This window comes from Vitis riparia, chromosome 19 (genome assembly GCF_004353265.1).
Source record: "Vitis riparia cultivar Riparia Gloire de Montpellier isolate 1030 chromosome 19, EGFV_Vit.rip_1.0, whole genome shotgun sequence".
Lineage (NCBI taxonomy): Eukaryota > Viridiplantae > Streptophyta > Magnoliopsida > Vitales > Vitaceae > Vitis > Vitis riparia.
This window is the reverse complement of record NC_048449.1, coordinates 18,898,504-18,968,128: the sequence shown is the minus strand read 5'-3', so window position 1 is coordinate 18,968,128 and position 69,625 is coordinate 18,898,504. Positions and strand designations below refer to the sequence as shown.

At 33.0% G+C, this 69,625-nt stretch overlaps 2 protein-coding genes across 2 annotated transcripts; one reads left to right on the top strand and one right to left on the bottom strand.

Moving 5' to 3' along the window:
- The first annotated feature begins 32,087 nt into the window (after window positions 1–32,087).
- LOC117909649 (DNA repair protein recA homolog 1, chloroplastic) lies at window positions 32,088–48,783 on the top strand. Its single transcript, XM_034823741.1, has 13 exons — window positions 32,088–32,416; window positions 32,715–32,806; window positions 32,978–33,053; window positions 41,946–42,008; window positions 42,130–42,259; window positions 42,396–42,481; window positions 42,567–42,692; window positions 42,905–43,009; window positions 43,112–43,168; window positions 43,784–43,846; window positions 43,928–44,004; window positions 46,929–47,001; window positions 48,409–48,783. The coding sequence occupies exons 1-13, from the start codon at window positions 32,225–32,227 to the stop codon at window positions 48,514–48,516; spliced, it is 1,248 nt and encodes a 415-aa protein (XP_034679632.1). The 5' UTR covers window positions 32,088–32,224; the 3' UTR covers window positions 48,517–48,783.
- Window positions 48,784–51,131: 2,348 nt separating this feature from the next.
- LOC117908557 (photosystem II 10 kDa polypeptide, chloroplastic) lies at window positions 51,132–52,381 on the bottom strand. Its single transcript, XM_034822202.1, has 5 exons — window positions 52,152–52,381; window positions 51,955–52,013; window positions 51,730–51,785; window positions 51,515–51,567; window positions 51,132–51,350 (listed from the first exon to the last, which is right to left on the bottom strand). The coding sequence occupies exons 1-5, from the start codon at window positions 52,306–52,308 to the stop codon at window positions 51,256–51,258; spliced, it is 420 nt and encodes a 139-aa protein (XP_034678093.1). The 5' UTR covers window positions 52,309–52,381; the 3' UTR covers window positions 51,132–51,255.
- Window positions 52,382–69,625: the final 17,244 nt, after the last annotated feature.

The window sequence follows — 69,625 nt, the reverse complement described above, 5'->3', positions numbered from 1 at the left end:
ACTTGATTAGGCCTTGTGCAGTACCCATTTTTTAGCTTATTTTCCGATTGATTCACTTTGATCACTCCTTGGGCTCAGTGATGGTCAATGTCATCCACGACCCCTTCTTATACATCTTAGCTCTATAGGGCTTTTCTCTATAAGGGATTTTTTAAATTTGTTTCAAGGGTGTTGCTTTTTACTAAATTCAAAATTTGTTTTAAATTTAGTTGAGTTCCGTTAAGGGTTTGGGAAGTTTGAGTTTGGATAATTTGGTGTGTTTTAGACATTAGTTCTGTTATTTGGGTTCATAATATAACATTTTTCTATTAACAATTTCAAGTCCTAGCTTGATAAATAACTAATACAAATGTAAAGTTATACGGAGATTTAGGGATGACAATTTTCTGGGTTAATCGGGTAACCCGCCCCGCCCCGCCCCGCCCCACCCCACCCCTATTGGGACGGGTCTAAAATATAATAAACGGGTATAGGTCGGGTATGGAAATATTTTAAAAACCCAAATCGGGTTTGGGACGGGTATGGATTTTGTTCCAACCAGCCCTACCCCGCTCTGAATATACATTGACAAAATTACCCTTCAACAACTACTAAAATGTTAAAAAACTCCTCATATATATATACTTCATTTTTCCCCATTTGCCCTAATTATGACGACCGCTCCTCCTTCCTCTTCTTCCTCTGATACAGTGGTTTTTCATTCTTCCCAGCCTAATTCCGACAACCGCTTCTTCTTCTTCTTCTTCTAATGCACTGGTTGAAACCCTATTTCCAAGATCAATACTACTTTTTCTTCCTCCCTCACACCAACTAAAATACTCTGAAATCAATTCCATCTTGTTCTTGCTTTAGCCTCAAAGCCTAAAACCCCTCTTTCGCGACATGAAACTAGTCACAGACTTCGATCTCCTTGCCCCAAATATGTGCAACAAAATCATCTAGAGCATCTTGAAGTCTTTGTCTGAGAGCACACACACAAAAGGAACGTGAAAGCCTTTGAAGTAGTGGATTTGATGAAGTCTTGGTTCAAAGATTGGCTTGAAGAGGGAATCACATCCATGGCTGATATTGACCCATTTTCTTGTTTGGTTCAATTTTCATTATGTTCTCTTGTAAATGGTTCAGATGGTTTTTTTTTTTTTTTTTTGCATTAATTTTGAATCATTTAAGCTAACTATGGGCTTAAAATTATTGATTGTTGTGGTGTTAATTTCAATTTTGATATTATTTTTTCATATTTGGTATATTATCATAATAAGTGAAAGGAAAGTGTATTTGGGTATGAGATTTGCTCATCGCCAGTTAGGGTTAGGGCTAATGGACATCCGGGTCAGGACGGGGATGGGGTTATTAATTCTTTTGTTAACGAGGATGGGAACCAATCAACCTGCCCCGACATAGGTTTGTGCCGGAGATGGGAAATAACTGTATAATCGGGTGTGGGAATGGGATGGGAATGACCCGTCCCAAACCCACCCCATTGCCATTCCTACTGAGATTATTATTAAATGGCAACATTTCAATGTATTACATAACAAGTGGACATAATGTAGTGAAATCAGTAAGCGTAATAGCTATTGGACCAAACCTTATAATATCTGTCCTACTAATATGGTTGTCTAACATGATCACAAGCTTATTCATGTGCATCAACAATAGTGTATAAATTGTTTAGTCACACTCCTCTCTTAACTCTGCAATATTGTTGGTCATTTTATCCCAAAATTTTTTAAGGAACTTTTACACACAAGTTTTGCAAAAGCCTCATTGTAATTTAAATCTAACTTAGCATACACAATGTTATCTAGAAGTGACCAAACATCTTCTTTGTCTTTCTTTCCTTTAATTTACATCTTCTTGTCAATGATGTTAAACTTTCGTGGTGTTTGTTTTTTAAATTAAATCTAAATAGAATTCAATTTTACTTTCAATACAACTTAATAGTATTAAGTATTAAGTTGTTTAGTTTTTTATTATTTTATTTTTGTTACGTATTAATAAGGTGATAGTCATATTTAAATTGTGTTTTGATTGTTTCAAAAAATTATTTTTAACACCCAGCAAAAAGTCAAATATTTTAGATTTTTCTATCCAATAAAAAATTTAAAAATAAGTTATAAGTAAACAAAAATTTAAATCAACTAAGTCTAAAAGCAAATTGCATTCAATGTTAAGTTGAAAAAAAAAAAACACTATCGAATCTATGATTTTATTTTCTTTTTAATAGAGGAAGTTTCTAAATAGTTTTAAAACACATAAAAAAATACCCCTTCCCCCCTTTCTTAGTTAATATATGGATCTCTGGGGTTAACTCATTTGGATACATAATAGTTCAATCCCTAAATTTATGAATGAATAATTATTTAATTATTTCTTGCTATACATCATACTTAATTACATTTTCTAAGGTGTACACATAATCCCTTAAAGTTATATACTATACAATATCATAAATGTATTCACAATTATATAAGTTATAAAGACAACATAACTAGTCAACGATGAATGCCTCAATGTCAATGTAAGCTAAATAGTCTTCCTCTTGAGTCGATGTCTTATAGATTCAAACTAACCAGTTACCTTATATGTCATATAAGTATAAATTAATTCGTTTTTGTTAGAAAAAAATATCAAAATAATGACATTGATTTATCATTCAAAACATAATCAAAAGTGCAAAGAGTACTGTTATGGGCTATTAAAACTATAATACGCCTAAGGATCTCACAAAATGAGAATGTAAGGATTAATCACTTACTTTTTGTATTAGTTATATTCAAGCACATATAGTATAAAATACATGTTATATTGGATTATCTTCATTTTAAGAGCATATGTCAAGCTACTACCATATGAACTTTAACCAAAAGCTTTATACCAACAACTTGTTTGAATTTCACATCTATAGTTTTCCTTAAACTTGCTATGTTAGAACTCCATACTAGTTTAAATAAGAAAATGTAATTGTAGGAAATTATATTCAATTAAGATGTCATTTATTAGATACCTCATCTTGATACTTAATTAGGCAAGCACTCATCATTTTGTATACTTTTTACTCCTTTATCAACATAAGTATACAGTATCTCATCCCCAACTTATAAACACGTCAACTACGGTAGTTGCTTATGTTCAACCTGTTGACATACCTTCAAGTGTTTGTATATGTTAGCACTTATTTTCCAATTTCATATTCAATGATATGAATCACAAATGCTCATCTCATTTATCACTTATGAAATGTCTTACATCCAATTAACAATGATTCATGACATTTGATCAACATAAATTATAACCTACTTAGACCTAATAACTTTACATGTTTAGAAACACATGCCTCTTTGGATGGATTTGTGAATGGATCATCATCCATTTCACTTGTAGGTAAATATTTTAGGATCACCTCTTTTTATGTTGTAATGTCTTTTATAAAATTATTCTTATGTTTATATGTTTCATTCTTATATTTTGGATCCTTTATATATGTGATTACAATTTGACTATCACAATAAATTTAGTTTCCATGGTTAACATCATACAAGTTTGTTTCTTGTTACCCTATGAGATAACACCATTATTTACTAAGAATGTATATCTTATTATTGGTTTGTGCTTATCTAAATCTCCTACCTAATCGACATTTGAAAAAACCCACTAAGCACAATTTTTTGCCTTGTACATAACAACATGAATAGTTCATAATGCCTTTTAGAAACTTAAGAATCTCTTTACTTCTCTTCAATGCATCATTTTAGGATTACTTATTAGTAGTTGGTCATTTCTTAACCAATTTTCTCTGTCGTCTAAAATGTTAATCCTTTAATGTAGCAACTCTAGTAAAGAGAAACTAGAGAAAAAGTCACTATTGTTGGGTTTGAGCCCTAGAAAGAATCACATAATGTAACAAATTAAGATTCATTTGTAAATTTATTTATTTATGTTTCTTAGTTTCCCATTTATCATATCATATACATTAATTATTATTTGAGCATACACGCCCACATTACTTGCATTATATATACATGACTTTGGTGCATTAGGAATTACACAAAAGATCCAAGTCATAGGTTCCTCATAGAGTAATGAGTAGTCCATAGTTGGTTTATGGATTTTGGTAATCTATCTAAGGTTGTAGTGCACTACCTCCTAATTAGAGGATGATTTGTTTTAATCATTGAGATGGTTTTCCCATGGTGATTGCACTAGTGTATGTGATGCACAGTAGATAGGAACTATGGTAAATCATGATGAAAAGTTATCAATTATCATGATTCACCAAACTATTATATTACATGGACTTTCAACCTTAAGAGGGTATTGAGTTGATGCCAAAATCAACATGAGGCTTTGACCTATGAGTGGGACATTGGTCATATATCCTTATATATTAGGTCACTATTGATAACGTTTAGTGATAATAGATATTCTCAATAAAGGCATCGTGATAGCTCATGATATTGAGATAGTGTGTCCCCTTGGATGATCTAAAGGACATGTGATCTAGAAGATTATGGTCATAACCTTTCACTTAGTGAAATTTGACATATACTCTTTAGAGTTAGAGAATGAAAATTTATCACATAATAAAGAGGATTTGCAACTTAAGAATTAAAGAGGTAATCTTGATAGGTGATAGCACTACCTTGATAGATTACAAATACCAGTATATAGGGAGTTTGCATGTAGCAGATGGTATATCACAGACTTGAGTTTCATCTCATTATTATATACATAAGGTATTGGAATATAGTTTATTCTCTATATTAGGATGTTAAATCAACTTCATGATTTGATTCTGAGGGAGCCAGTACTTCTTGTGGGTTCCAATGGTTCTTGTTCGACCTCATGTACCTTGATGACGTAGTTGATAAGCTTTAGGTTCACTTATGTGCATAAGGACATTTTGACAAGTACATAAGGTTGCATAGGGGTAAGTGAACGATATTTTTGGATTAGGCTAATTGATTAGTTGGATAGCCATGTTGGGTTAATCAATTAAGACTATTTTAAAGCTAAATTAAGTGACTTAAGCCCCTTAATGGGCTCAAGTCACTTAAACCCAGTGAGGAACCCTATAAATACCCTATCAAGGGCTAGGGTTTCCATAGAGTTGTTTTCTACCTCCTAAGAATAGAGAGAGCTTTAGCCTCTATTCTCCCAAAAACCCATCATTTAGAGTGTTAAGATCAAGATTGAGTCATTGGGTGGAAGATCGTGAGTTTATGAAGCTTTTGATTATTTTGATTCACATCTTCATCGTAAGAAATTGACTTGAGAACATCTAAATCAAAAGTAAAGTTTTTGCATAATATTGGATCATATACTACAAGAAATAGGATTTTAGGTGACAATCACCAACCGTCACCAAATCTTATCAATTCGTGACCAAAACCTATTGTCGCGGTCTTATGAAACTATGACCGAGCGTCATAGTAGGAGGCACAGGTAAAGGTATTGGTCATGGTTTCCTAAGTGATTGTGACCATATGATTTCTTTTTTTGTGATGGTCACACAAAAATTGTGACCAAGAGTTAGGAATATTTTGTTGTTTTTTTAGCTAATTTAGTCACAATTAAGTAATCCGTCGTGACTATATGTTAACTTATAGTCATGGTCAAGTAATAAACCGTGACTAAATGTACACTTACAGACACAGGTTAAGTTAGCAACCATGACTATATGTAATCTTATGGTCACAATCAATTCGTTAATCGTGAGTAAACGTACATCTATGGTCACGGTTAACTAAGTGACCATGACTAAATGTAATCTTATAGTCACAATTAGTTAAATGGATGTGACGAAATATACACTTATGGTCACAACTATTAATGACCGTGACTAAAATTAATCATATGATGTCTTCTAGATCACTAAATTTTGGTCACAGTTAATTAAGAATTGTGATTAAAAGTAGACTTATGGTCACAAGTTTTTAATGGTCATGACTAAAATTTATTATATTGAGACATTGGTCTTTTATAAATTCAAATTTTCCAAACCTATTATAAATATGAACAAACTCATTTTAGACTTGTATATGCAATTAAGCAATTAAAACAATTTCATAATTCAAAATTTCAATATAGTACAATATATTACAATTAATTATCCCAAGCTAGTTCATAACTTATATACCAATATGGGTCATTAAATAACAAAAACATAATATAACAAAAAAAAAAAACCCACAAAAGAGATTCAAATTTAGTTTCACATTCTAACACAATATAACAAATCAACCAACCAAACATCAGATAATAGTCATAGAAAGCAAAAAAAGTTAGGAGAATCTATCATATAAATAAGTAGCATAATCTTCAAAAAAGTTAAGAGCATCTATCATACAAAAATGTAGCATAATCTTCAAATTTCTATTGCCTTTGCTAAAATTGTTGCATCGTTTCCATCATCTGTTCTTGAATTTGTGCTTGTATTTTTCTTTTCATTTCCATCATTTTTTTCTTTAAACTCTTCTTTCATTTTTTTCTCGTGTTTTCCTTTGAACTTCTATCAACCTCTCTTCAAATATTTCTTTCACATTTGAGAGTTTTTCAATTTCAGTTGTAAACTTTTGTTCTGCAGTTATTAGCATCTCTTGGACATTTTCAAGTTGTGCTGAAAAAATAGCTCCCGATCGCCTACTACTAGTAGAACCAAATATTAAGGTAAGGGTAGGACCAAATCCATATCCTCGAACACGACCATGTTTCTCTGGACCTATGACTTGAGTATATATCTCATCTACAAATGTAAATGCTCCAGATGATGCAGAAGCAGAAGAAGATGTCCCCTCAGGTTGGGATAGTAATTGTCGAAATTAATCCTGAAATTATAAAAAACAAAAATAATTATTAGACTTTTAAAATAATTTTAGTATGTAGCTATGATTGAAATACAAGTATATAATATTTATTTACTCCACTACCATAATCTCCTTAAAACGATCACCAATAGGCGTCCCATCTTTTTTTGTGTGTGTCAAAGCAAACATCTCAATTCTATTAGGCTCACTTCGTTCCTACTTCTTTTATGCCAATTTTTACAAGTAAAACAATTGAGTTATTTATGATGAATTATTTATGTACAAACAAATCATATTAATAATAAATTTCCAACCTGTTCATATCAAATTTGAGCATAACTTTTTTATCCTGATGTATGCTTTATCACTTGATTTGCCCTATTTACCTTTTTTTTTTTTTTTCTGAGATATCCTACATCAATTAAAAAATAGCATGTCACCATATAGGTAATAGAAACATAATAAAAGTTATATACATGAAGTATTAGGTTAGATATAACTAATAAATATCATTTTATGTGAATATGAGTATCATAAGATACACTATCAAGAAAAGATCATTATATTTACCTTGACCTCAGGTGTACCTCAAAAGTGGATGAGCTACCTCCAATCATCATCCGATAAATGTGGAGGTCGATGGCATAATCACTCCTCATCTATATTATAAGGGTTATAATACTTGACCTTCATTTTATTTCTGTAGCTTCTAAACAAATTTTCATAGCATTGAAGAATGTAGTTCTTACATGTTTCTTCTATTTCATATTTTTCCTGTATTGCATTAAAATGTCATGTATAAATAAGAGTGTGGACCCGCATTTTTCACGTGTGCCCCCACTCAATTAGCAAGACTTGCTTTTATTGATGAAAAATTAGTTTTGAAAAAGTTGGAGTCGCCACTTATTTTATTTTATTTTAAAAAGAAAAATAAAACAAGAAATAAAACCCTAAAAAAAATAACTCCATAATTTTTGGAAAAGCGTATCTTTGAAAAACCTAAGTCTAGCTCTAGAAATCAGGTTACTTATTGGGAAGGTACCTCTAAAAGGTAGCACCCCTCTAAGCCCTACAAAGGTCTCTAATGACTAAGTTGAGGGAAATGGGGCAATTAACTGGTTAATTATAAATACTTAGGTAGGCTAAGGTGATTTCAAAAAATAGCATGCCAAACAAGATCAAATCACAATAAAGGAGAGTTAAGGTGCGTACCTCAACTGCTTTTTAAGCGTCATAAAAAAACATCAAAGGTGAGAAAACAAAGGCTATGCTTAATTAAGAAAAAACACCCAAAATTGGGGGGGGGGGTGAATTGGGTTTTAAAAAACTTTTCAATCACAACAAATTCAAACACAATATAAGCAAAATAAAGAGATAGAGTTAGAGATTTCAAACTTGGGTTTTATAGTGGTTCGACACTTCCTTGCCTATGTCCACTCTCCTTAATCTCCTAACTGAGTGAAGGTTCCATTAACTTGAAGCTTCAACCAAGCTTCCAATCTTCTTACACTTGGATTCCGGCTCCAATGGGCTCTTCCACAATCTTTTCAAGACTCAAACCTCTTGAAGGCTTTAACACTCATATTTTTACAATAAAGAATCCCTCAACCTAGCTTAAGGATACTCAAATACAAGACAAAGCTAGGATGACACACAAGAGTGCACTAAAGGATATGTAAGTGATGATTTAATGCACTAAGAAAGAAATGAGAGCTTTTTTATCAAGAACAGGTAGGTAAACAATTGATTGCAAGTGTTCTCTTATCAATAAATGAAGTGGAGCTCTTAATTTATAGGTTTCTAAGCTCGGGAGTTAAAAACAACAAAAAGTAACCTCGATCGGTCGAGCTAGGAGTCAACCGGTTCACTAGCCGTTGGAGCATTTAATGCATGACAGGTTACCGTTGCCTCGACCAAACCTCGATTGGACCTCGACCGATCCTCGATCGGACCTCAAGCGGGAAGAGAATCACCTCGACCGGGAAAAAAAAGGTCACTGGGAGAGAGATAAAGTTTTTAGCATCCCTCGACCAGTCCTTGACCGGACGAGGGCAACCGGTCGATCGGTTCCTCAACCGGTTGAGCCAATTGGCCATAGCCCCGACCAGTTGAGCATTTTGGCCCCGAAAACCTATCTTTTTCAATTCCTTTATTTTCTAACACTCAGATAAGGTCTTTAGGTGAATTATTAAGCCAATTATAAAACATTTTGCCTAAGGTACATTAGTTAAAAACTTGGGTTTTAATGAAATCGAAGTTTTAAAGAATAAACCGAGTTTTCTAAGTTGCATGAAACGTGTGTAAATCCTAAGTGCACTCATGCATTCATCTTACATTAGTTTCCTATGATCACAAGTATTCCAAGCGTCTCGATCATGTATCCATTTGGTCATTTGATGAATTTTCGAGTTTATGCCTGAGATTTTTAACCATTAAACCAATTAGTCACTTAACCATGGTTTGTTATCATCAAAACCCGATTAGGAGAACCCTTAGGCTAACAAAAGGTTAGTTTGAAAATATGACACATAACATGCATTTTTATCAAAGATGATCAAACAAGCATCAAGGCAATCAAGTATGACATCAAACATGGACATGGCTCATGATAACATACACATTCATAGAATTTTAGAGTTGGAAGGTAGAAAGAGCGTACCTGATTAGCGAGCATCCACACATCTACGGGAAACAAGGGTAGCTCAACAATAAATACAAAAAAAATTCATGTATATCATCAAGAGGAATAAAAAATCAATCAAATATCAAGCAAACAATATCGAAGAGAATATCATAAATGTCGGGCCCTCTCCAAAACCCAAATTAATTCTGCATGAGTTAATTCCATGCATTCCATTATTTGGAACCATGAAGTTTATTCATGCTTGTTAAAAATCAACAAAATCATGAAAATAGTTGAAAATAAAATAAAATAGGGAAAATGCATGCCCGAAGGAAAATGACAGCAAATTTATTGAAATTTGGATTTTAGCATCTAGAAGGGATCTAAAGATGGATTTTTCGAAGCTGGAATTGTTTAGTTGAAAAATGATTTGAAAATTCGATTTAAAGTAGTAAATTCCTAATCAAATAAACGAATAGAGGAGGAGGTGTGTAGCAAGATGGCTAAGATGGAGTGAGATCCGAGAGTGTGATTGGGACTGCATTGTCGGTGATTGCATGAGGAGTCTTCTGTAGATTACTGATAGGTCTGGTTTCTCATAACCATAACTCGAATTATCAACAAAAGATTGCAGTAAAGAAGCAAAATCTAGTTTCAGATCTGACTCCCTTGCTGCCACTCATTCTAAAGTTTCAAATCCTCGCTCAAGAGTTCATTTGTTTCATCGGTTTTTTCACAATTTTCTTTTGGATCAATTTGTAGCTCATATTCTTCGTTTTCCTGCTTATCATGAGCTTCATCCTCTCCTCTTCAGTTATCCTAACCAATCATCTGTAGCTTATATGAGAGAGTTCACTGATGGCCCACTTCCATCATTCGAAGATGTAGCCTTTCGAATAAATGCACGGACTGTTGCAATGTCTCCAAGTTGTATGTGTGTGGTGTCCCTTCTGAATTTTGGCAAGTGCTTTAAAGCTTATTTTCTTCTAAAGCGGGTTCCAATGCTAAGTGGTCCAGAGGTTGGATCAGTTCTCTCTATAAGGATGTAGGAGCATGTCTTAAAGTTACATCTTCAACAGTTTGTACAGGTAAGAACAAATTCAAACTAGACAACACCATTTCTCATGTTAATCCATGGGTTAGACAAGGGGATAATAAGGAAAATGATTTAAACATAAACATAGTATTGATCAAATTTAGGCACGGAGTCACACATTTCAGCAGGCATCAACGACACATAAAGGAATCATAATCAAAACAAGGCAAACAAGCATGCAACCAATCTCAACCAAACAACTTGTGGCTCTTTTCGTCCACACCAATCAACAATACATTGAATATTCAGAAACAACCAAATGGAGAAATCGAATATGGATAAGAACATCGAGAGTATCTAGAAGTGTACTTTGATAGTTTTGGCTGCAATCACCAATTTCCCGTTCTTCGATGCTTTTCCACAAAGGCAATCCCAAGAATTTTCTTCCTTATTTTCCAACATCATTTCTTATATATATATATATATATATATATATATATATATTAGCCCCCAAAACCTAAATCTGTTCTAAAAAGGAAAATTCTCTTCCTCCCCTTTTGTTTTTTTTCATTTATGCAATGTTCATTTCTTTCTTTTGTATTCGTATCAACATCCCAAAAACTCAATTTTATGAAGGAAATCCACTTTCCTTTCTTTTATTTCCCTTCATTTTTGAAAATCAGAATGCTTCTCCCTTTCTATGCAGGATCTCCTCTTTCCATATGTATTCAGCCACATTAATCCCATTTTCCCTCCATAATATTTTTCTTACCTTCTTTGAGTACACTTGTCTTAGTGAGAGTTGATCAACAACCCCCAATTCTCTTGCCAAATGATAAAAAACAAATAATAAAAATAATAAAACCAAAAAAAAAAAAAAGTTATCAATCTTGCAACATATAAAAGAATAAAGTAAAATAAAATAAATAAATAAAGTAAAACAAAATAATAAAATAAAATGGTCAATCCTATGCGGGCGATGCAAGTCATGCAAGAAACGCTAAAGAAGGTCTAATAGGCCAAGTATGCCTAAGAGGGCTTAAGTGAACCTAGATGAACCTAAGGTGTCTAATGGGCCGGGTATACCTATATGGGCCTAGGGTGAGACTAGGTGCACCTAACTAAGTTTGACCTAAAGTGCACCTAAGTGAAGCCTAATCTAAACTTGAAGGGCATCCAAGGTCATAATGTGGAGTCGGATAAACCCCTCAACCAAAGTCTCCAAAGTAGCTCAGAAAATGTAAGCTACTCGAGTAGTAATGGACCATCAAAGAACCATTGTGGAACACTAGAAGTGAACTTAAAGACATGTGCTAAAGAGACAAAATTGAGGGTTTACAAATATGCCCCTCTTCGGTAGAGATCACGAGTGTAGGGAATGCGAGTTGAAAAATGAATAATGAGTGGAACAAAGTGAACCATACAGAAGAACTAAAAGAAAAAGACCAGAAATTTTGTCCTAACACATGATGAGAGTAAAATCAGAACACGGGGCTACAACGACAAGGATGGAGCAAGTCTATGTAAGGGGAATGACAGTGAAGAGAGAATGGTATGATTGGGTCATAAATGAAAAGAAACGACTCTAGGTTGTGAGCTCAGCGCTCTAAATGGAAAGAATGACTCTAGGTTATAAATAAAAAGGACAACTCTAAGTCGAGAGCTCGGGGTTTTAAATGGATAGCTGATCAGGATATTTTCCAACTCATGGTGTCAGGTCAAGGCCACTCACAAGTGGCTAAAATGATGAAAATAAAACATCTCAGGGATGTGAATGATGCAAACGACTCCGGGTCGTGAGCTTAGGACTCGGGATGCTATGAATGACTCTGGGTCATGATGCAATGAGTAATTCGGGGTTACGATGAATAACTCGAGGCTATGGATGGAATGAATGACTTCGGGTCATAATGCAATCAGTAACTCAAGGTTACAATGAATAGCTCAGGGCTATGTGAACATGAATGACTCTAGGTCATGATGCAATGGGTAACTCAAGATTACGATGAATAGCTCAGGGTTATGGATGGAATGAATGACTCTAGGTCATGATGCAATGAGTAACTCAGGGTTACAATGAATAGCTCAGAGCTATGAGCTCCGGGCTCTATGACAGATCGACTAGAATGAAAGTGCTATACGCAAACTCCAGGTCAAACCACTCATGGGCAACCAAATGATGAAGGCTCAGCTCAAGGCTAGAAAGACTTCGGGTCTTAAGGAAATGATAGCTTATGGCTACCAAGCTCAGGGCCTAAGGGAAGAAGGATAGCTCAGGGCTATAAGACTCAGGGTCTAAAAGGAACATATAAAGAAGACCAACTCAAAAATGGATAGGAAGTAAATGGGCTCAAAGCCATATACTCAAAATGCCAAGGCTCGGACTACTGAACTCAAGAAAGAAAATATGCCCTAGTATCTAAGGTGCTCACATTGTTGAAACAACCAGTAAATCAATCATTTGTTGGAATCAATGGGTCAAAAATCGATGCATCACAACAAACTTCTGAAAAATCTAGACTGAAAGAACTCTCTGTGTTTGAAATGATGCTCTATCGATGAATCTCAAAAGGTAAAACTCAAAGAGTGTATATCGTGGAGCTCGTCTAAAAGCAAATCTCAAAGTGCACAAAATACTGCTCATCTAGATAATTCAATATGCAAGGTAACAATGATGAAAGCAAATTGTTTCATGAATATCTGGCTAAAGGATCCTCCCATGCTCCTTAGGTGAAACCTGATGTGATCCGTCTCTATCTCATCAAAACCATGTAATGAGGTCTTAATATCGTCAATCGTCAGAAGTCCCAGACTAGTGCTCAACCTGAAACCAAGCTGGCCACTGTCTCAATCTCAAATATATTAAAAAAAAAAGGGAAATATGTCCTTGTATAAGATCTGATGTCAAAGTCATGAGGTAAATAACCAACACTAATCATCCATCCTCATACCACTGCGCAAACAAAATCTCACCAAGGAAAGGGGGATATGCCACAGTATGTATATCCAATGTATAATAAAGAATCTGTCAAAATCAATAAAACATCTCTATAACCATGAATAGGAATAACCATACAACCCAACAACAACTAGGAATCTCGGAGAAAGATAGAAATATGCCCCAGTGTGGATGTTTGATGCACGACAAAAAGACGAATCCAATATCATCAATGAATTGTCTCCAAACTAAAAATCCATCAAACATCAATATGTCAAGCGACAGAGAGACCATATGCTTCCAAAAGTATATTCCACAAGAGAAAGCATATTAACGACTATACTTCAACCAATCTACAAAAGTCTATCCAAGTGAAGACTGTCAAAGATAACGTCTGATCTCATGGCCTCAGGGTGGTCTTAAGACATGGAACATAACATAGGCCAAGGTGATAGGGTGAAAAAAATGAAGGGAAACTAGGCTCAAATACCTAATGATCAAACCCATACCCTTGTGTATAGCGTACAACGCGTAGGAGAATCTCATGAGCCATGGACCTAAAGGTAACAAGAGAAAGGATAAGTGGTCAAACCATCATTGAAACATGTGAATGATGTGAAGAAGGTATTGAATCAATAATGTGTATCAATATGTAGGAAATGAATAAAAAGTGGAATGAAGATCTGGAAAGAGATGATGAGATACGAAATAAGGCAATGAGAAAGTGGAATGAATGATGATCAACCCATATTAGTACAATAAGGGAAAGTCATATTTCCAATGATGGAATAGTGGATAAGACAATGATCCGAAGACCCTAGTAAAAAGGTTACTCATCCCTAATACCTAATACATATAAACCATGATCCAAAAAGCATAGGATCTCATAGAACTCTCACATGAACCCTCAACACTTCAAATGCATAACAAGAGTGGCTCGAAACGTGAAAACTCATGAAAATCTCACAAGAACCCACAATGAAAAATACATCCAATAAATAGACCTCAAAAGGTGACATGAGTGCCCAATGAAGCAAGATACCATACACAAACATATCCTTGCACTTTTTTTATCTGCTTTTTTTTTTTTTTTTTTTTTTGTGCATGCTCTGATCATCAATAAGTCGAACTCCAATGGGAAATATATAAAGAATGAACAAACTCTCTCAAATCACTAATGAATACATGAACCCCAACCCATGAGACAACCTCTTAAACTAAAATCTTTGAATCAATGCCAAATGATGGGATGAATGGAGTGATATGATTGGCCTCTTTGCACCAAGATATGAAGAATCATCAACCTAAGGAAGAGAAGAGATAAGATGAATCAAATAATGATAAAAACAAGAAAGAGAATGAAAATGTGGTGATATTAAAATAGAACAAGTAGGGTGATAAGGAAATGGTAACAAGAATGAGAAGATAGGCCTATAAGTCTAAAGCTCATGAAACTTTCCTAGTAAAGCATGCCTATACATCAAAAGGTCCCAACCGAAATGTAGAAATGGCAATCAAGGCTATAAGAAAGAAAGAAAAAGACTTTAACGTACCACGTGAAGCTCAATGGGCTAACAACAATCTAATATATAGATAGGGGTGATAAAGTGTAAGGCTAACCGAAATGATGGCCACCCATCCTACGACCATGGTCTCAAATGTAACACTTTTTCAGTTGATCCACATTGGTAGGATTTGAGAACTGGTCTCTATTTAGATATGTCAATCATATTTCCTCTCTAGGGTCAACTCTCTAATGACATGCAGTGTATTCCAAGTAAGTCCCTAGGGTCTCTTGGAATAGATGGATCTCCATGACCATAACTAGGTTAACATCGTCCTCAAACATATCATCAACATAAGTGGGATGCCCCAACATAAATAAACTGAATCTCTTCTAAACTCTCAACAATGAAGATCTCAAGCATATCAAGAGAATGAACTATCTCTGGCTAATTTGTGCTAACCATCCAACTATTATCCAATACGTCCATCTTAGGCTCGTCATGAAGAAAACTATGTCAACCAAATCTCCTATCTTATAGAAAAAGTAACATCCTCTATAAGAACTCTCATATGATAAACTGACTCAAAATCCACTAAACTCATCATATGTACGATGTCACCCTCAACAATGTCACTGGCTAACTGGGTAGTAGGTAGGCAACAAATCATAGGACATCTCATCCTAAACTGGATGCTATCTATCTCACTGTCTATCAATCATCTGGCTCAAACCTGCTAATGCCTCCTGGATAGAGTCATGGTGACTGTAAGTCGATCAACTGTAACATGCTGAGGATCCATACCTGATTGCTTTGAAACCCTTATCAATTTATCTCCAACTCTGATATAAGAAGTTGAATCCAAACCAAAATGAATAACACTCCTGTAAGGTACAAAGGCACGGAAAGAGAAATGACATGAAGGAAGCTCAAAAAAGGTGGAAACACACTAATCACAATGCAGAAATATGGCCCAACTGAAACTCAAACATGTACCGATCTCTAAGCACACCACAAGGAGACCATGAAGAGGATAACTGAACCCAATTGTGACCAAGGCAACTCTGAAGGTCCACATATGCACCCATGTGTAGAAATAAAATCTTAATTGGGTCTAGGCTAGCCTACAAGGTTGAGGTGGCTCTATAAGATAAAATAGGTGGGTTAAAGGATCCCTAGTAGAAGCTATCGTACCCTCTAGCAGTATGCAACCCTCTGCACGCCTCCAAGGAGACGGGGTGCTTCCATGCAAGGTGGTCATCACCTCCACACATGCACTTCCTCACTTTTCCAGTGGGTTTCTCAATGGTGAAGGCTCTCTCATATCTCAACACTCAAAGATAATCTAAAGTGTACAATGAAGGATGTGGGTGCATCCAAAAAACCTAAGATATAAAGCAAAGTAGTAAACAGAGACAAACAATCATCCAATCATGCAGAAACAAGGGTTTTCATACAACAAACAGTCATACCAAGAATATAGGTATCATACAAACAAAGTCCTATCTAGCATATGTGAGAATGAATCATAGTGAAGTGAGCAAGCAATCAAGTGATCATTCAAGATAAACAAGTATAAAGACATGTTAAGATATCAAACCAATCAAGCAAGCAGATCAAATCACCTTGCCTAAAAAAGGGGTACCCTCTAATTGACCAATTAAATGCCTCATTTTCCTCAACTAGTGTTCAAGCTTGATCCTCAAGATCCCCAATGGAGTCCCCAATTTTTGGACCTGCATTTTTTACGTGCGCTCCCACTCAATCGGCGAGACTCGTTTTTATTGATGAAAAATTAGTTTTGAAAAAGTTGGAGTCACCACTTATTTTATTTTATTTTAAAAAGGAAAATAAAACAAGAAAGAAAACCCTAAAAAAAATAACTCCATAATTTTTGGAAAAACGTGTCTTTGAAAAACCCAAGTCTAGGTCCGATGATCAGGTTACTTATTGGGAAGGTACCTCTAAAAGGTAGCATCCCTCTAAGCCCTACAAAGGTCTTTAATGACTAAGTTGAGGGAAATGAGGCAATTAACTGGTTAGTTATAGATACCTAGGTAGGCTAAGGTGATTTCAAAAAATAGCATGCCAAACAAGATCAAATCACAATAAAGGAGAGTTAGAATGTGTCCCTAAACTGCTTCTTAAGGGTCATCAAAAGACATCAAAGGTTAGTTTGAAAATATGACACATAACATGCATTTTTATCAAAGATGATCAAACAAGCATCAAGGCAATCAAGTATGGCATCAAACATGGACATGGCTCGTGATAACATACACATTCATAGAATTTTAGAGTTGGAGGGTAGAAAAAGTGTACCTGATTAGTGAGCATCCACACCTCTACAGGAAACAAGGGTAGCTCAACAATAAATACAAAACAAATTCATGTATATCATCAAGATAAATAAAAAATCAATCAAATATCATGCAAACAATATCGAAGAGAATATCATAAATGTCGGGCCCCCTCCAAAACCCAAATTAATTTTGCATGAGTTAATTCCATGTATTCCATTGTTTGGAACCATGAAGTTTATTCATGCTTGTTAAAAATCAACAAAACCATGAAAATAGTTGAAAATAAAATAAAACAGGGAAAATGCATGCCCGAAGGAAAATGACAGCAAATTTATTGAAATTTGGATTTTAGCATCTAAAAGGGATCTAAAGATGGATTTTTCGAAGCTAGAATTGTTTAGTTGAAAAATGATTTGAAAATTCGATTTAAAGTAGTAAATTCCCAATCAAATAAACGAATAGAGGAGGAGGTGCGTAGTAAGATGGCCAAGATGGAGTGAGATCCGAGAATGTGATTGGGACTGCATTGTTGGTGGTTGCATGAGGAGTCTTTTGTAGATTACTGATAGGTCTGCCTTCTCATAACCATAACTCTAATTATCAATAGAAGATTGAGGTAAAGCAGCAAAATCTAGTTTCAGATCTTACTCTCTTGCTGCCACTCATTCTGAAGTTTCAAATCCTCGCTCAGGAGTTCATTTGTTTCATCGGTTTTCTCACAATTTTCGTTTGGATCAATTTGTAGCTCATATTCTTCATTTTCCTGCTTATCATGAGCTTCATCCTCTTCCTCTTCAGTTATCCTAACCAATCATTTGTAGCTTATATGAGAGAGTTCATTGATGGCCCACTTCCATCATTCGAAGATGTAGCTTTTCGAATAAATGCGCGGACTATTGCAATGTCTCCAAGTTGTATGTGTGTGGTGTCCCTTCTGAATTTTGGCAAGTGCTTTAAAGCTTATTTTCTTCTAAAGCGGGTTTTAATGCTAAGTGGTCCAGAGGTTGGATCATTTCTCTATGTAAGGATGTAGGAGCATGTCTTGAAGTTACATCTTCAACGGTTTGTACAGGTAAGGACAGATTCAAACTAGACAACACCATTTCTCATGTTAATCCATGGGCTGGACAAGGGGATAATAAGGAAAAGGATTTAAACATAAACAGAGTATTGATCAAATTTAGGCATGGAGTCACATATTTCAGCAGGCATCAACAACACATAAAGGAATCATAATCAAAACAAGGCAAACAAGCATGCAATCAATCTCAACCAAACAACTTGTGGCCTTTTTTGTCCACACCAATCAACAATACATTGAATATTCAGAAATGACCAAATGGAGAAATCAAATATGGATAAGAACACCGAGAGTAACCATAAGTGTATCTAGATAGTTTTGGTTGCAATCACCCATTTCCAATTCTTGTGTGCTTTTCCACAAAGGCAATCCCAAGAATTTTCTTCATTCTTTTCCAACATCCTTTCTTACATATATATATCAGCCCCCAAAACCTAAATTTGTTCTAAAAAAGAAAATCCCCCATTTTTTTCTTTTTTTTCTTTCTTTCTGCAATCTTTGTTTCTTTCTTTTGTATTTGTATCAGCCTCTTAAAAACTCAATTTCATGAAGGAAATCCACTTTCCTTGCTTTTATTTCCCTTTCTTTTTGAAAAATAGAATGATTTTCCTTTTCTATGCAGGATCTCCTCTTTCCATATGTATGCAGCCACATTAATCTCTTTCCCTCCAAAATATATTTCTTACCTTCTTTGAGTACACGTGCCTTAGTGAGAGTTGATCAGCAACCTCCAATTCTCTTGCCAAACGATAAAAAACAAAAAATTAAAATAATAAAACCAAAAAAAAAAATTATCAATCTTGCAACATATAAAAGAATAAAGTAAAATAAAATAAATAAATAAAGTAAAACAAAATAATAAAATAAAATGGTCAATCTTATGCGGGTGATGCAAGTCATGCGACTATGTGAGTCATGCAAGAAACGCTAAAGAAGGTCTAATAGGCCAAGTGTGCCTAAGAGGGCTTAAGTGAACCTAGATGAACCTAAGGTGTCTAATGGGTCGGGTATACCTATATGGACCTAGGGTGAGACTAGGTGGGCCTAACTAAGTTTGACCTAAAGTGCACCTAAGTGAAGCCTAATCTAAACTTGAAGGGCATCCAATGTTATAATGTGGAGCCGGATAAAAACTTCAACCAAAGTCTCCAAAGTAGCTTAGAAAATGTAAGTTACTCGAGTAGTAATGGACCATTAAAGAACCACTGTGGAACACTAGAAGTGAACTTAAAGACATGTGCTAAAGGGACAAAATGGATGGTCTACAAAGAGATATCATTTTTAAACAATAGCATTACAATTTAGATTGAATAGTGACTAGCATATACCAATACTATGACCCAAATCTTTTCCTTCACATTTTCATTAACATGATTCCAATCTTGAACTTGGATGGGTACATGTGTTGAGATCGCACCAATGTCCCCATATAGCTTGATAATCATTCCTATTTTCTATCATAAACAACTTGCCCTCTGGTATTGAATCGTGTAGTTTTTTTTCCCTCGGTTTCATGCTAAGTAAATCTAAGTTGCGTGTTGGGCCACGTGTCTTTTTTTTGCTAGAGGAGGAACTTATTAAGAGTAATAATAAAATTGAAAGAAACAAAATTTATTTATCTTATATAAAATTAAACATTAAAAACTTATCATTCAAGAAATTAAACATATGTAAACACATTTATCATATGCAAAGTTAAACATAATCTTCTTAATCATACCAACAACAGAAGGATCTGAAGAATCAAAAGGACCAGAACTACTAAGAGTAGTAGTTGCAAATAGAATGTATGTCTATGAGTTGTTGTAGATTGTCCAACTCATCTTCTGGAGACACTGTTTGTACTCTTCCCATTCAATGTGACATTCCCTACATAATGAAGTAAATTAGAAAATGTAATATAAAATAAGTTACTTGAATAATATGAAATAAAGTACAATTTGTATATCAAATAATATATATTTATGTGCTTACCAATATTATTAGCTACACATCATCTATATCATCATCATGAATAAATTCATTATCTTTTTCAATAGTGTTTCCTTATCGTGATAGTAGAACATCCGTTTGGACAGTTTCTCCTACAATATCATTTCAATCCCAATCGATTAAATCATTCTCGACCAACTCATGCACATCACGTTGACTATGAAGTGTTATAGGTTGTTGATATGGCTCTCGATCATTAGTAGATACTTTTTTTATTCATATCATAAACCCCTCGAGTTTGTATCTCTACAACGGTGTACCAATTTTCCTCATTTGAATTTTGAACATAGAAGACTTGTTTTGCTTGAAATGCAAGTACAAATGGTTCATCTATGCATATGGTACATTCAAAATTCAAACACGTGAACCCATATTCATCATTCTTTATCCCATTTCCAATATTGATTACATCCCACCTGTTACACTCGAATAAAATAAGTTTATTTCCACTAAGGTAATGTAACTCAATTACATCAGTTAGCACACCATAGTAAGAAACATGACCAGAAATTGGGTTCATATCCTTTGCACTTGCAAAGCTTGATACCTCTATGGTCACAACAACTCCACTATTTTGAGTTTTTTTTTCTTTTTTCTCATTCTCTTATGTGAAATCTGAACACATTAATGATGTATCCTCTATAACATGTAACTGATGTACTTGGTCCACGAGACAATGATAGTATGTGTTCAAAAATTGGACATTCATGTTGCATTTGTATAATCTATATATTCAAATATAAGATGTTAATACATACATGTTTATTAGATAATAAAATAATTTATGTAATGAATGTACTTACACGTTCTTCAAACCAACTAATGAATTCTCTTGTGTGAATTAAATTTACATCTCATGTATGAATACGAGACTTAGCCCTTATAGATTGCTTATGCTCTTTGATAAAAAAAAAATTAATTATTATAATGCTCACAAAGACCAAAATTAAAATTTTGCATGAGAATTAGTATAAAGTTTTATTCAAATAAGTGTCTTACTTAATAAATGACGTCACTTCCTCACAATTAGTCAACACATAAATGTGCTTAGGACCATTCTTCTATGCTAAGAACATGAGATGTTGACTTTCCTATTGTATGTCCCATGGATTTGAAAATGGTTAACCCTCCATTTGTTATGTTATTTTCAATGACATAATTTCTTTCTTCACAGTCATGCTTTGTTTCAACATCATGCAAATATCTTGAACAAAAGGTTGCACATTTTTTTGTTATGTACCCCTCTGCAATAGAACCTTCTAGACGACTCTTATTACGAACATAAGACTTTAATGTGTGTAAATACCTGCCATTCCACAACATGATAGATTTGTTTCATGAACTATATTAAACCTAATATACATGAGATTAATTGAATGAGAACATATTGTTCGATAGGATACATCCATCGATATTGCACTGGTCTAACGACCTTTGCTTCACTTGAAAGATGAATAGGTAAATGCACCATAATATCAAAGAATGATGGAGGAAATATTCTTTCTAATTTGCAAAGTGTGACTATTATGTTATTCTCAAGGTGCTCTAATTGATTAGTCTTTAACATTTTCAAACACAAATGTTTGAAGAAACTACATAATTCAACTATAACAGCACAAACATTCTTATGTAGAACTCATCGAATTGCAAGTGGAAAGAGTTGTTGCATGAGAACATGACAATCATGATACTTCAACCCAAATATCTTTCTTTTATTCACTTGTACACACCGAGAGATGTTAGAAGCATAACCATCTAGAACCTTCACTTCTTTCAAAAATTTACAGAATTCCTTTTTCTCATTTGAAGTTAGTAAATAGCATGCAGCAAGCAATATAACCCTATTACCTCTTTGTATGGGATGAAGTTGATCTCTAATACCCATAGCTAGCAAGTCAAGATGACTATGAAGTTATCATTCAATTTACCATCAATACTCAACAAGGTGTCAACTATACTATCACATATATTCTTTTCAATAGGCATTACATCCAAATTGTGACACAAAATGAGGGGTTTCCAATATGGCAATTGGAAAAAAATGTTTTTTTTTTCCAGTTGTGCTCAAGTTCAACATGTTTTTTTTTTTTTTTTTGACATCTTATTTTTTTATTTCTTCCCTAAAGTAATATGTTTCATTCCAACTAATTGGTGTAGAACATCTTCTCCAAATAATTGTTTAGGTGTTGCTTTATGCTCCTTATTTCCATCAAAGGACTTTTTATCACGTTGAAACCTATGATTAATAGGCAAAAATCACTAACATGCTTAGTTTCATTTTGATAAGATTTCGGCAACATTTCCCCATAGTTCTCCAAGTACACAAATTGACTAAGGTATAAACATACTATTAGTTAGCTTAACTAAGTTGTTAACAATATGTCTCTTTGTCCAAATATGCACCCAGAGAACAAAGGGAATTACTATCAAAACTTATCAATATGCTAAAGCATAAGCGTGTGATTTCATAGATATTATGTATTTCTAAACTGTTCAAATGAGCAATTCAAGCATCATTTGTAGACAAGTATACCAATCATATACAAAACATATAGGTTGAAAACTTGAATATGACCATAATAAATAATTAGATCCACACTTCTACAACTTATATGTTTTCAGTATATGATAAAAGAGACATTTGTCAATCAAGGATACTTGAACGGGATTTGTAGGGTTTCCTAAAATGAAAATGAGTAAATGATAAAATTAATGACAAATAATATTGGAAAAGAAATAGATAAAAACACACAATGAGACTAACATATTTGAAAATTTATAGATACGAATTACTAACATTTTTATTGCATAAAATCAACGAGGGTTGGTTCATAGATAACAATAATAAAATATAAAATCATAGATAAGGCCTCACAATAGATACAACATATGCATATCTTAGATCATAAAGTAACAAAAGGATAAAGTATGAATAAGATGAAACAAAATACAATAAACATGCTTAAAAATTCAGAATTAGCTAACAAGTATGCACTCATAAAAATTAATCTAAATAAAATACCAAATTAGAAATTCTAATCCTAAGTGTGAACAAAATTAAAATTTAGACTTAAAATCCTAACTCTTTATTACACCCCAAGAAGTTACAGAAATCAAAATTATATTTTGGCATTATTCTTTTTTTTTTTCCAGTAATTTTTATTTAAAATTGAATTGTGAAAAGTGTACAAAGTTATAAGTATTTTCAAATTTTCAATATGCACAAACTTGAAAGTATTTGGATATTTCATAATTTTTTAATTTGGGTACAAAAAAAAAATTCTAAATCTTAAAATATTAGAAGATGTTCTAAACCTACTCTTAAAAGAAGAAGAAGAAATCCTATTCTTTTTCAAGAATATGTTTGATATTGTTTTTTTTTTTTTAATAAAAAATAGTTTTTGTTGAGAAGTTCTTCTGGAAGTAGGATATTATTTGAGAGCATATTTAATTAAAAATATTATATCACTAATATTAAAAATATTAAAAATATTTTCAATATGTATAAGTTTACTATCTTTAAACTTTAAAAACTAATTACTTTATTTTAAATAAAAAGAAAAAAGACACAACTTATAAATTAACAAATAAAAAGAAAGCTATAAATTGGAGAATATATTTTACTTATATCACTTCTAAAATTTTTATTTTTTATTTTTTACTTTTGACAATAATTAAAAATGTAAATATTTCACTAAAGTCAACCATCATATGCTAATGAAATTATAAAAAAAAATAATAATAATAATTAATCTTGAAGTTATTATTTAAATAAGCTTATTCTTTTTTAAAAAATAATAATTTTAACATAAAATATAAACTTTGAAAGACGTATCTTAAAAAATTAATAATTTTTTAAAAACAATTTTTAAAAATTAAGGTATCAAGTCATTTTTACTACATCAAATTTAAAAATTTTTAAAACCAATTTTTGAGAACATAAAATAAATTCATAGTTTTATAAAAGAATTCTTACATTTAATATATAATTTATTATTGTTCGTTTATAATAAAAATAGAAAATATAAGCAAATTATGGTTCCAATAATGTGAATGTGTGGTGTGGACTCTTATACATATCATGATTCCAAATCAGATTCCAATTAAAAAAAATAACAAAAATAACAAATCCATTTATGTATTATTTTTCCCATAAAAATAATACTTATTTTTCCCATAAAAATAATACTTATTTTTCTCCATATATCATTATAAAAATTCTTTGGCAGCCTCATGTTCACTCCAAACTGAAATTGTTTATCCTTAATTATGGAAAATGAAAAATTAAAGGAAAATAATATTGAGTCAAATGTGCATCTTTCATAATATTTTTTATTTCCTAAGTAGTTACTGAAAAGTTGTAGGAAAAATGATAGAATTGGTTTTCAAATATTGTAGATTTTCACCCATTTTCCTTTTTTTTTTTTCTAGGCAACCAAATAATGGAAGATATAAGGTTAAATGAGAATATAATGAAAAAGGTGAGGGAGGTTATTGTCAAAACATATCTATTTGAGATAAACCCAAAATCATTTCCATAAACACTCACAACATATATCATTTTCAATTTTTTTCAAAAGCAACAATTAAAAAATAAACCCAATAACAATGGAATTTCCAACCTAATAACAAACATTTCCAAAATACCAATTAACAAAAAAAAAAAAAAAAAAAACCCAAAACTCACCAAAACCTAGAAAGAAATGATTTTTAAGGGAGATTCTAGGGTGTGGCTTCGGCTTTACCGACCATAGCTTCCATGGGGCTTCTTCAGCATGGCTTCTATAAACTTTTTCCAGCAATGGCTTCCTCTAAGCAATGGTGGCTGTAGGTAGGTTTTGTGGGGAAGAAATAGTGCCCTATTTTTGAATGGCCATGGGTTTTGGGGAGGGAGAAAGAGTGGGTTTTGCTTTGTTTGGCTGGGTACAACTATTAATGAGTTATAGAAAGTAATAGTGTAAAATATTTTGAAAGTATTAATAGTATAAAGACTTTATAAATGCAATGAGAATTTGTTTTACATTATGTAATGTATAGAACTATTAATTTTGAAAGTTCAAAAATTTTATATTGGAATTTATTTTCAAAGTGTTATTTTAAAATTTTTATTAAGTTTTATCAAGTTTTTCAAGTTTTAAAATTTAAAAATTTTATATTAGAAATTTATCAAGTTTTATATTTAAAAATTTTTATTTTAAATTTTTATCAAGTTTTAAATTTTAAAATTTTATACTTATATATGAGAAAAATATCAAGTTTTATATTTTAAAATTGTTACTTTCAAAGTGTTATTTTAAAAATTTTATCAAATTTTATCAAGCTTATCAAGTTTTAAAATTTTAAAATTTTATATTAGAAATTTATCGTTCTATATTTTAAGATTTTAATAGTTAACTAAAACATTATTTTTGTCACATGTTTAGTAAATTTAAGTTTACTAAAAAAAAAGAAGTTACTACATAGAGAGATAAATTTGAATTGAATTACTATAAATTGATAATAATATTAATGATGATAAAATTTAATAAAATTTTCTTATAATAACGGGTCTTATTATCATCATAATTAAAAAAACATATCAATTGAATATCAAATTCTTAATGTCTTTATATAAAACCTATTATTAACAATCATACAATAAGAAAAATAGGTACTTTATATAAAACTTATTATTAACAATATAAAACCTATTATCATTAACCCTATTATTAATAAACCTATATGAAGATTATTTTGATCTTAATTGTTAATAGTAAAATTTAGTTATCACTTTTGTTGGTACTTTAAATATAATAAGAATTATTTATCATATATAAAATCAAAATTATTTTTTAATTTGCTAACTCACTTGTATTTAAATTTGTTATCAGACAATATCAAATTAAACCATCATATTTTTAAACTAATATATTAAAATTTATTTTACTTCTCATTAAAACATTAATCATTATAAGGAAATTAAAAAATTTTAACTAAAGAAAAATGGGTAATACACCAATTTGTTTCTTAACTTATAAATATAATAATAAAACTTTGAACTTTTTATAATTAATAAGAACTATTATTATTACTATTAATGATAATTTTTATGATATACATACATATATAAAATATTTTCTAAAAAAATTATAATAGGTAACCTAAAAATCATTTAAAATAAATAATAGACTTTGGTCACGATTGTGAGAACCTCATGACCATAGGTTCAAAATATTTAAAATAAACATTTGTGCCTTTGGTTATGGTCAAATGTGAAATTTGTGACTATAGGTTACCAGATAGTCACGGTCAATCAATGGCATGACTAAAAGTCACAATATATATATATATATATATATATATATATATATATATATATATATATATATATATATATATATATATATATATAGTGATGGTTTTACAAAAAACTATGACTAAAACATCATTTCGTTACACTTTTTGTCATGAATAATAAAATTACCATGACTAAAATTATTGGTGCCAAAATTTCCCTTCATAAATTTATAAATAGTTACAGTTTCAAATATATTTGTGACTAAAATATCCTCCCATCAATCCTTTTAGTGACGGTTGATAAAATCATTGTGACTAAACATGTTTTTTTCCTATCCTATATTGATAAACACATATAATCACAATTTTATCCCAACTATGACAAAAGAATATCTTTGGTCACAATATTTTGTGGTCGTGACTAAAGATTTGTCATTAAAAACCTATTTTTTTGTATGACCATAAAAATGTTTTTTTTTTCTTAAGATCTAGAGGTCTAGGGTAGATTGCATGTAAAAATTTGATCTAGGGCTTAGGAACAAAGTAATTTGAGGTTCCCAATAATTGTAACTTTTGTAGTACTTTGGGTATCATCCTCAAGAATTGACTTATGAACTTTATTAAACTAGGTCAAAGGATTTCTTTTACCAAGTTTTTTAAATTTTGAATTTATGAAAATTTATTTTGCTAAATGTTAGGATAGAGCTCGTAAAAGTATAATATGATGTAACAAATTTAGAGTTTATTTCACTTTAATCTATCCTCATTCTATGCATTGTACCTTACAAGCATTCCAGCCTACATCTCTTACATTGTACATGACTTGGGTGCACAAAAGATCTAAATCATCGGTTTTTTACAAATAAATGATTTGTTCACAACCAGTTCATGAGTCTAAGCACCCATTAAAGGTTGCAGTGCACTACTTCCTAATTGGAAGGATAACTAGTTTTGGCCATTAGGATGTGGTTCACATGGTGAATGCATTAAAGTGTTTGGTTACACTTTAAACAAGACCTACGGTGAGTCATGACATAAAGCTATTGGATATTCATGACTTCACCAAATTGTTATCTTTTATTATTTCTCAACCTTGAGAAAATATTGAGTTTGTGCCAAAGTCAACAATGGTTATAACTTACGGGTGAAATCCTAAATAGATCATTTATTCCCTATAAATTGGGTCCATGTTAATGAAAGTAAATAGTAGTATGTATTCTCAATAGAGGTACCATGATATCTCATAGGATTGAGACAATGTGTCTACTTGAATGATCTTAAAGTGAATCTTGACATAAGCTCTTAGTGAGTTGAGATATGTTAGAGACAACTTTCACCATGAGCACACAATAGAAAGATTTGTAACTTAAGGATGGTAGAGGTAGTCTTGAGAGGCTGATAACTTTCACCTTATTAGATTACAAAAATCAGTTCATAGAAAGACTATATACAATGAATGACAGGTCATAAACCCGAACACTTAGAGTCTTGTTGTTATTTGCATAAGGTATTAGAGTGTAGTTGATTTTCTACAATGGGATGTTGAATCAACTTCAAATTTAGATTTTAAGGCATCCAACACTATCCTATGGGTCTTAGTGCTCTTTAGTCAAGCTCATATGCCTTGTTAGCTTGGTTCATGAGGGTTGGATCAACTATTAGTGCACTTATGTGCATAAGATTGTTTTGGTAATATTTGAAGGTTGCATAAGGATTAGTGAATGGTATCTCTATATTGGGCCAATTGATTAATTAAATGGTCTTGTGGGGTTAACTAATCAATTAAGATCCTTTTTGGGCTAAATTGAGTGATCCAAGCCCATGGTCGGCTCTCTTAAATACCCTTTTAGGGATTAGAATTTCTATAACTTTTAGTTTTCTACCATCAAGAAAGAAAGGGCCCTAAACTCCATCCTCACAAACCCCTCACAATTTGAGTGTTAAGAAATAAGGAAGAGCCATCAAGTGAAATATTTTGGGTATATGAATCTTCTGATGACTACAGGGTTCACTTTCACTAAAATGAGTTGATATGGGAACATCGAATCTTCGATAATGTTTTTGAAACCATAAATATAGATCTTTTTATTGTTAAAAATTGTCATTTTGCTTTTGTTGCTAGGATCTAGAAGCCTTAGGTAGATTTTCATGCACCTAACTGGAATAGGAAACAGAGTGATCCAAGATTCCTTACACTAAATACATCTAACTTAAAATGCACAAATTAATTGAAAATTTATTCAAATATTTCAAGATTAAAGTTTCCATAATCCAACTTTGGGTTTAAGCTTTAGGTGAAATAAGAGTATTTGTTTTTATCAATCTTGTGATATAAACCCCAATCTAACTTTAGTTTTAGGCTTTAGGTGAAACAAGAGTATTTATTTTTATCAATCTTGAGATATTCAAAATGTGAGGCTAAATAAGATCAACCTAACTTAATAACCAAGGTTTGTATTCCTATCCTACTTTTATTATTATTTTGTTACATTTTGAATTATCTATTAGATAAATAAAGATGAAATCTTGGTTTAGGTCTAGAATTTCAAACTTTTACCACTTTATATACATTTGTCTTAAGCTAGATCATAATTGTGAAACCTTAGATAACCAGGGATAAGGAATTACCAAGAATTCTTAGTATCAAGGAATAAGTAATTATACCATCCCCTAATTAAACCAATCTTGAAGGGTATCATTTTTTTAATTAATTAAGTCTTAACCATTCATTCATTTTATTATTAGCTTAAGTTTTACCCATTGTTTTTCTTAGGCTTCAACCCTAGGTTTCCATGTTTTACACCTTAAGAAAGCCTTTTAACCTCTCATGGATGTGTTGTCAAATGTACAATCCATTAAAGAAAGACAAAGAACCCTTCTTGAAAATTAAAGAAATAAAAAATAACATATTTATTGATAATAATGGAAAAGAAAATAAACCAAGATCTTCTCTTTGGTTTTTTTTTCCCAAAAAAATCAAGCTCTCCTTAGAAACCCTACAATTTGTGTCTTTATAGTTTAAGTAAAAATCCTACATCTAGCATGTTTCTATTGACCACTTATTTCGTAAAAACTACTTAAAATAACTAAAAACTAATGAAATAAAACTTTTGATTTTGGATTGGAGGAGTGCTAAAATGTGTCAAATCTTGAGAATTTGTAGGTGATGTTGAATTAAAGTGCTCATGTGGAATGGATTTTGACATGGTAAGTTGCTACATTTCAACATTGGAATCGTGTTTCGACATTAGAAATTGTTTCATTTCAACTAGTCTACCACAATGCAACTTGCTTTAATTGGTTGTAACTTTTTTGTTTCAACTCTAATTTGCACATTGTCTAAAACTTTGGATTCCTAACCTTTGATCTTGAAATTAATATGTGGTTTGTTCCAAAATTTTATTAGAAAGCACTTCTAAATTTAGCTCAAAGTCAAGGTATTTGTTGTTGTTAGATTTTTACTTCTAATTCCAATGTTGAACCTTAAGCGACCTTCAATCTCTTTTATTCATGGTTGTTTTTCCTCTATCTCACTCCATAACATTGATTCTCTACCTTTCATGCCCAAGAATTGCTCATTTTGCCCTTCTTTGGATCTTCTCATGCTTTCAAGTTCCAAGTCTTTCTATAGGCGTATTTGGTCATTTCCTCTTCCTTGGTTTGAAATGAATTCTTGTAACTTGTATTTTTTTTTCTTCTCTTAGACTTGAAATTTAACTCAAAATATAGGTTAGATCCATAACTACGACTTAATATCAATTCAACTTAATTTGGATTAGCTGAGTATTTTGTATTGCATAAAACATATTATATATTTGTTACTGAAGCACATATTTTAGCATTTAGTTTTATATATATCATAACATACATTAGACTCCTAATAGCATTAGATTAGGGAACATTAATAATTTTCATCTCTTCTTCTAGAGTTTTAAGCTTATAGAACTTAGATCCATTAATCCTAATTAAATGTATCATTAACAGATACAATTATATAAAGTTCCATTGTCCTACTTTTTATCTTTTATAGGAATTGCATTTTTATTGACCATAACTAGAAAACATATTTCATTAAATCTATATTCTCATAAATACAAGTAATAATAAAAACAAAATAAGCTAAAAAAAATAACTTAAAATAGGCTCTAAACTAGTGATGAATAAAATTTTGGATTACCTTTTCGAGATGCCAAAAAAATTTAATAAATTGTTTCACTTTGGCATGCTTGGCTACAAATGGAATAACTACAAATAAATACTACTTCTGTTACCGTAGTTCAAGAGCATTGACCTTATTTCAAAGAAAAACAAAATTTACTTCACGGGATAATTACTTAAAAAAAAAAAATTAAAAAAACATATTGTTTCCAAATTTCAAAGTGAGAGAGGGAGATCAAATTTCTCAAAGATTTGTTTGATTCTACCCGTATACAAGACTCGTTTAATTTATATAAATTTATTAATTTTATATATTTAAAAATCATAAAAATTTTAAATATTTTTTTAATTATAAATATTATATAGTTAAAAATTTAATAACAAAGTAAAGTAAAATATTGCTTATATTTCATTATAAAGATTAAAAATATTTTATATTTAAATATTTAAATAAATAATAAAAATTTTAAATTTAAATTTAAATTTTTATATATTATAAACATATTATAACTAATAAATAAATACTAAATTAATGAAGAATTTAAAAAATTAAAACCTAGAAAGTTAAAACAACTAAAAAATATTTTTAAATAATACTTTTATAACTTTATAATTTTTATAAACTTAAATGAGTTATACTCAATTGTTAAATTATTCATATTAATTTATACAAAATATAACTTAACTCATTTATTAAACAGATTATATTAGGTTATCATATCATAAATACTTATGTCCGCTAGGTCTTACCAACAAAACTATTAAATAGATTATATTCAAATCGAGCAAATTTTTACTATTTCTTATCTTATCATAATACTAACATGATATGATATGATCGATTGTAACATTTATAGATTTACTTTCAATTTTGTTGATTAACCAATGGTGTTCAAACTTCTAATGCTTTTCCATATCACATGTCATAAAACGGACTAAAATTTAAAGTAAATAAACAAATTATTTATCTAGTATTTTTAAGATATTTGATTTTAAATATGAATAAAATAATATTTTATTCATTTTACTATTTATTTCATATATGTATTCCTTTTATAAGGTAGGTTTGATGAGTTATTTCCTTCTTTTATTTGATTTTACTCCTTTCAAATTTTCAATTTTTTTTTTTTAAAAAGAAAATTGGAAAATATAATATTGTAGGAAGTAAAAATAGGAAAATATAATCCACACATGTTTTCAATGATAATTTTTGTTTTTATTTGAAAATAGAAAAGGAAGAGGTTTATATTTAAGAATGTTATATAATACTCTAAGGCGGAGGATAAGCCGAAACAACGGGAGTTAATCAGGGTGCTGGCTTTGTTTAGAATAAATTTGAAATTAAAGAGGGAGGTGAGAGAAAATATAGCACTTTGGATTGCTGTCAGGAGATGAAGGTTTTAGACTTTTAGTTGCAAAGCCCTAAACCCTGACAGAACCCCGCAAAAGCACACTCTTGCAATCTGCTCCATCCCCACTTCATCTACAGAGATTGAAGAGAGAGCAATGGATTTAGTAAGACTACCCCTCAACTTCCACCATTTTCCTCTCAAAACTCTACTCCCATCTGCTTTCCCGTCATCCTCTTTACCTCCCCATATGGGCGCTAAAAGGCAGCAAATGAGACTCCGCTGTGAGTTCGAAGTCAAAGTGAATGGCGCTCTCTCCTCCGACCCCGACCCCCGATTCCTCGACCGGGTAATTCTCTGCTAATCCTATGCTTTTGCCTGATATTCAACTGCCCAAACTTCTTCTGACTTTTCAATTTTCATGGAATCAATTGATTTGGTTGTTTTTTTTTTTTATCAGCTAACTATTATTCAGCGGCAAAGGCTTTTTTTTTTTTTTTTTTTCTTTTGGAAATTTCAAACTTTGGTCAGAAATTTTCTGATTTAATTGTTTTGTCATCAGAAACTATTATTCAGCTGAGAAACTTGTTTGGAAATTTCAATTATCGCTGAAATATGCTGGTTGTATGTTATTTTTTTTTTATCAGCAAAAGGCGCTGGAAGCTGCAATGAATGATATCAATAGCTCATTTGGGAAAGGCAGTGTTACGAGATTGGGGAGTGCTGGTGGAGCTCTCGTGTACGTTGCTTTTGATCTATTTCGATTTTTTTTTTAAGCTTCCGGTTAATCAGTCATATGGAAGTACAAAACAAAGGATTTTTTATTTTGTTTTTGCATTCAAGTTGTGGATACGGCTTGCATTTGACTGAGCAATAGGCTTTAATTTGTAAGATTTTGTGGAATTTGCAGTGAAACTTTTCCCAGTGGCTGTTTGACTTTGGACTTCGCTCTAGGTGGTGGCCTTCCCAAAGGGAGAATTGTGGAGGTACTATTATTTTCCATATTTGCTCTTGCATTTCCATCTAAAGCCTTGATTGGGAGAGGGTTTAGAAGAGATAGAAGTAATTGCTACTGGTTGTGATTGAATTTTACAATTAGGAATGGTATTTTAAAAATGTTTTTATTAAAGATAAAGATGAATATGATATTTTTAAAATTTTAATTAAATAAAATCCACTACTATCATCACTGTTAAGTAAAAGCATGGATTTTCCCGTCTCTTCAAAACATGGATAAATGGCATTGGGAAATGTAGGTGTTGTGGTTTTAAAGTTCTATCTATAAACACTCCTAAAAGTTGCATGTGGACTTTAAACACTGCTTTTAGCGTTTGAGAAGTTCTCCTAAACAGGGCTTTAAGTTCCTTTTGTGATTGCTTTTATAATTTATCATTAAAATATGCTTTAGTTTCATGTTGGAAAACCTGACTTACTGGTTTTATTTGAATATCCTTCTCACTAGCAGAGTAGAATCTATTGCACCCAAGACACCCCAGCTAAGAGTGCAAGAGGATTAAGAGCCCCCCTTGTATGGATTTTCCTTGAGGATTCAAGTAGACAACCCCATATCTAGGAAAATCAAATTGAGATGGATTTTATTGATAAAATCTGAAAACAGAAAAGAGTGAGTTATCCCATGCAGTAGAATCCATTACATAGGAGACTCCTTCACTAAGAGCAAGGATGGAAATATTGGGAAATTTTGTTGAAAAATTGGAGAAATCTTGGATATCAGTGGCCAGCGATATAAAAGAGGGGGTTAAAAAATAAGTTGGTAAATAATCGGATGGTATCGGGAGAAATAGGTGATTTTATTTGCAATATGTCACACAGTTTGCTTAACAGTTTATTGCCAGATGTTGGCAGTTTTTGCCCATTTCAGTGGCAATCAAAATCATTCTTTTAAATTGTAGTGGACATGTTGGTGGGCCACAGTTGCATGTTCAAATCAATAATCACTGCCAAGAGGGATAACTTAAGCTAGTTGAACATTGGGTCACCCCTGCCAGGCTCCTTCCTTTGAAGCCCTCCAAATAGTCTCCTTCTCCTAAAGCTCTCCAGCTCTGATCTCTTTATCAAAGAATAAAGGGAAAAAACAGAAGAAATGTGAAGCGAGAAAGTGAAGAAATGTAGGGAGAGGGGAAATGAAACAAAGCTGGTTTATGTTGGAGTGATTCAATCAAAGTACCCTCTCTGTATCCAATGGCCTGTTTTTCATTGTACATGCATCCAACAGCTTGTGAAGATGGTTAGCCCAAGATAATTTTTGGACAAACTAATTTAGGTTTAATTTAAATAGTAATTAGTTTATAATTTACATAGGTTTTGAAATTTGACATTATTCATGTAATTTTGTTGAAACTTGAAAATATCAACTACAAAAAATATGTAATTTTGTTTCTACAAGATTATATATTATGTAATTTTTTTAAATATTTTGATTTTGCATATTTTCTATAAATATTAATTTTTAATTTTAAAATGTTGTAACTTTGTTGGAGTTAACAGGGGAAATATATATATATATATATATATATATATATATATATAGATATATCAAGATTATTATTTATTTGTTGATGATTTGATTTTGTGTAGTTGATTATCTATTTGGAGTTTGCTTTTTACCAAGAATAGTGTCAAATTGGGTTTATTATTGTGCACATTATTTGCAATGAAAAACAAATCAAAAAGAATTTTGTGAAAAAGAACAAATGGAGCACTAGCCAGCCTAGGGCTGATGGTGCTCCAATGATGAAGTTACTTTGTTGCTAGAATAGGATGAGAGAAAGAAAGACTGTATTAGTTGTGTACCTCCTTTATCAATGATTTATGGCTGGGGCCATTGCTCTAGAGTACGATCCAGCCTTTTTTTTTTTTTTTGATAAGCAAGCACATGTATTAAAGAAGGCTAAAAAGCCGCAAAGCATACAGGGAGTATACGAGGCGACTATGGCCTCCCATCCAAAAAACAAAACAACCCAACCCCTAATTGGAGGCTAACCACTCCAAGAATCCTATTAGGGAATTCGACTCCATACCAATGTACACTTTAGCCCAACCCCAAATATTGTACACAAACGAAGTTTTTAACTTTTGAATTGCTAACACCCCCCCCCTAAAAGCTAGCCTATTCCTCTCCTTCCAGATTGTCCAAAAAATGTACAGCGGAATGAACTTCCACAATTTTTTCCTTTTTTTCCCCACAAAAGAGCCCTTCCAGCTACATAGAACCTCCTTTATAGATTCTGGAAAGACCTACTGAACACCACACAACACAAGAATGATATCCCACAACCCTTTTACCACTATACAATGAATTAAAATATGATTGATCGTTTCCTCTTCACACCCACACAAGAAGCATCGGTTAGGGAGTTGCCACCCTCTTCTCTGCAGCCTATCCAGAGTGAGGACCTTCCCCCAAGCAGCTTCCCAAGCAAAAAAAACAATTTTGGTTGGAACTCTGTCCACCCAAACATTGCTATGAGGGAACTCAGCGCCTTCAGGATTTGCCAACACATTGTACGCTTTCTTGACTTTAAACAGCCCGTCATCTCCTTCCTTCCAAATCACCAAGTCTTCCTCCAAAGTTACTCTATACTCCCTCAACTCAACTAACAAATTGCCCACCATATCCAACTCCCAGTCATTAAAGGCCCTTAAAAACCTTAAATTCCACCCTCCTTGACCCATATTCTGATCCCATGTTTCCTCCACTGTGACATTCCTTTGGGCAGCCATGGAAAAGAGGTCCGGGAAGCTTTGGGACAACACATTATTCCCGCACCAAGGATCTGTCCAAAACCTGATTTTATTGCCTTTTCCTACCTTGAACACCATATTTTCCCAACACCAAGCAGACTTCTTCAAAATCTCCTTCCAAACTCCTACTCCATACACCCCATTTGCCTTCCTTGTCCTCCACCCAAAGTCCTCTTGCCCATACTTTGCCTCAAGCACTTTTTTCCAAAGATCCTCCTTAGCTCGCGCAAACCTCCAAATTCATTTGCCTAGAAGAGCTTTGTTCAAACAAACAAGCTTCCTTAATCCCAACCCTCCCTTTTCTTTATCTGCGCACACCACCTTCCACTTGACTAAGTGTGCTTTGTTCCCCCCATTGGCTCCTCCCCACAAAAAATCTCTTTGAAGCTTTTCAAGTCTCCTTGCCACTGATTTTGGCATACGGAACAACAACATTTGATACAAGGGAATGCTGGCCAGCGTACTCTTTATAAGAGTGATTCTCCCTCCTTTGGACATATATTGGCGTTTCCAAAGGGCAAGCCTCCTCCTCACCTTCTCCTCCACCCCATCCCACGCGGAAGTGACCCTATTAGACGCCCCTAGAGGCAGCCCCAAATAAACAGTAGGCAGCTGTCCCACCCTACACCCTATTTCAGCAGCCATCTCATTCACCCCTTCCACCTCCCCTACCAGAATGACCTCACTTTTGTCCAGATTAATCTTTAACCCTGAGGCTGCTTCAAACCAAAAGAGAATCCAGCTCAAATACGTCAAAAACTCTTTCTTTGCCTCACAAAAAACTATTGTATCATCCGCAAAAAGTAAGTGAGATATATTGACAGCCTGCCCTCTTCCTCTCCAGATACTACAACCAAAAATAAAGCCCCCTTCAACGGCCCTCGTGATAAGCACACTTAGCACTTCCATTCCCATGAAAAACAAGTAGGGGGAAAGAGGGTCCCCTTGTCGTAACCCTTTCGAACTTGAAAAAAACCCAGTTGGCACACCGTTCACCAGCACTGAGAACTTGGCAGTGAAGATACAACTCCACATCCATCCCATCCATTTTGGCCCAAATCCCATCTTTTGCATAACCTTTAACAAAAATTGCCAATTGATGCTATCATACGCCTTCTCAATATCCGATTTACAGATTAGGCTTTTCTCTCCCCTTTTTTGCCAAGAATCTATTACCTCATTTGCAATTAGGGAGGCGTCAAGAATCTGTCTCCCCTTAATAAAAGCATCTTGATCAGAAGAAACCACCTTTCCTATGACTTTTTTAAGCCTGTTGGCCAGCACCTTAGCCAACAATTTATACAATCCCCCTAGCAAACTGATAGGCCTATAGTCTCCCAAGTCCTCCACCCCCCCTTTCTTCGGCAACAAGACTAGAAAAGTATGATTTAGGCTCTTAATGAAGGAATTCTGATCATGGAACTCCTTGAACATATCCAAGATATCCTCCTTAACAATCTCCCAATAGCTTTGCCAAAAGGCCACCGTGAATCCGTCCGGACCCGGGGCTTTGTCCCCATTCATCCCCATTAAGGCTGCATAAATCTCTACCTCAGAAAATGGAAGCTCAAGGGCTTCCGCTTCTAATTGACTGATTTGCTTCAGCAAAAGACCCCCTATATCCGCCTTCCAACCCGAACTTTCAAAGAGAAGCTGTTGGTATGCATTTACAATCCCTTCCCTCACTTCTTGTTCCTCTGTAATCCTCACCCCATTTATCTTAATTTTATCCAGGGCATTGACTCTCCTATGGGCATTGGCCATACGGTGGAAAAACCCCGTGTTCCTATCCCCTTCCATTAGCCATAATTCCCTTGATAGCTGTCTCCAGTGCACTTCTTCCAGCGACACCCACTTTGCATAATCCTCCTTGGCTTCCTTTTTATGGCTTAATTCCTCCTCTGTTAAGCTTCTCTCTTCTTCCACTAAATCCCAACGCTCCACCTGTTGAAGAGCTTCAGCTTTATTTCTCTCCAATCTTTCGAACACCTCCTTGTTCCAAATTTTTAAATTTTGTTTCAATCCCTTCATTTTAATAGCTAGGGCTACCTCTAACCACTATCCCTTGCCACCACCCCCCTATTAGGTCTTTGAACCCCTCAGCTTTGAGCCACATATTTTCAAATTTGAAAGGGGAAGGACCTCTTCTTAGCCCTCCCCCCTCAAGCAAAACCGGGAAGTGATCCGAGGTTGGGCGGGACAGTCTTCTTTGATAAACCCTACTGTATTGGTCGAGCCAACTGGGAGTCGCTAGGAACCTATCCAACCTGGCCCATGATTGATTGTTGAGCCCCCCACTCCAAGTAAAAGATCCCCCTTGCAATGGGAAATCAACTAGCCCTAAGTCATCTATGATCTGGGCAAATCTCCTCATAGCTGAGGTAATCGTCCCATTTCTACTTCTTTTAAAATGGTACAGGATTGTATTGAAGTCGCCTCCTAAACACCAAGGCTCCTCCCACAATCCTCTAATTGCCCCAAACTCCTCCCATAAGCACTCCCTTTCTTCTCTGGAGAAAGGTCCATAAACCCCCGTAAACACCCAGATCCCTCCATCTCCTACATTTCTGAATCTACAGGAGATGGAAAATTGGCCCTCTTCCCAACCCAAAATCTTCGGCGATCTTTTGTCCTAGCAAATCAAGACATCCCCTGCCGTCCCCATAGCATTCAACACCCTCCAGTCTAGGAATCTCCCCAGACCTAAGCTCCTCACCACCCCTTCAGTCATAACTTGCATCTTTGTCTCTTGAATATAGAACAAATCCACTTTTTGTTTTCTGATAACGGACTTAATTACTTTCCTTTTGGACCTATCATTCACTCCCCTCACATTCCAACTCAAAATTCTTAAATTCATTGGACAACTGCACTCTGGTTCCCTCTACCCTAGGTAGGGCTCTTCTTCTTGGTGTCCCCCTCATAATTAACAGAGCACTCCAGCCTCTTTAGCTCCCTCTCAAATCTTGAATTCTCCAACAGACCTTTACCAAATATCTTCTCCTTCATTTTCCTGATTTTGCCCAAGAAACTCAAAATTTCCTTCTCCAATCCTTCAGTTTAAAAACCCAGAAAATGGCTGAACTTAACCAGACTATTCTCCTCCCAATTAAGCTGTTCTTCCTTCCTACCCTCTTGGAATTCAGTCTGGCCTAAAGTCCACCCCAAATTTCTTTCCAAGGGATCGACACTGTTGACCTCTATCGAGTCCCAACAGCCATCCCCTCTCCCGACGTGCTCTTCTGCAGTTGGTCTTCGTGACCCACTTCCATTCTGAAGTCCCTCCCTTCGCGCCCCAGAATAGTCATAAAACTCCCTCTCTGGAGTCCGACCAAAACAAAAGAAGTTAGAAGAGGATGACCCTTGTGCCCTCAAACCCCCCAAATTCAAGACTAAACCATACCTCGCGGCTTCTTCCTCTAGCATCCTATCTGCCATTGGGTGGCCTTCTCCCAATTTCTTCTTCTCTGAATCTGACGAACTCTATCTCCAGGTTGCCAACCTTACTATGGCCGGTGGAAGCAGGGGGGCAGGCTTTTAAAAGAAGCTCACTGTCAATGAGATGGGCCTGGGACGGAATGGCCTTCCCCTTATGAAGAGAGACCAGTCCAGAGCCTACAACCCGCCCCGAGCTTCTGGGCTGCGATGGCCCAAGCAAAACACCCTTTGAGGCTTCACTCTCTAATGGTAGAGAAAGCCCATCAGCCCAATTCAACACCAGGCCTGGAACCACAGGCCCAGTCTTCGAGCCGGGCCCCTGCAATAGGCCCACTTGCGCCTGGGAGCCCATCGCATCGGAGCCCACGTCCTGCGTCAGCCGTCCAGTCCCATCCACTGACTGACGCTGCGCCTCGAACCCCGCACACGCCATCTCTTTCACTCGCGACCCGGCGCGTGCCCCTGCATCGCCTCTGACCTCTCTTGGACGACTCCATAGACCGCGCTTCTTCCCCTCTTCCTGCCTTAGCGACGGCACCACCTCCCACCATAGGGTTAGGATATAGGTCACCTCTTCAACCCCTATCTCCAGCGAACCAAGGAGATTCTCACTGTCCGATCTTACCAATATCCTAGCCCACTGCAAATCCTCCATGCTCTTCGTCTGTGGGTCAACGTCTAAGAACCCACCGCATGCATCTCCCAGCCTTCTCAACACAGAGGGGACCCATAGCGAGATTGGGAGACCCAATATCCTCACCCAAACTTCCTTTCGCCTTCTTCCAAACAACCCGATCTTGGATTCCATCGTGACAAGTCCAACTGAACTCCTCCCACCACCTTATTACCAGAAAGGAGAACCCGCCTTGCTTCTTCCACAAACTCTAACTCCAATAATGCTCGTCCTTTTCCCAAACTTGCCACCCCCATCTTGCCTTTCAATCTCCAGGACTTTGCCATTTCCCAACCCAAGCTTTCCAAATCTTCCCCTTTTGCATTGCTAGGGATCCAGCTTCCAATCAGGCAATGCTCCAGTCTGCTAAGGTTTCTATTTAATTCCTCCTGTTCCACCTCCACTCGAAGGGTATTAGACCCCTTATTCCACAATCCCTTCATCGTATCCGCAAATGATCTTGCCAATACCCTCACGTCTTCTTGTTGTTCCTTTTTGTCAAAACTGTTATCCATCTTACGAAGAGCCTCCACCATCGCCATCCAGCCCTCCTTATCCCCTCTGCCCTTTGGGATACATATGCTGTATCTCTTCATCTCCGAATCGACGACCCCTAATCGCAAGAAACAACCCGCCCTGTTAGCGTCACGCACCAGGGAGAAGCTTCTCCCCATCTCCTTCCAGCCCTTTTCCCATCTTTCTTCCTTCACATCCTCGATGCATTGATGCAGACCTTCCAGGAATAGCCCTACACTAGTCAACCCCATTCGAACCCAAGACGACACCCCTTTCTTACTTTCCATTATGATTATTAGGGTTTTTCCTCCCCTCTCCACCATTTCCAACTCAAAGGTCTTCGACTCCACCCCAAAGCTGCTCGTCTTCCTTTTCCTCCGGTTCTCCGTGCGACTAGCACTCTCACCGCTGGCAGTCTCTCTCACTCTCTCGCTCTTTCTCATCTCGCTACGATCCAACTTTTTTTTCGATGGTTAAATGTTTGGCTTTTGCTTTGAGTTGCTTGCTTTATTTGAGTTATTGTACAGTGGATTTGTTTTTACCATGTGATGGACAACCAATTTTCCTAAAAGTTTAAATATTAGGATTTGGGCCCACAATTTATATCATCCTCTCCAACATTCTCCCTCAAGTGTGGTTCCATACCTGCATATGGAGGGGCACACATGGCTGTAGGCACATAAACCATGAACAGTGAGGTTGAACACGTGACCTTTTACCAAATAAGGCTTTAATATAATTATGTTGGATAACCAATTTTCCTAAAAACATAAGCTGTTAAGATTTTGGGCTTACAAGGTATATCATATTCTCCAACACCTATTTGGCGGCAATCTTCCCTTGTTGTAATGATTGTTGGTGAATTTCAAGCTTTTGATTACTTGCATTAAAGTTTAATAATAAAATTGAGTTATCTCATCGTGTTTTTTTTTCCCCACTTTTTGAGATTGTAAGTTTGATAAGTTTATATTGGTTGAAAAACCAATTCATCTCTTCTTTTCTTAGTGTCATGAGAAATTAGAGTATGGGGGTGGCATTTCCAAAATGTGGTTCTAGAGTAAACTTTAAAATAGGATTGTTTTGAAACAAAACTGAAGTTCAAAAATGTTATTGTATATTAATTTTTTTAGAAGAATCACATTCTCATAGATGCAGTTCTCTTTTGAGAAGAAAAAAAAAAGTCGGTATGCACCATGTAAGCTGATATGCCTGAGCTGGTTCAAAACTTAAGAGGATGGATGATTGTATTTAAACTCATCCTCCATGTGCATAATATATCATAGCATCCTACTTCAGTAGGAAACTCAATTTATAATGTATTATGCATCTTTTGGATATTGGATTCATCTTTTCAGCATTTTCCTTGTCCTTGTAGTGCAAATAGGGATAGTATTTTATAATTTTTACTAGGTTTAAACAACATTTTTTTCACAATGACTGATACAGGGATCAAAAGAGCTGATAACATCTGCAATTTTCTTTACAGATATATGGACCAGAAAGTAGTGGAAAGACTACCCTAGCACTCCATGCTATTGCAGAAGTGCAGGTATTACATCTAGGTGGTTTTCTTTGTCTATTATGAACACTGGTTTAGGAGGAAGCAATTTTCATAAATGTTACTCCCTGCTTTGAGACCAACATGCAGCTTTTATATGGTGAATATGCAGAATCTGGGAGGCAATGCCATGCTTGTTGATGCTGAGCATGCTTTTGATCCAGCATACTCAAAAGCATTGGGAGTCGATGTTGAAAATTTAATTGTCTGCCAACCTGATCATGGGGAGATGGCACTGGAGAGTAATATTTCTTTTCCTATCCCATGGTTTCATATGAGAAATGGGATGTGAAATTTTGGAATTTGAATGCGATGATAATGGAATTTATTGTATATGTCCTTGAGTCATATTGGTTAATCAAAACTTGGTTGTTTCAGTTGCAGACCGTATGTGCAGATCTGGTGCTATAGATCTTATTTGTGTTGATTCTGTCTCAGCTCTCACACCACGTGCTGAGATTGAAGTAAGCTATCATGTTGCAATTTTAAAATTTTTAGCTTGTGATATTGTTCATGTCTCATTCTCTCTTGCTTTGTTCTTTCACATAGGGTGAAATTGGGATGCAGCAAATGGGTTTGCAGGCACGTCTTATGAGCCAAGCTTTGCGTAAAATGTCAGGAAATGCTTCCAAAGCTGGATGTACTCTTATTTTCTTGAATCAAATAAGATATAAGGTATTTATGACTTAAGTTATTAGCTGCTCTTTTGAGACAATTGCAATTGTTCTGCTTGAGGGGGCCTCACTAAAGATACCAGATTTTATCACTTTTAAAATCATTTATATATTCTGAATTAATTGCTCTCTCTGTATAAAAGTATATGTATTTCTTATTTTGATTTTCACCTTTCTAATTGAAAAGAATGTTGCTCTTTTGGATTTTTTAAGATTGGTGTGTATTACGGCAATCCTGAAGTCACCAGTGGTGGTATTGCTTTAAAGTTCTTTGCTTCACTGCGCCTGGAGATACGTCCTATAGGAAAAATAAAGTCTGTAAGCACCTTTCCTTCTTGATTGTTTTAGCATTTATATTTTTAGTCTATGAAATTTTGATCCATAAAAATCCATCTTAGTGCATTCTTCTACTTGTTTTAGAGTAAAGGTGATGAAGACATTGGGCTACGAGTTCGTGTGAGAGTGCAAAAGAGTAAGGTATGTTGGTCTAAATTCAGCTAAACAGTATCCAATGGTTCCTTTGGTTCTACTGTGTTCTTTTTTCATTTCAATTGTAGTGTAGGCATTCATATAACATTCATAATTTTTATGACCCCTTTTCCTTGGGAAAAAAAGTATTGTACCTCTTCAATTATATCTTGGACTTGTTTCATGAATGAAAAATAGCATGATTTGTGACCCTTCACCATGAGATGAAAACTTGCAACCCATTATAGAATTAATAGCAATTATTATTGTACAACTTATATGCTTTCTTTTTTATGTTTGTCTTCCATTATATTACATTTGAGAGTCCCACCAAACCTGTGATATGTTAGCCAAGGACTGGTTGGAACAGACTGTACATATCTATCTATCGCTTTCTCCAATCATATTTTGAGCTCTCCTTTTGCCATGATACTTACCTATTCTTAGTGTGGAAAAGATTTAGGGCTGTTAGTTTCTGCTGCTTCACAGATTATGCAAACTTCTTATGATATGTCCTTCAGTAAAAACTTGTGCAACACATACCCTGTTTGATTCATCATCTCTGTGTTTCTTATTGATGTTGCCTGTGTAGGGTGGTCCTTCTCCTGACTGGTTTTATTGCAGGTTTCCAGGCCATACAAGCAAGCTGAATTTGAAATAATATTTGGAGAGGGAGTGAGTAAACTGGTTAGTATTGCAATATAAAAGCCCTTATTTCTTTCCTAAAGGCACAGACTGCACTTTGTTTTGACTTTTATTTGAGTGCAGGGTTGCATTTTGGATTGTGCTGAACTGATGGATGTTGTGGTAAAGAAGGGCTCTTGGTATAGCTATGGGGACAATAGGTATGCCTTTCAGACTCTTATTTTTACCCTTGGAATTAATCTTATTGTGAGTTGCCTTCACATCACTATAACTGGATTATTCTTGCCATTTACATTCTTCTTGTATTTTGAACACCTGTGCAAAATAAGGTTCAATTTGTGACTATTGGGTATAATCATTATGATGATGATTGTAATGACAACAATGAAAGTTCCTTTTCTTGTTTGTTACTCACGTAATTGCTAGTGGATGATGGTGAAATTTAAGTATTCATGGTAATAACTTCCTCCCTCACCCTCCAGACACCCCACACTAAAAAGAAGAAAAGTGTTATTCGATTTTCATCTATATATTTGTTAGTGTCCAATTTCATGCACACTTCATAGGACCTATTAACAGCCCTTAACAGCAAAGCAACAGAGGCCAAGGCATGTTTGGTGGCACCTTGCATCTACATGGCTATGAGACAAAATTTTTGCATGTCTGGTAGGATAAGGGTAATTGGGCAGAGCTTGGACATGCCTTGAGGAGGAAAAGGTGTTGGAGAAGTTTCAAGTACATCTAGCCATGATGAGGTCATGGCTGAACTTGGATGCAGCAATGGAGGGCTAGGCAGTGCTCATTGCCCAAGGTAGCCCAGCAATGCATTTTCCCAAGGGCTTTAAAAATGCTTTAGCCTGAGAAAGCAAACTTTTTTAGGACTTGAAAAGTTACCCCCATGTGCTGCTTGCTCTTTGTGTGCCAATGCTGCCTTAAGTAAGTGTGCATGCCAGCACTGCATATGCATGACTGCAAGACTTCATGTCTCTGCATGTGCCTGTATGCTTGAATGTGATGATGGATGCAACCTCTGGTCATGTGAACTTCAGGGTTGTCTTGAGTGTGGCTTTGCGACTTAAGGCCTCAGTTGCTGCCACCCAAATTTGGCCATGACCTTACCCTGACCAGATGTCCTTGAACCTTCTTCTAAACATTTCTTTTCTTCTCAAGGCATGTCCAGATGCCTTTGAAACTCTGGCAAAACACCCTGTTCTACCAGTATGTTTGTCGTTGAGCCTTATGTCTCTGAACCACTGACCTTGTACCAAATAGGTGTATTGTCTCAGCTCAGACCTTGATGCTGCTTTATGATTATATTCTTGTGTGCTAATGCTGCCCATGCTTAAATCTTTGTGCAAGCATGCAAGGTTGCTTTGCCTTGCCATCCTGTGCCTTAGTTCTCTTTTGCTGTACCTAGTCCATGGCTTAGTGTGTTTGCTCGCTGATACCATGATCCATGGTGCTTGTCATTCAAGATTAGCATTCATCCTTGGAATGTTTCCATGTGTGCTTTTTTACTCTTTTGCAATAGCCTTAGTGTTGCCCATGGTAAACTACCCAATTTAAAGAGCATTGTGATCCACCCTTGAACCGAGAGGAGGTGTCACTGTCACTATCCATGCTTTAGTTGTCATGGTGGAATAGTTAAACGGAATATAAAATAATCTCAGAAAACCTCTGGCTTCAAATTTTTGTTTCCTCATCTCCAAGGTGTGAAAATGCCTTTGCTCACAAAGAAGGAAATTTGTTTAGAAAAGCCAAAAAAATCCCTATGTAAATTGTTAGCTGTGTTTGTGCATGTCCCTTGATAAACCTAACCATCTTTGTGGAATATAGGAGATGGGAACCCTTTTGACTAATTAGCCTGAGGGATGCGAAGGGGGCATCAAGGAGAGAAAACATGGTATTGGCTTAGTAGAATAAGAGAACATATCATTGTCCTTAAAAATGCCACCACCTTCGTTGGAACATGGGAGAGAGGAGTAATTTCATAAAGTAGACTTCAACAAGTAAAAGTGGAGTGCCTTAATTAACAATTTAAATATATTCACATACTATATACACAAACAGATAATACCAAAGAAGGTTTTTGGCAAAGCTATTAAAGCATAATATGTAAATCATATTTGAGTAGGGTTAGAAACTCTTTGACTCAACCTCAGTTACAGGAATCACAAACCTATACTGTGAAGGTGGAGTATGGTGTGTTGGCCTATAACCTCTTCACCATTGTCATTCCTACTGTTTAGTGCTCATACATAAGTCCAGGTTTGGAGTTAATTTATTAAATTTCTTTAGACACAAGTTTGTTGCTTCTAAGTAGCACAATATTTTAAATCTTTTAGTAAACTATCCTGTTAATTTTTAATGATTATATTTTAAGATTTGACCTGTTGTAGATACAAGAGCTTTGGTTGACTGGTAGCATTTCTGAATACTCTTCCTCACCCATAATTATGGGAAATGATGTTCATTTTATTTAGTGGAAGCGTTTTTTAAAATAGTTGTGAAAAATAATTTTTGACAATAGTTTTCAAAAATCGTTCTTTGATATTTTATAGAAGAAAAGTCTGTTTGAGAATCTAAAATGTTTTTAACCTGTTTTTCCATATTTTTAAAACATATTTAAAAATAACTTTTATATGTAGGGCTTTATTTTTAATCATTCTCCATATTTATGTAATTATTTTTTAAAACAATCCTCAAAAAACAAGTGAAAACAACTAAAAATAACTAAAATATGTTTTTTGAAAACATCTTGATCGCCAAACGTATTTTCTTGTTTTGTTGTTTTGGAGAATAAAAAATTGTTTTAAAAAGAAGTGACCAAATAGGGTCTTAATTTTAGTTGAGTGATTTTTTATTTCATGGGAGCAAGTTGAAACTTAAGCCTCATGGTAAATGGTAAAACATCCATGGAGATAAATGGAGCCTATGGAAAAAAATTTCTGCTGGAAAATTTTCCGAGAGCTATTTCCTGTTGAAACAAAGAGAACCTTTGGAATATATATATGTATCTAACTATATATATATATATAAATATATATTATTTTTTAATGCTGTACTCTTGTTGAAATAGGAACTTGTGTCTTATAGTCATGCCATGTTTTTATATTTCAAAAAGGTTGGGACAAGGAAGAGACAGAGCATTACAGTACTTGAGAGAGAACCCTCTTGTTTGCCATGAAATCGAAAAGGTTTGGCTACTTGATACTTTTCTCTATAAATATGGTTGAGCATTATATTTTTGAATCTGAATGAAGCATTTAATCTTTATCTTCAATGAAGCAACAACACCTTGAATTATTACTGCTTAATTGTAGTGAATATAGATTTGCTCCTCTCACTAGAGCTTTAGGCATAGTTCTGAAATTATGTACTATAATGGGAAATTATTTTTATTTAAGATATACACTTAAAATTTTAAGATAAATAGAGGAGAAAATATATGTGAAAAAAAAAATTTAGTAATTAGAAAAATAACTACATACCATGTAATTTTAATGAGGGAGCTAAGCTCCTTTTTGGATTGTGGAAATTAATAGGAAAAAGGTAAAAATGTAGTAAGGAATCCAAAATCTTCTGTTTGTTTTCTTACGGAAAATATGAAAAAAATATATGATGAAAATTATTTAGAAACTTTCACATTTTTAAATTCATTGATAAATGAAGAGACATAAATATTGACTATGTTAGAAAAATTATTATATTTAAACTTAATGTTCTTTTTTCTTTGTTTATTCTTTCCTTCTGTTTTCCCCATCTATTTGCCCCCTTGTACTTTCCCTTGTAGGAGCCTAAGATATATTTTTCGAATATGATAGTTCATTTTACTGCATTGATAAATTGAGTGCAGAAAACACTATAATGCCCAAACTTTCATGTTAACAATATGATAAAGCATCTTGTTGAGCAAGTTCAATATGCTCTTAAATTCTAACATTATACTTTATTATTTTGTTTGATATGTTACAATACATTTTAGTTCCCGAGCGCAACCTCAATACATAAATAATGTTTCCAATTAATACAATTGTGGCCCTTAGCCCAATGGAGCGTTGTAATTGTTAGGCGGGGGCATTAGTTGATCTCGGTTCAAGTCCCCATTTGTATTAAGGGGATTTTTTATTTTTTATTTTTTAAAAAAACATTTTCAGGGTGTGCAGTGACACAACCAATATATAAGTGATGTCTAGATTATGGGACATTTTTGAAATGGTGATCCCCAATGAGATTGTTGATTGGACCTATAAAAAAAAATAAAAATGAGACTGTTGATTGGTAATCATGAAAATATTTAGATATATCTATATGACTACAACAGCGAATGTGATCGGTAGTGCCCCATCACAAGTCACAAGAAAATTTGAGAACTAAAATACATAATCAGAAGCTTATGACAAAACCCACAAATAAAGAAGACATTGGAACTATTTTAGACTCTAAAAACCAGAAAATATGTCAACTTGGACACTACTAAAACATTTATGTTCTGAATCCGGGTTTAGAAATGGTAGGACTTGCATTTTCCCATTTTGCATGCCATTTTGTTTTGGTTTGGCCATTGGGGAGAGGCTTGAGGCAGTATTGATTTGCATGTACAGATAGTTCGACCCATGATGGCTGAGGGAATTGGACAATTAGGCACTCCACATGTGAGGCTCTCGCCGACATCGCCTGAAGATGAAGATATTCTTGAGGAGATCAGGTAACATGGAGCTAAGACTGGGATGATCCAATTTTTCTTAAACGCAAAGGGCTACATGGGAAATTCAGTTACTCCTAAATTGGGGGTTATGGAGGTTTGATGTGTTGACACACCCTCCATCAATGGAAGTTCTTTTCTTCCTTTTATTTTTTTGGCTTTGTTAGTGATGCAGGTGGGAAATTCAAATTGTATTTTGGTAGACAGAAAAAGTATATACCAAATTGTATTGGTTGACCTCATTCCTAAAATTTTTCCAAGTTTTTGTTTCAAATTTGGTGTGGTATACTTTTTAGGGAGATCCATTGGAAGGAAAGTAGAGGCTTTTTTAGCCACTCCATCCAACTGAGAAAAGGGAATTGAGACTCGTGTTGAAAGGGGTTGTTGCTCATTCGGGTCTCTCTCCAAAGCTATATAAATTTTTACTTTCAAAATATGTTCTTGCAAGCTCTTGGGAAAAGTATTTGGTGCCTCTCTGTTAGGTTCCAGGTGCTTAAGTATGAAGGAGAGAATGTTGTGAAAAATATGAAAAAAAAAGAAAAAGAAAATTAATTAAAAATTTATGTAATTTTAAATTATTTAACTTTTATATAAAAGAATTAAATTATACACAATGAGTTTGAAGAAGTGTAGAGAAATAACTTGTTAATTTTGATTTTATTTATTTTTTATTTTTCCTTTTCTTCTAATTTTTCTCCATTTTCCTTTTACTATGATCGGTATGAATTATAATAATAGTTATTGATGTTGTTTGAGTAGATAAGAGTGTGTTTGATAGTTTCTTTTTGAATTATTTTTAATAGAACGTTCTCTCTAAAAGCTTATTTAGAGAATCACCATCAAGTGATTTTACACTATAAGTGATTTTTTAATACATAAGCGATTTTTTAGATTTTTTCAAGTTTTATCTTTTAATTTTATTAAATACTTAATTTTTTTTTTTCAAAAATATTTTAGACTAAAAACGTTTCGGAAAATCATTGTTAAACAAATTTTAAATATGAAATAGGTTGTAGTAATATGATTAAATAACCCCTAACTAATTTGTTATATTATTGTAGAAAAATGAAAAAAATAGATATAAATAAAATTTTATGTAAAGATAAATAAAATGAGTTTGAAATAACATATAAAAATAATTTATTAATTTTAATTTTATTTTTATTTTTTTTCTATTTTTTTATTTTGTTATTAATATGGTTGATACAAATTATAATAACAGTTAGTCATGTAGAATGTTAAATAGATTGTAATGATATGATTTAAACAAGTGTTAAGCAATTTGTTATAAGAGTATTTAAATCTTTTGATCTACAATATCTAATTATAGATTTTTTGGTTTTGACCCCAAATAAAACCATGAAGTAGGTTTACTTGGATCAATTAAACTGAACTCATTAGCTCAATTGATCTTATTTTAATTGAACTAATCGAATTGTAAACACCCCTACTATCCATATCTAATTACATGTTTTATAGCACCCTATTCTACCAAACAAATTAATTCAAAATGGATTATTCCTCACTCTTGGTCTAACTTGTAGTAAAGACCTTTCATACCAAATAAATAATAATAATAATAATAATAATAACAAACAAGCCGGATCGTAGATGAAGAAATATAAGGAGGTGAACCCCTTCTCCATCCCAAGAAATGAGATTATCGTCGAGTCGGGTTCTTCTCTTACCTATATCATATAGGATATGTTAAGCCAAATCTTCTTTATTGCTTACTTTAGATTGGGAAAATTATACGCTTTTATGAAACCATGTGTTATGGCTTGAATCCATAGTCAATCCTATTCCGACGGGTCTAGTTGACAATTGAACTTTTTTTTTGGTGCTTTTCGAGAACTTTACACAAGCTTTATTTATTTATATTTATCTTAATATTTTCCTAGAGAAAAACATAGGGGTGCAATTTGGACAGGTTGACCTGACTCAATCCAAACCCCATTCGATATTTGAAAGACTTGGATAATCATTTTCAATACATGGGTTGAGTTTGAGTTAAATTTTTTTAATTTGATCTCAATTTGGGTTAGACTCGGTCTAAGGTTAGAACAACTTAAACCTAACTTGACCCCGATTTAATGTTTTTATAATATTTATAATATATATTATTCTATATAATAATATTTATTTTCTTTTTCTATTTTTAAGAAAAAAATGTCAAATTATATTATATTATATTTTTCATTTTTCAAGAAAAATATGTAAATATATATATATATATATATATATACTACCTTGAAATTTTATCCAATTTACTATTTAAATTTTTATATAAATGTATTTAAAAAGTTCTTTAAAAAAACATTATAGATGAATTTTGAATTATATAACCTAACCAACTTGAACTCAACCCAATCAATCCGAGTTTAACCCAACTAATTTGAGTCTAACTTGAACAACCCAAACTTAACCCAAGCTTAGAAAAATAAGGTTGGGTTGAGGTTAGATTGAGTGCCTCGCTCGAGTTAGAATTCGGACTGGGTTTAATTTGAGTTGATTGTTTCTTAATTTGAGTTGAACTTAATTTAATTATCAACCCGGCCAAGTTCCAACCCTAGATAAACATAGTCATACCATGTGAGCTAAGTAATATAAAAAGAGAATAACTAAAAAGTAATTTAGAAGTAGAATTATCCATACATAATAAAAATATTACAAGTTTTAATGCACAAAGGAAAGTATGTAGTTTTGAAGAGTTGAAATAAAAGCATTAGATTACAATAAGAATAGGCTACTGTGCCAAAGCACTTGTGTTATACACAAGAAGAGCACCCCCAAGTAGAAGCCCTGCTAGGGTCACTGCCCAAATCAATAATCCTGTGGTACCTGCATTGTTCCCATTTTTTTTGTTAAAAAAAAAAAATGCCACCAACACCACCAAAAAAAAAAAAAAAAAAAACCAATATAGATATTTTTTCTTTTCCCTTTTATTTTTTATTTTTTATTTTTTATTTTTTATGATATATTTATTTATTTGGAGAGTAGCTTACCACCAACATACACATCACCACCTGGAGACCATTCTTCAGGACTGTAGATTGGACTGCAATGAAATCATCACCAAGAAGTTAGAAATTTTATTTTCCTATTTATTATTATTATTATTATTATTTTTAAAATTTGAATAAATTAGAAATCATTCACAGCATTCAATATATTTTTTTTAACCCACTAAAAATTAAATTAAAAAAAATTTAAATTCTACCTGTATCCATCCACGTTGGCACCGTATTTATCGACGAATTGGTAGACTCCCTTTCCCTAAAATACATTTCAAAATGAAAAATAAATACACATAATAAATATCAATTATAAAAATATTGTAAAATAGTAGAAAATTTGAATGATGTCTCAAACCAACTATTTTCCTCCTTTTATGTAAATTTTCTCAGGATCCAAACAGATGGAATCATAAAATTAAACCACCAACCTTGCCCTTTCTGCCAGATGCGTCAAGTCCCTCAGCCAATTTCATGCCACCTCCAATTCCTATATTCGTCAGAAAACATTCCAATTAATATTATCAATCAACATGCAAACCCTAAAATCAAATTTTCTTCACATGTGCACGAGCGTATATATATATATATATAAAAAAGATTTAGTGAAAGGGGAAAGAAGAGTAACCATAAGGCTTGTCAGTTTTGATCTTCTTGCCACCACTGGCCTCAACCCTGAAGGAAGAGGAGCTTCTGGCAAGAGAAGGCAGGCCTCTGACTGCTCTCCTCTCAACACTGAAAGGAGATGGTTTCAAGCTCAATGAGCTCATCACTGAGGCTGCCATTTCAATCTTCGATCTTCTTTTCTCCTTCCTTCCTTCCTGATCAGATTTCTTCAGGTGTTGCTTCTTTTGTATTTGCAGTGGTAACACCAAGACCACAACCAGAGGGAGTGATAATGAAGAAGACAAGTGGCAGTGGGTGTGTGGTTGGGCTGTGGATATGATGTTACAACATTATCACTATCTTCTCAACTCTTTTAACCACTTCTGGCGTCACCAAAGATCCACATATCTCTATGTACCAGCCTATGTGTTGAAGACGTGTGGACATGGGCCAACCCTTTGAAGATTGACCTTTTGTTCTGTATCATTATAATTTTTAATTTTCTTTATTTTTAAAATTCTTTTTATTAGAAATAAATGAAGTTCTCTTAATCATACCATGAAATATTATTTTAATGAAATCATTGAAAAACTTCTCAAACCAAAAGATTGGTGATCTTAATTTTTTTAATTTGAAGATATGAAATTTTAATGACTAATGTGAGTGATAAAAAATGTAAATTTAAACCTAATAGATGAGTGTTTGGACAATACAATATTAAAGAACTTTTAATAATTATTTTTATATGGTTAAATAATAATTTTCATTTTTGAATGATAAGAGTTTCAAGATTTTGATTGGAAAGAAATTTAATTCACACATAATTATATTCCTCAAAATCATCATAAGGAGTTTTCGATCGAAAAAAATCAGTTTGCTTCCTAATATAAGGTAGACTATATTATATTAAGTTTTAGTTTATGGTCAATTGTGATATGACAATAAATTTATTTTTTTCAATGATCAAATAGAGTAATTCTGATTGCAAAAAATAAAAAAATAACAACAATAATAATAAGGAAATAATTATGTTCATCAAAAGCATTATAATGGAGTGTCATGTGAAATTCTTTTTTGCTAACACGAGTGTTGTACAATACCAAATTAAAGAATTTTTAATGATCATTTTTGGATATAGTGAAACAATAATTTTGGTTTTTTTGAATGATAGCGTTGTGAGATTTTGATTCCATAGAAATTTAGTACACATGTAGTTATAATTCCCAATATCATCATAATGAATTTTTATACAAAAAAAGAAGAAAAGAAATCAATTAACTCCCATATCTAAGCTAGGCCAAATAATAATTTTGCTTATTTCGAGTAATGTATATTTGTATTAAATTTTTATACAATCAAAATTCCACAACTACCCACCAAATAAATTCTTATTAAAATTAGTAAATTTAATTGCTTTTGATCATAATTTTGATTATTTTTCTTTATATTATGGACTAGTTTATTTTTATATTTTATTACACATATTTAGAGTTAAGTTGAGTTGTATAAGACTAGGGCTTAGAGCTTCAGTTGGTGATGTCAGTATTTGGTACTATAGAAGTCTTTCCGGATTAAATCAAAGCACAACAGTTCAATACATCAATTACTTCCTACAACAAAAGAAAAATAGACGGGCTGTTTTCTTGTAAGAAAGGCTCCTTATCCCTTTATGAAGACTGCAAAACTACCACATCCATCCTTCAATCAATTTTTCCTACTTTACAACAACATAAACAAATTCTGCTTTAATAAGAGTATATTTGATAGTGATTTTACGAAGTGTTTCTAGTCTTTCTAATACTTAATTTTTTTTTTATCTTTTATATATTAAAGATGTTAGAAACACTTTCTAAAATCACTATCAAACACACTTTAGGAGTGGGTTTGACAATGATTTTTAAAAGTGTTTTTAACATTTTTTATACTTGAAAAATAGAAATTTTCAAGTGTTAGAAAAAGTAGAAACACTTTTTAGAATCAATATTAAACACACTTTAAGTCGAAGAGCAGAAAATTCAATTGAATTATGAACAAGCCTTTCATAGCTTACAAGGTAGGGGAATGAGTCATGGTGGAAGGTTTAGTTTGAGATAAGGAAGATTCACTCTTGCTAGTAGATCTAACAATATATTTCAAGACCTAAAGGTACAACTATCTATCAAATTTGTAACCAAGCTAACCATTCTAGGGTGGATTGTTGGAAACATTTTGACTATTTGTTCCAATCTCAAGATTTTTCTAAGGCCTATCCTGCAATGATCTTGAATGAGGAAGCAAGTGATCCCACTTTTTATGAAGATATAAACACTAAAATATTGGTATAATGTCCAAAAACTTTCCATATAGAGGTATTGATTCAATTTTTTTTCTCTTTGGAAATGGAGACAGTTTAAAAATCTTTCGTTCTCTACAAAAGGAAAGTTAAAAATTGCTCATGATAATCTTGATCTAAGGAAAGTCTTAGTTGCTTCACAAATAAGAAAAAATTACTATCTATTGGACAACTCACAACCGATAATTTATGCTTAGTTGAATTCTTATCAGATGGCTTTGTCTCAAAGGACCAAAAGCACTAAGCTATAACCAAAATACATAGACAAGGAGAACTATATGCTTTGGAAAAGAAGTTAGATCATATTTTTTGTAGCAATCCAATCTAGCCAGACACCATTTGAAGTTTGACATCAACACATGGTACATCCTCAAACAAATTGTTAGTACATTAGACTGTATTTTTTATGTTGTGAATTTTGTTCCATTCATTCTGGCTTAGGACTTTTAGATTATGTCTTACTCTCCATTGAAGACTTGAAGTTGTTGTGTGATCAAGCGGAATAATATAGGCATGTATTTTGAAGGTTTGGGAAAGGCTAATTGGATTTAGTTTGGGCATGAAGTTGATAGGAGGTTTTCTAAATTGAGCTAAAAAACTTTTGAGCACTCAAGCGCTCCTAAGGGTGCTCATGCATTGGCGTAAAAAATTCCATTAATCTATGCAATTATACTTATTTCTATATTTAATGGATTTTATTTTGAAAATTTGAGTTTTAGTCGACTAGGTATTTGAATTCTATAAAACCATGCTAAAGAGGGTTTTAATTTTTTGAGGTGAATATTGATAAAAACCTAATTAGCCTTCTATGTGTCTCAAAACTCTTAAGACGTTTGTCTTTCCACTCGTTGGGTTGAGAATGATATCTAGATCTCCTTAGGTGTTGAGGTAGAATCCACTACAAGCACGCATGGTGCTACATCACAAACGTGAAGTTCAAAGTAGGTATTTAGGAGTAAGACTTAGTGATAACATGCGCCAGGTAAAATTGTGTATTATTATTTCAAATAGTGGATTTTTGATTAGAGGTCTTTTGACCCATGGTTTTTACTTCCGCATAGTCTTTAAGAGACGGTGTGGGTGGTTTTTTCACATAAAAAATCTTTGTCCATGGATTTTATTTTTTTTATTCCCTAGATCAAAGGTGAAATTAAAAGAATTAAAAATATTTAATTCTAGGTTAAACAATTCCTAACACTTATTCACCTCGTTTTAGGTGTTCTTTAATATAGATCTTTAAACTTTTACTTGGTATTACAATAGAAAAACTTTTAAAAATAATTTTTTTTCCCGATCTTTCTAGATCTAAGTTATGGAACCATCGAGGATTGGATCTTCCATTAATAATTTGTCTTATTTCGATTGCAACATCTATCCTCATTGGAAGTCCCGTATAGAGTTTTTCTTAAAGATGAAAGGAAAACCGCTTTGGAATTCACTAGAATTTGGATGGGGGCCACCATTGAAATTGGGAGATCTATTGGAAAACTTAATCCCCAATAAGAATTAGGGAAATTGGACCATAAGGGTAGTGAAAAGAATGCTTGGGCTCTCTATAGCCTTTTTAATGGGCTTAGTTCTCATGAATTTCATAGGATAGCTACATGCAAGTTATTGTAATAGAGCCTTTAAAAGCAAGACATGATGTAACAAAGTTAGACATGACTTTCCACTTGCTATTCGCTTTTGCATTGATATTGATTTGAACATTCAAACCTATATCACTTGCATTGTACATGACTTGGGTACATTAGGAGTTACACAAAAGATACAAGTAATGGGTTCCTTGCAAGATAATAAGTAGTTTATAGTTAGTTCATGGATTTGGGCAATTCAGTAGAGATTGTAATGCATTACCCTCTGATTAGAGGGATGACTTGTCTTAATTGTCTTGATAGGGTTGTGAGTGCACTAGTGTGTATAGTTACACATTAAACAAGACCTACGCTGAATCATGACATAGGATTATTGGGTCGTCATAATTCACCAAGCTATTATGTTGCATGGACTCTCAACCTTGAGAAGATATTAGTCTATGCTAAAATCAATAAGGGGCTTTGACTTACGGGCGAGACCCTAAAGTGGTCATATATTGTCCATGGATTGGGTCATAGTTGATGAAGGTTGTGGTAATAGGTATCTCAATAAAGACACCATGATATCTTATAGAATTGAAACAACGTGTCCTTTTGTGTGAACTTAAGGATATGTGATCATGAAATTTGTGGTCGTAGTAATTCCTTAAGTGGAATTTGAAATATACTCTTTGTAAGTTAGAGTATTCCAGTTGATCATATAATAGGAAGATTTGTAACTTAAGGATTAGAAAGATAATCTTGATGAGTTCATAACACTACCCTGTTAGATTATGAAAACCATTTCATAGGGAGTCTACATGCAATGAATAGTAGGTCACAAACCTGAGCTTTAGCTTGTTGCAAATATTTTATAGGATATTGGAGTGTGGTTGATTCTCTTTGGTGGAGTATTGAATTATGAGGGAGCCAACATTTTCTTATGAGTCCCAATGGTTCTTGCTTGAGCTTCCAATTCATGGTGACATTTTTATTTAAAGGATTTGGGTTTATAATTCATAAGTGTGCATAAAGGCATTTTTGTAAAAACGTAAAGTTGCACTAGATCTTATGAATGGTTTTTCTAGATTGATGGTTTAGGCTAATTAATTAATTAAAGCCCATAGGGATAATTAATTAATTAGGACCTAAGTGGGCTAAATTAGGTAATCCAAGCCCAATTTAGGCTCAAGTCATTTAAGCCTACAAAGAGCCTTATAAAAACTCCCTTAGAGGTTTAGGGTTCAAGCTTCTACCACTTTTACCATTTTCTTTAAGAGAAAGTAATAGAGAAACCCTAGCCACCCTCTTAGAAGGAAGATAAATCTACCATTCTTTTATGCTAGGATCTATGAAGGGAGTGATTGGGTGGAAGACTTTTGAGTAGACGAGTTCTATGACGACTACCACTATTTCAACATTTTCATTGAATGGGATTCGATTTGGGAACACCCAGATCGCATGTATGAAACTTTAACCTTTGGATCTAGATCTTAATATGGATTTTTGATTCCATATGTTTTTGCCATGTTAGATTTAGAGAAGCTTAAGATAGAATACATGCATCCCATATGATTTGGGGCCATGGAACATAGTTATCTAGGTTTCCTAACAACTGGTATCAAAGCCCTAAATTAGGTTCTTGCATGCTAGATCCTTTCTAGGACATGCTAAATTAGTTTTTTAGAGTTGTTTCATTCATCCCATGATCCTATGGGATGAATGAATGATTATTAATTATTCATATATTGAATATGGATGGATGGATGTGGTTGTATTTTTTTTCTCTCTTTAGATTGGGTTGTACACCTTATAAGGGGTATGTGATTTTTATTTCATTGTAAAGATCTTTTCTTTTTAATAGATGACTTGTAAGATCCATTATAAGAGCATAGAAATTTTTATTATTGCAAAAATTTCATTTTTTCTCCATCTATAGTGACCTAAGAGAAAAGAAGATAGGTCTTAGAAGTGTTTCTTTTTCTTTTTCTTTTTAAAGATCCATGGCAACATAGGAACCTTAAATTTGACTCAAATTTGAGATACATACCATGAGTTTTTTGGAGCAAACCATATATGGTTTTGAAGCTTAAGAAGTTAAGAATTCAACGCTTTAAATGGTTTGCAAATCAGAGTTGAAACAAGGGAGTTATGATTGATATTGAAGCAAGGTTGCATCAAGGTCATGCTGTTTTGGATTGAGTTTAGGCAAAGTTCTTTTTGGTTGTTTGGGCCCAATTTTAGGCCTCTTGTTGGGTTCAATTTTTGGCGCCAAAATTTTATTTTAGGGTTTTTCAATTTTCACTAGCCCTAATATTTGGTTGTAGGGCTATTTTAGATTTTATCTAAAATTTAATAACCAAATATGCAACAATCCTTGAGAGGCCATGGGAGAATATTTTATTTTGTTTGCTTTTATGTTTTTGTGCTATATGTGTTTTAGGCATGTGTTTAGCATTAATTAGATAGTTTTTTATTTTTATTTTTAAGGAAGTAAAATTTTATGTAATTTTTTCAAAATAGATGATTTATTAAGTTGAAATGTGTATGATTAGAAAATTTTTATGTTAGGAAAAAGATAAATTGGAAAAGGATTAAGATCTCCTTTCCCGTTTCAAAATTAATTTTTGGATATTTTAATTTTATTTAAAATCTACTCAAATCTTTGAGGTCTCTAAGAATAATTTTTTTCCTTTTAATGAAGAGTTCTTAATTTTCCAAATCTTTATAAAATGAGATTTTTCCTATTTTGCACAAGATTTTGATTTAAAGAAAATAAGTTAATTTTTAGAAATTAATGATAGATAATTTATAATTAAGAAGGTTAACAAAATAAGTATTATAAGATAAAGTATTTTGGTACTCTTAATACATTTTCATGAGAAGTATCTTTTCAAATATTATTTATTTAGAATTGGATGTTGCTAATTTTTAGGTTGTTATTATTATTATTATTTTTTTTGAAATCCTTTTGTTATGGGATAGATGGTTCTCCAAGCTTTTCCTCCTTGAGAGAAGGAGGATAGCACCAAGTCCTTCAGACTCTCCTCCTTGAGAGAAAAAAGATTATGCTTGGATAATGAAAGTTCAATGACGAGGAAATTGAGAACAATTTCCAATTAGCCCAAGTGTTCCAATTCAAGTAATAAATAAAGGTTTTGAAAACTTTCATGATGGTGAATTCATGATTAAGAAGGGTAACCAAATTTTTATTTATTTATTTATTTGTGGAAGTTGTAGTAATTTAATGGGAATAAAATATTTTGAAAGTACTTTCCAAAATAGACTATTTAATTCCTTTTTTAAAGTAAACATTTTTGAAACTTTTTCATAGAGAATAATTTACCCATTAAGGAATTACTAAAGGTTGTGATTTTTGTAATTTTAATGGAATAAATTATTATGGAAATTAAATTTCATGTCTAAGAATATTTATTAAATTGGAAAGATGTAGAAATAAGGAAAGTAATTGTTGTGAGGATTTTCAAATATGAGAAGTTAAAGTTCCTTTATTGGATAAGGTGCCCTTAGGATTTTCAAAATCTCATAAATTGGTGATTTCCTTATTACACTTGTTATCCAATTGGAAAATAAATATTATGAAAAATTTCATTAGAAATAATTTATCATTAAAGTGTATTACCAAAAGATACATAGTAATTTTATGGAAATAATTTTCTTTAAAAATATTCCTAGATAAAATATTTATTAATTGGAATTGTGTAGAAATGGATAATTTTTTATGAAAGTAGATTTTAAAATTTGAGAGTAGATATTTTATCAAAATTTATTTTTGGATAAAAATACTCTCATGGAAATTTTAAAATTTTCATGTTGATATTCTCCTATTAGACTAAGTTTCCAATTATGAAATAAATATTTTTGGAAATTCTTAAAGTAAATAATCTATTCATCAAGTTAATTACTAATGTTTTAAAGAAGTCTCTTTTACAAAATGCTAAGTAGGAGAGGACCACAAGCAAGCCCATAGCCTCCAAGATTAAACCCATTTTAATTTTGGATACATCACCATCTTGAAGATGGGGTAACCTAAGGAATCGAAGGATATAGACTATATTTTATAGACAAGATCCTATATATGTTTGTAGTGGGAGTGACCAATCCTAAAGATGAAACCCTTCACTTAGTAACATTGATGCCAAGGATGTTGGTTAAATACTTAACTTAAACACGAAGTGGTAGAATCAAAGTGGTTCCACTTGCATGGGCTAAGGGCTAAACATAAAGGTATGTTGATCAATACCTTAGGATAACTTTTAAAGTTTAAGGTAGGTTGATTAATTAGAGAGGGTCTTTGCCCTAGTAATAAGAATCATGACTTGCCTAAAGTAGGCTTGATTCTTATGATACTACGATACCTTGCAAAAGGATATGTAGTCCTAAAAACACTAAATTTTTGCTAAATTTTTGTTTACCTTGAATGATTATATTAAATGCATGGCTGCTTTCTTTGTAAGGATATCATGTGCGTTTGTTATCACTTTCTTTCTTATATTTAGTTATTAGACCATGCTCAATTATTCTTTTGGATTGAATAACAATCTAGATATAGTAACTAATTGTAAAGAAACTAGTTTAGATAAAACTAGCTATTCCTTATGAACTAACCTAGAAGGAAGAAAAAGTGTATCAAAGGAGGAATTAGATGAATCAGAAGACTAAGTGTCTTATATTTAGATTTTTGGATAATGGGTTGCAATAGCAACATATGTCTATTACTAGGGACTTTGATATTATCTTTTTAGTTTGCAAGGGTTATTTGGTCATAAGGGCAAGTCAGCTTAGACAAGTTGCCCCTTAGGACTGTTATGAATACCAAATTTTATATGATCTTAAAGACCTTACGAGATTCCTTTGGGATGGATAAGGAGATTCTTAAAGAATATATGGGTGTTCATAGGATAGTCAAAGGTTCTTTAAGCTCTTCTACCAAGAAGAAGAACAACAACACCAAATAAGGAAAATTTAGAAGAAGAAATAAGAGAGCAAGTTTAGGGGTAAGTGATACATTTGAAGCCTTTTAGGACACTAGAAAAGGAATGCCCAAACTACCTAAGGAAAAAGGAAAGTATACATCATTTTCTCATTGTGAATATATAGTGGTGGATTTCATTAATTATGGTCGATAGATTCCAAGCCCACTATCTATAAGACTTTACAAGGTTTTAAACAAGAGAAAAGTTTATATGATGGGGTTATACTTACCTTAGCTTGAGTTGCAAGAATAGCTATGTAGACTAGTCAGAGTTATTAATTTTCAATTTTATGTGTGATCCATGATCACTTTGCCAAGTAATGAGAATAGTTAGATCTTATTAAAGAAATGAACCTAGCATTAATAAAACATTTGGTATCTAAACCTAGGTCATATTAATCTAAACAGGATCCAAATATTGGTTAAGTTTGGACATTTTGATTTTGAAGGATCTTTTTGTTTCCGAATCCTATATAGATGGTAAAATAACCAAGAGTACTTTTGGTTTTTTTTCCTTAAAGATTAGAGCCATGGAATGTTTGGAGTTAATGCATATTGATATGAATGGAACTTTTAGTGTTCATGCATGGAGAAAGTATGAGTATTTCATCATTTTTATTAATGAATACTTTAAGTTTGGTTAAATGATGGGATTGTACTTACCTTAGCTTGAGTTACAAGAATAACTATGCAAACTAGTGAGGGTTATTAATTTTCTCTTTTATGTGTGATCCATGATCACTTTGCCAAGTAATGAGAATAGTTAGATCTTACTAAAGAAATGAACTTAGTGCTAATCAAACATTTGATATCTAAACCTAGGTCATATTAATCTAAATAACATCCAAAAATTGGTTAAGTTTGCACATTTTGATTTTGGAGGATCTTTTAGTTTGAAAATCCTGCATAGATGGTAAAGTAACCAAGATGACCATTGGTTTTTTTTATTTATTTATAAATATTAGAGCCATGGAATGTTTGGAGTTAATGCATACTGATATGTATGGAACTTTTAGTGTTCATGCATGGAAAGAGTATAATGAATACGCTAGGTTTGGATATATATACCAAGTGTTGGGATTAAACTCCTAAAAACAAGACATGATATTGGGTGAACGAGACTTCTAGACTATTCAAGCATGTTCTTCACCATGAGAAATTGATTTGGGAACATTCATATCTAGGTAAGAGTACTATATTTCTAGATCTATAGTTAATAATGGTTTTTATTGCTATTTTATTCCTCTGCAATAGACTTAGAAATGCTTAGGGATAGATGCATGCACCCTACGAGATCCAAGGCATAGGAATGGAGTAAATTAAGGTTTCCAACACTTAGAACGTAGGAAATCCAATGCCTTAGATAATTCATTGAATTTAAGGTGGAATTGGATAACCTATTGGGTAAACATATCAAGGCACTTTGATTGGATCGAGATGGTATGTCTAGTAAGTTTGATTATTTCCTTTAGGCGCACGAGATTATATCCTAATTGTGTGCACTAGGAACTCCATTGAAAAATGGAGTGGAAGAAAGAAGAAATCAAACTTTAATAGACATAGTGAGATGGATGATTGATTTCTCATCACTTCCCATATTCTTTTGGGGATATGTCTTGGAGACTGTGTTATATCTTCCTTACCTAAGAAGTATATTTGTTTATAGGACATCTAAAAGGATTTTGGGGGTTATTTATTTATAGTCAGGATAATCATAAGGTGTTTGTTAGTACAAGTGCCAGATTTTGTATGAAGACTATAAGTAATAAGGTAAAAAATGATATATATATTGGAATACATTACAAGATAGTCCCACTTTTGCATAAGATACTGTAGATCCAAAGGTATAAGCACATGTCATTCCCAATACTTCTAGTACATGAGTGTTTCATCATAGTGAGAGGTTTTTATCCTACGAATTATGATGAACAATGAACAATGTTGGTGCTCATATTTGGCAAAGGGCCTTGTGTGTATAAGAAGGCCTAAGGAAACATGGTGATGCTCTGAGATCTTGTTGGTATAAGAGAATATACTAATTTAGAATGATGCAAGGATATTTCCATTAATTAAGATTTGGTTATCTACTAAATTCTAGATGAAAATCTAGGAGGGGAGTAATACATTCTTGAGATTAAAGTCCTCTAGGACTGTAAGAATAAGAAAATTACATTATATCACCTACACTAACAAACATTTGGTTAAGTTTATGATGTAGGACTCCAAGAAGGGTTTTCCACCATTCAGTTTGGAGTTGTCTTTCTCAAGATGGGTGTCTTTGGACATTTAAAAAGAGAAATTGCATTAAGGCAGTAAGTACCTTATGCCTTTAAAATTGGTAACCTTTTGTATGTGATGCTATGTACTAAAATTGATATTTGCTTTGCTATAGGGATAATGAGTAGCTATTAGTCCAATCCATGATTAGAACTATAGGTGGATGTCAAACATATACTCAAGTATTTTAGGAGAATGAAAGAATATATGCTTGTGGGTCTTTGCAATGAGTTAGTACTTCTTGGGTGCCTGGAATTAAACTTTCAATCTGATAAGGGCTCTTGTAAATCTACCTTTAGGTATGCATATACTTTAAGTGGTATTTATTGTTGTTTTTGAAGTAGCAAAGGAAGTTGTTTAGCTTAGGATGTTCTTTATGGAATTAAGGGTAGTTCCCTTGGCTATATCATCCCAGATGCTAACAATGTGATAATAGTAAGGTGTTGACACACACTAAAGAACCAAGCTACCACTTGAAGAGAAAACACATAGAGAGGAAGTACTACCTTTAATGTGAGATATGGTAATGTGGCTATGGAGCAGATTCTTTCTATGGTATCCGACTTGCTTTTAAAGCAAGTGGGATTAAGTTGTGATAAAGCCCTTAAAAAACAAGACATGATGTAACAAAGTTAGACATGACCTTCCACATGCTAACTGCTTTTGCATTGATATTGACTTGAACATTCATACCCATATTACTTGCATTGTACATGACTTAGTTGCATTAGAAATTACATAAAAGATACAAGTCATGAATTCCTTACAAGATGAAAATTAGTTCATAGTCAATTCATAGATTTGGGTAATCAAGTAGAAACTGTAGTGTATTAACTCCTAATTAGAGGGATGACTTGTCATGACCATTAGGATGAGGTTCTCTTAGTGAGTACACTAGTGTGTATGGTTACACATTGGACAGGATCTACGATGAATCATGACGTATGGATATCGAGTTATCATGATTCACCAAGCTACTATGTTGTATGAACTCTCAACCTTGAGAGGATATTGAACTTATGCTGAAATCAATAAGAGGCTTTAACTTATGGGTGATACCTTAAAGTGGTCATATATTCCCTATGGGTGGGGTCACTATTAATGAAGGTTTGTGGCAATAAGTATTCTCAATAAAGACACTATGATATCTCATGGAATTGAGACAACATATCTCCTTGTGTGATGATCCTAAGGACATGTGACCATGAAATTTGTGGTTGTAATAATTCCTTAAATGAAATTTGACATATGGTCTTTATGAGATAGAGTATGTCAGTTGATTGCATAATAGAAGGATATGTAACTCAAGGATTAAAGAAGTAATCTTGATGGGTTGATAAGACTACCTTGTTAGATTATGGACACCAATTCATAGGGAGTTTGCATGCAATGAATAGTAGGTTACATACTTGAGATTTAAATTCTTGTCAATATTTCATAATATATTAGAGTAAAGTGCAGTTGACTCTCTTTAGTAGAGTATTGAGTTAGCTTCATAATTGGATTTTAAAGGAGCTAGTATTTTCTTATAGGTCCTAGTGGTCTTTGTATGAGATCTTAGTTCATGGTGGCACATTTTATTTGAGGGGTTTAGATTTCTAGTTTAGAAGTGTGCCTAAGGGCATTTTGGTAAGAAAGCAAGGTTGCACTAGATCATATGAATGATTTTTCTAGATTGATGGTTTGTTTTAATTAATTAATTGGAGTTCATTAGGATCCAAATAGGCTAGATTAGGTGACCTAAGCCCAATTTGGGCTCAAGTCACTTAAGTTCATAAGGAGCTCTATAAAAACCCCTCATAAGGGTTTAGGGTTAAGGCTTTTACCATGTTCACCATCGTCTTTAAGATAGTGTAAGACACCCTTAAGAAAGGAAGAGAATCCCATCTTTCTATTGTGCTAGGATTCATGAGGGAGTGATTGAGTGGAAGAACTTTGAGTAGATAGTTCTATAATGACTATCGCTTTGAAGCTAAGGAACAAAGCAATCTAGGTTTCCTAATTTAAGCATGCTAAGGTGTTAGGATAGAACCTTTGAAAGCATAAAATGATGTAATAGAATATAGATTCATTAATAAATTTATTTATTATGATTTTGGTTCCTTCTTTCTATCATTATTTGCATTAATTGTTATATGAACATTCAAGCCCTTATCACTTGCATTGTACATAACTTGAGTGTATTAGGAGTTGTATAGAAGATCCAAGTCATGACTTCCTTGCTAGATGATAAGTAGTTTATAGTCGGTTCATGGATTTAGGCAATCCATTAGAGACTATAGTGCATTACCTCATAATTGGAGGAATAACTTTTTATAGTCATCATGATAGTTTTCCTATGGTGAGTGCACTAGAAAGTATCATTACACATTGCGTAGGACCTATGATGAATCATGACATTAACTATTGGATAGTCATTATTCACCAAGCTACTATACTACATGGACTTTCAACTTGGTGAGGATATTAAGACCCTAATTGATTATATATTTCATATGGATTGAGTCACTATTGATTAAGAAATGTGACAATAAGTATTCTAGATAAAGGCACCATGATACCTCATAAGATTAAGACTATGTGTTCTTTTTGGTAATATTAAGGACATATGATCAGGAAAATTATGACCATAGTAGTTGCTTAATTGGAATTTGACATATACTCTTTGTGAGTTAGAGCATGTTCATGGATCACATAATAAGAGGATTTTTAATTTAAGGAATGAGGAGCTAATCTTGAGACAATGATAGTAAATACCTTATTAAATTATGGACACTAGTTCATGGGTTTGGATGTAGTAGATAGTATGTCATATAGTTGAGTTATATTTCATTGTAATATCATAGGATGCTAGAATGCAATTGACTCTCAATAGTAGGATGTTGAGTCAACTTTTAAATTGGGTTTTGGAGCCAACATTTTCCTTTGGGTCTATGTGGTCCTTGCTTGAGCACCTTAGTCTTGGTGACATGGTTTTTTAAGGGAATATGTGTGTGACATGGTGTTTTGGTGAAAATATAAGGTTGCATTAGATCTTATGAATAGTCTTTTTGAACAGGGCTAACTAATTAATTGAAGTTCAATTGGGATAATTAATTAATTAGGGTTCAAGTAGGCTTAGATGAAGTGATCTAAACCTAAGTTGAACTCAAGTTGCTTAAGCCTATAAGAAAGCCTATATAAACCCCCTTAAGGGTTCTAAAGCTTCATTCTGCACTCTCGTTTTTTAGATTCTAGAGATAACCCTAGTCTTCCCTTATAGAGAGAAGACCATCCTTCTTTAACACTTAGATCCATGAGAAAGAATGATCAAGCGGAAGGCTATTCAGTTTACGAGAACTACAATGCTTATGGAACTTCTTCATCTAATTGGAATTGATTTGGGAACATCCATATCATAGCTAAGACATTTGATCTCTAGATCTAGGCTCTCATTTTTTATTCCTCATGTTTGGTATTTTACTTGTTTATTTTTATACTATTTATTTTTCTTTTTATTCAGTCTTTGTAACTTAAAATTGGTAAATGATTTTGAGATATTCCCATGTTTATTTTTCATAGTTTATTTTTCCTATTGTTATTATATCAATTTAATTTCCATATTATCAATTGACAAAAATTAAATGAAAATTTTGTTTTGACGGAAAAATATGGGAATGCAATAAATATGATCTTTGTTTATTAAAAAAAATATTATATAGAAACAAACTCAATTAGAGAAGGAAATACCACCAAATCTTGTATTAACAAAAAAAAAAAGGAAATAAAAAGAAATAGTCATACATCCTTAAAATGTTTAAATATAATATATTGCACATCATGTCATATTAGAATATAATTATAAAAACAAGAAAAAAAAAATAGGAATTTAAGATTGTGACCACCTTACTCATTTTTCTCTCTCATTACCTAGATCTTAAGTTTGCTTTCCCCTTTTCTTTTTAGCTCTTGAGAAAAGCACTAAGATAGTTTCCCTATTTTCATCTTCAACACCAATTAAGAGTGCCCTTTTAAATCTTTCTTTGGGAGCTTTTAGTCATAGTGATTTTGAGGTGTGTCTCATTTCTAGCATATTTTATTTTCACTTTCTTTATTTGATTTTGATTTTTCATATTCACTTTTTTTCGATTTTTTTTTTTTTTTTTTTTTTGTGAATAATTTTCCATTAGGGCTTTGTTGGTTTTGGTTTTTTTTTTTCTTTTTCTCCCCCTTTTGAGTTCAATTTGTTTGTAAAATTTTTTGGGAATAGTTTGAGTGTTTTGAGTTCGATTTGTTTTCAATTTCTTTTTAATTTACCTTGTAATAACTAATAAATTATTTAGTTAGGGTTAGAACTTGTCTTTGGGATTCATTTGGTGTCTTAGGGTTAGATTAATGGTTGTTTGAGATGTAATTAGGTCTTAATGAGTTTAAACTTTCTTAGGGTTTTGGTGGCTTTGGTTTTTTCTGTTTCTTCCATTTTTGAGTTTGATTTGTTTGTAAAATTTTGTTGGAATAGATCAAGTGTTTTGAGTTGGATTTATTTTCAATTTTGTTTTTTTATTTTATTTATATAATAAGTTGTTTAGTTAGGGTTATAATTTGTCTTTGGGATTCATTCGGTGCATTGTAGAGGGCGAGACCAAATTGGGAGAGGTTCGATTGGGTGGTTTGATTAATGGTTATTTGAGATATAATTAGGTTTTAATTAGTTTAAAGTTTTGATTTATCAATTTCAATTGGAAAGGGATTTCAAATTTGTTTTGGTTTGTATTTTGTTTACAATCTCGGCAATGCTTAATTTTTCATAGATTAGTTACGACATTTTGTGCATATTTCAGGCTAAATACAAAATTCTACATTCAACTTAGTGAGGATAAAGTTGAAGGTTCCATAATATCTTGGCATACATATGAATCTTGGTATTATTGGAGGTAGTTGTTTTGTCACAAATATTACATCAGGTAGTTGTTTTAAAACATTTTATCATTTTTTAAGTTGAAGTGTCATATTAAGGATTTTAGGTACCATTCTATGGGATTTAGGAGTCATTCTAGGGCTTTTGGATGTTTTTTTTTTTTGGCTAATATGCCTCAAGGCTAGCCATTCTAGGTTTGGTTATAAAAGATTTTATTAAAAGAATTGAACTAAACAAAAATGCACTATATTACATTATTTTCATAAATTTAGTGCATTTCATGACTAGGGATGATGGCTTAAGCATCTAGCTTCTCTAGGCTTAGATGTTGGACTTTATACTTCTTTTGGTCAAAGTTTTGGGTGAGCCTTTTTTTTTGTTAGTAAAAGTATGAAGCATTACACAAAGCCATTGTTGATCATCGTGAGATAATAATCTATGGTTTTGTTGTGTGACTATAACTATGCATTATTTTCTTGTAGAGACAAATGTCTCTTCTGCTAGAATTATGTGGATTGCATTCCTCTTTACCCTTTTATTCTATTAATTGGTTGTCATGATCCTTTTTAGGAAGCATTAATTCTTTCTATTTTCAGGTGAAAGTGAAACAATCTTTGGATCTCATTAAATCATCAATTTTCCTTTGAATGGCACCTTCATCCGGAGGTATGAGTCTCTATGTAAACTAAAGCACTACCTTTGCCTTTTATATATAGTTTAGATAGTTTCATTTTAGTTAAATGAAAGAATAATAAAACTGCATTCATTTTCAATTAAAATGCCTAATTTGGAATGTTTCATTTTGAAAAGATTCATTTTAATTAATAGATTTGATTTAATGGCAATTCAAGTATTTTTAGCATGTGGGTAGAACTTGCATGCTTGTTTATGTTTCACTTAAAATGCCTAAATTTGGAAATTTTTATTACATACATAGATGCATGTTGGCATTTTTATGATTTCAGAGACTATGATAGCATGGCCTTGGACCTTTTTTAAAGTTATAGCTCATGTTATTAAGTGTTTACTCTTATTTGACAATTTAGGTTTCCTCCTTACTTATGGAAATCCAATGGATTGAGCAGAGTCGGAAAAGGTATGTATATAGATATCACATTTGATTTTGATCAAATTCACTTAACCATTAGGAGCCTATTGCTCCAATGATACTTTGGCAACATTTTTGTGTAATGACAATAATAATTGAAAGCTAGAAGACAAAATTATTTACTTGGTTTAATTGACAATTTTAGTAACTATTCTGAATATGTAAGTTATTTTTTGCTTTATCCTTGTTACTTATTCCAAACGTTTTAATCTTATTATCATTGAAGTCATACATTCACATGCAATATTGGTTTTAATATTTTGATTAGTTAAGAAATAACTAACAATGACAAAGCATATATTCAATAAATAG

Coding starts and splice junctions, on each gene's coding strand:
- LOC117909649 (XM_034823741.1), top strand. CDS start 32,225: ATGGATTTAGTAAGACTACCCCTCAACTTCCACCATTTTCCTCTCAAA. Junction 43,010..43,111: donor CTATAGGAAAAATAAAGTCT/GTAAGCACCTTT, acceptor TACTTGTTTTAG/AGTAAAGGTGATGAAGACAT. Junction 43,847..43,927: donor GAGAGGGAGTGAGTAAACTG/GTTAGTATTGCA, acceptor ATTTGAGTGCAG/GGTTGCATTTTGGATTGTGC.
- LOC117908557 (XM_034822202.1), bottom strand. CDS start 52,308: ATGGCAGCCTCAGTGATGAGCTCATTGAGCTTGAAACCATCTCCTTTC. Junction 52,014..52,151: donor CAAAACTGACAAGCCTTATG/GTTACTCTTCTT, acceptor TGACGAATATAG/GAATTGGAGGTGGCATGAAA. Junction 51,786..51,954: donor CATCTGGCAGAAAGGGCAAG/GTTGGTGGTTTA, acceptor AATGTATTTTAG/GGAAAGGGAGTCTACCAATT.